Below are 72,089 nucleotides of genomic sequence, written 5' to 3'. Positions count from 1 at the left end.
ATCACTCCTAGTAAAAATCGGATCGCTGATGACGAAGCAGAGCAAAGATGCCTGATTGTTCTTACTAGGAGTTGGATCTGACGGCAAAAGCCTGAGACCCCTAGTATAAATCGAATCACTGATGGTGAGGTAGAGCAAAGATGCCCGATCGTGTTTACTAGAAGTTGGATCTAACGACAAATGCTCGATTGCTCCTAGTAGAAATCAGATCGCTGACAACGAAGTAGATCCGATCATTCCTACTAGGAGTTGGATCTGACGACAAAAGTTTGATTGCCCCTAGTATAAATCAAATCGCTGACGATAGAGCCACCCCTACAAACGATTGTGAGAAAAAGAAGAAGAAGAATAAAAGAAAAGAAAAAACAAAACTCACCTTTTGAAGATGTGTTGGGAAGCAAATAGAGGCGCGACAACTCTAATTCTTATAAAAAAGAAAAAAAGGACAGAAAGTTTAAAAAAATTAGAAAAGAAGAAAAAAAAAAGAAAAATATAAGACCAACAAGTCTGCTTGATGATTGAGGTCTCTTATTTATCTCAAAATTAAAATTGATGATTTCAAATTCTTATGGATCCTTAAGACAAATTAGGGTATGATAGAAACCTCATTCTTATCTCATATTAAAATTTGGTTCCAAATTTTATTAAAAAAAATCATCAAACTTAAATTTTAATCCTCAAATCAAAGTAAGCTGAGGATAAAACCTTATTAAGAATTGGCCATATTTCAACTCTTATTTCAAATTTAGATAAAGCTCATGTATTAAATTTATAGTTTGATTCATTTGATATGTCAAATTAAGCAAAAAGAAAAAAAATGCTTGTATTTGGATTTCAAATTTATCTTTTTCGAGATTTACTCACCCATGCATAAATCTCGAAAAGGGACATTTGTTGAATAAAACATTTTGGAACCAATTACAAATTGTCACGTCATTTACTAATATAATTACATTTGAGATTAACTAAAAATTGGCATGTGTCTCAAATTAAAATTAAAGACAAATTGGCTAATTCTAATAATGTTACATGTCTTTATTATGACAATTGGACTAAATTAATTATTTTGATTTAATTAAATATTATTTTCTTGGGTTAAAATTCAATTAAGCCCAAAAATAGGCTTAATTTAGCCCAAAGGTTAAATATGACCCAAACTCATGTGGTTTAGTCCATGGGTTTGGTCCATAGACCAACTAGGCCCAAATCCATTAAGGCTCACCAAGAACTCTATAAATAAAAGAGTTCTCTTCTTTTATAAGTGTTGGAAATATTTGACTCTAGGAGACCTAGAGATAATTCTCCCAAGAATCAGAAGTCCCCCTTAACTTCTGAAGTCGACCACCCTCAAAGATTGAAACTTCTTTAAAGATACAAGTTTTTTTCAAATACTCCAACTTTAAGAACATTATGTGCTTCGCTTCCTCAAATCAAGCGCAAGCCTCCAACCGAGAGAGAATCAGATGATCAAATTTTAGAGATCGACCCACACATCGTATCAAATCAAAGTAAATACAAAATCAACATAAGTTCAACTCCACGAATCAAATTTCTACAGAAATCTCGTATGAATAATGATACACGATCGTCCAGGAAATAATACACGAATTGATGGAAATCATATGAACGGAGCGAAAATCAAGATCAGAATTTTACCCTAATTGCAACTAAACTTATTTTAGTGATTAACATGCATACTACTAAAAAGCCCTAGTTACACTAATTAGGGTTAAGATAAAAAACTTACCTTTGTAGCTTCCCGAAGCTCCAAATCTTCTTTCGAACTCAAATCGGACCATCACTAGAATTGACCCGTTATTCTCCGAACTTAAAATCGGCTTGTGGGACCCGTTTAAGTGGAAAAATTAGAGAAATAAATGAAAATTGGAGGAGGAAAAAAATAGGGTTTGAGATTTGGGAGAAAGATTTATTTGTAATCAAAAATACAAATTGGCAAAAATCTTCTTCCATTTGGAAATTGCCCTTTAAATAGACAAATTACATACAAAATTTCCATGTAATTAGACCACCAAAGCCCAACACCTCACAATCCACTAACCATTAGTTGATTGATTCACTATTCCATTTTCTCTTAGTGGGCTTAGTGTCATCACCGTAAGCTTCCGCATAGCCCACTAAGAGTTGGTGGAATTATCCAACAAAATGTTGGATTTTCCCACTAACTTTGGTCAATGGGCAAAAAGGTCATTTGATCATTCTAGTCAAAGTCAAACTTTGACTTTTTTAGGTCAAAAGTCAACATTTTGACTTTTTACCATTTTGTCCATCTTGACTAATTTCAACCTCTAGAGCATGAATCTGCATTCATTTTCTTGAAATTCAAATCGCATTTGAATATAAAGCCGGTCAAAGTTTGACTTTTCAAACTCAAAAGTCAACATTTTGACTTTTCACAACTTTGACCATTTCCATCAATTTCGACCTTCCGAATATGAATCCATATTCATATTTTTAACATTTAAATCACATTTAAACATAAAGCCCTATAACCGATGACTATATCACATATATTCGTCGATTTCTCTTTCTTTACCTAATTCGAACCATTCGAATTATTCTAACATATTGTTCTAAGTTAATTCTGTATGAGCTAGCAGGGGAACCTAATGAACCTATAGATCGTAGGCTCCAACGATCCGAGATTAATTGGCTAAACCCTTTTAGACCGAGCTAATCAACATCCGTGAACTAACAGGTCATTCCACTAAAGTTCCATAGTTGCACTCCCCTCACTATAGATATATTTATGTCCATTTGATATAACCATGATCGGTAAGTTAATCCTTCACAGGTTGTTCGTAACCTCGACTAGGTCAAAATACCATTTTACCTCGAGACTACATCTTGTTTCTTAAGTTCTACTGATCCACTATTGAACATTTAGTTTAAGGTCCAACCTATAAATCGAATCCCTCTCGGGCCAACGAGAGAGCGAGATCCCTTGTTCAAGAATTGGATTCAGTCCTTGAGGGATCAACCTATCTACTAATCCTAAAGTGGGTAGGAGTGAATTCCATCTTGCACCCTATGTCCCTAGCTATCCATTCAGTCTTACCCCTGAAATGGGAGGCTTATTGGGCCAACGTCGTTGAGCTGCCCTCACCTATGCAGATCTAAGGATAATATCGTTTGAACAGAAGTTCATAGTTAGCTTAGGATTAAGATTAAGTTACCTAGGTCATCTTAAACAAAATAGTCAGTTTATATAGTCAACGGTGTTATAACTTAAAAATGACTATTTCATGGTTCCAGTCTGATGAAAACTCTTTAAATAAGATGCCCCTACTTCCATGTCTCTGCATGAACGATTTAGGATCATTTCGTTTGTACTAACTACAAAGCGAGCCGCATCCATAGCGATTCAGAATAAGGTACCCAACCTTCTTCATTCACTATAGACCGTTTGGGCTATGTACTTAAACATGATCCAAGTTTATGTCTCTACATAAAGTTCAAGTCTACATTAGATAACCTCTGAACCTTAGTTTATTGGCTTTAAGATTATAATATTCTATTTTCACTAATAAGTTCTCAATAACCACTTTATTGAGTAGAATATAGTTTTAAACTACAAACTATGAGTTTTAAGACATAAATTCCAACACGAATATGTAGGTAATATCAACCCTGGCTACACGCGTGTGTAATTTTTCTTCTAAACGATCATAACGCAATCGTGTAGGAAATGATACATGATCGTATAGTTCTTTTTAGCGATGGAAAAAATGCTTCAAATCTAAATGATCGTTTAGATCATATCAGAGTGATATTTAAACGATCTTGATATTTTGGAACAGGAGTTATAAGAAAGGAAGAGAAGATGAAAAAAGAAAGAAATAGAAGATGAATAGAAATAGAAGAAAGAAAATCTTGGAAGAAATCTATATTTTATTTACCCAAAAGAAGATGAATGGAGAAACTAAAGAAATATAGAATAAAAATAGAAATAGAAGAAGAAAGAGTTGAAGAAATCTAGGAAAAAGATGAACAAACCGAAAAGAAGAAGAAGAAAGAGTAATGACAATTTGTCTGCAATATAAGGGCAAATCTCGAATTTATGAAAATTTTCTATCGACTTCATAGGCTTTTTGATTTTGTTACACAGGTCATAAATATTTTAATATTTTTTTAATATTTGTGAAAATTAAGCTTTTCAAAATTTTTGGATAAAAAGAGTTTAGTTAACATTTAATATTAACAATTTTCAAATATTCTCAAATCTTAACTAATTGTTTTATACGTAAAATTATCCTAGAATTTTTCTCAAAATTGATAGAAATTAAACAAGCAGGGTAGAAGAAAGGTCGAAATTCTACCTTAATTTCAATTAATTAACAAAAAATATAAACCGAAAAACGATTAAATATAGGGTTTTAAAAAAAAAACTTACATTCAAAGTTCCGATTGATGCTTGAACCACCATTGGGGTTGACCTACTATCCTCCAGACTCAGAACCGGGTTGTGCGACCCGTTGGATGAAGGAAACCGAGAGAGAGAAAAAAGATGGAAAATATATGGATAAGAGTTTGGATTTAAGATTTGATTTTGGAAAACAAAAATAGAAAATATGACAGCCCAATGTTGTTTTAGAAAAAAAAATATCAAACTATTTTCTTGAAGCCCTGAGAGCCCAATTTATAAATAATTTACATGCAAGGTTGCATGTGCATGCAAACACATGGGCCAACAACACATAACCCACTAACCATTAGTGGACTTAATATTTTCATAGTTTTCTAACATCTAGCCCACTATAGTTAATGGGTTTATCCAACAAAATATTGGATTTTTCCACTAACTTTGGTCAAAGGGTAAAATTGTTATTTGGTCAAAGTCAAACTTTGACTTTTCAAACAAAAAAATCAACATTTTGACTTTTTATAATTTTGTCCGTCTTGACTAATTTTGACCTTCCGAGCATGAATCCGTATTTATTTTCTCAATATTCAAATCACATTTGAAAATATTGCCGGTGCAAGTTTGATTTTTCAAAAGTCAAAAGTCAACATTTTGACTTTTTACAACTTTGACTATTTCCATCTTTTTCGAGCTTCTGAGTATGAAACCACATTCATATCTTTAATATTTAAATCTCATTTAAGCATAAAGCTCTATTAGTAATCTAAAACAGACGACTATATCACATATACTTGTTGGTTTCTCTCTACTCTCCTATTTCAAACAATTCGACTCATTCTATCATACTATTCTAAGTTTATTCCATATGAACTAGCAGGAGAACCTAATGAACCTATAGATCATGGACTCTAATAATTCGAGATGGCTAAACTCTTTTATACCGAGCTAATCAATATTCATTAACTAACGGGTCATTCCACCAAAGTCCCGTAGTTGCACTCCTCTCACTATAGATATATTTGTGTCCATTTGATATAACCATGATCAGTAAGTTAATCATTCAGAGGTTGTTCGTAAGCTTGACTGGATCGAAAAGTGTTGTTTTACCCCTAAGACTACATCTTTTTCCTTAAGTCCCACTGATCCACTATTGAACAATTGGTTTTAAGGTACAACCTATAAACCAAATCCCTCTCGGGCCAATGAGAGGATGGGGACCCTTTGTTCAAGACTTGGATTCAGTCCTCAAGGGAATAACCTATCTACTAATTCTAAAGCGAGTAGGAGTGAATTTCTTTGAAATCTCGTTTGTATTAACTACAAAGCGGGCAGCATCCATAGTATCTCTAAATAAGGTGCCCAACCTTTATTTATATACTATAGACTATTTAGGCTATTTACTCAAACTTAATCCATATTTATGTTTTTTCATAAAGTTCAAGCTTACTCAAAATAGCTTTGAGATCTTAGTTTATTGGATTTAATATTATAGTACTCAATTTCTCAATAACGCTTTTATTGAATAGAATATGATTACAAACTACGAGTTTTAGGACATAAATTCCAAAAAACTCCAACTTAGACTAAAACTCCTAGTGGGATGAAAATTCTGAAGGTGGCCCTCAAACACTTTACCCGTGAGGGCTTTTGTAAAAGGATTAGCAATGTTTTGCTCGAATGAAATCTTGGTCACTACAACATCAGCACGATGTACAATTTCCCTGATAAGATGATCTTGCGTTCGATATGCTTTTCCCGTTTATGGCTTCTAGGTTCTCGTAAATTTGCAACTGCACCACTGTTGTCACAGTATAAAGTGATTGGCAGATGCATATTTGGAACAATTTCCAGATCTGTCAAGAATTTCCTTAGCCATACTGCTTTCTTTGCTACTTCGCAAGCTGCTACATATTCAGCTTCCATTGTGAAGTCGGCTATACAAGTTTGTTTTATGCTTCTTCATACTACTGCTCCTCTGTTTAGAGTGGATACTGATCTTGATGCAGACTTTCTAGCATCTTTATCCGTTTAGAAATCAGAATCAGTGTAACCAATAAGGATCAGATCCTTAGTACTATATACGAGCATGTAGTCTTTTGTTCTTCTAAGATATTTTAAAATATTCTTAACGGCTGTCCAGTGATCACGTCAAGGATTGGACTGATACCTACTAAAAAGCAAATGTCAGGTCTATTACATAACATTGCGTACATCAAACTTCCAACAATGGAAGCATAGAAAATTTTTCTCATATCCTCAACTTCTTGAGGTGTCTTAAGATATTGTTCCTTTGACAAATGAATTCCATATCTATATGGCATCAGACCCTTTTTGGAATTTTGCATTTTATATCTAGACAATATTTTGTCAATATAAGATGCTTGAGACATGGCTAGTGTTCTATTTTTACGGTTCCGAACAATTTGGATTCCAAGAACGTATTGTGCATCTCCCAAATCTTTCATTTGAAATTGCGTAGCTAGCCATTTTTTGATATCAGTAAGATAACCTACATCATTCCTAATGAGTAGAATATCATCTACATATAATACTAAGAATGCTACAATGGAATTGACGACCTTTTTGTAAACACAAGGTTCGTCAAAATTTTGTTCAAAGATATAAGACTTGATTGTAGTATGAAATCTTATATTCCAGGATCTAGATGCTTGCTTCAAACCATAAATGGATTTTTGAAGCTTACAAATCTTTTGTTCTTGACCCTTTTTTATAAATCCCTCTGGTTGAGCCGTATAGATACTCTCCTCAAGATTTCCATTCAAAAAAGTTGTCTTGACATCTATCTACCAAATTTCATAATCATAAAAAGTGGTGATGAATAAGAGTATTCTAATCGACTTAAGCATGACAACAGGAGAGAATGTTTCTTCATAGTCCACTCCTTCTCTTTGGGTATAACCCTTTGCAATAAGTCGAGCCTTAGAAGTCTGTACTTTATCGGCTTGGTCTCATTTTCTCTTGTAGATCCATTTACAACCAATAGGTTTTAAGTTATTTAGTTGATCTACTAGAGTCCAAACATAATTAAAAAACTAGACTCCATTTCGAGGTCCATGGCTTTGATCCATTGGTCATGATCTACATCATTAATTTCCTGTTTATAGGTTAATGGATCCTCTACGCCATCATCAGATATGACAACTTGAGTTTCAATTAAACCTAAGTAGCGATCAGGCTGATGAACAACCCTCCCACTACGTCGAGGCTCTCTCAACTCTTGAAAATGATGTGTTTGACCAGATATCTTAGTTTTATCAACTACTTTAGTGGATGAACTAGGTTTATTTGTAGCACTCTTCGAAGTCTCATTTAATACTAATTTACTGCGAGGTTGATGATCCCTGATGTGGTCTTCCTCTAAGAATGTAGAATTTGTTGATACAAATACTTTATTTTCTTGAGGATCGTAAAATAGACCACCTCTAAATTCCTTTGGATATCCTACGAATAGACATGATTTTGAACGATGTTTCAATTTTTAGGATTTTGCATCAACACGTGTGTCGGACATCTCCAAATTCTAAAGTGACGTAAACTTCTTTTACGCCCTTTCCATAGCTCATAAGGTGTTTATGAAACACTTTTAGAGGAAACGTTGTTCAAAATATAGGTAGCTATTTCTAAAGCATATCCCCAAAAGGAATCTGGCAACTGAGCAAAACTCATCATAGAACAAACCATGTCTAACAAGGTTCGGTTTCTTCTTTCTGATACACCATTCTACTAAGACGTATTAGGTGCTGAGAGTTATGACTGAATTTCATGTTCTATCAAATAGTCTTGGAATCGTAAGTCCAAATATTCTCCACCTCGATCTGATCAAAGTATTTTTATTGTTTTTCCTAATTCATTCTCAACTTCAGCCTTATATTTTTTGAATTTTTCAAAAGAATGACTTGTGATGAATTAGGTAAACATGACAATACCTCGAATAATTATCAATAAAACTAATCATATTCATACCCTCCGCGAGCTTTGACGTTCATTGGTCCACGAGGTCCGAATGTACAAGCTCTAAAGGTATTTTGGCTCTGAGACCTTTTTCAGTAAAAGATCTCTTGGTCATTTTTCCTTCAAGACACGATTCACAAGGAGGTAAAGAGTTATTTTCTAACTCACTTAGAAGTTCATTTTTGACTAATCTACCAATCCTATTGAGATTTATGTGACCAAGTCTCAAGTGCCATAAATAGGCATTAGAAGAAACTTTTTGTCTTTTATTCTGAGTTTTGGCTGTTCTAAACATTTCAGTATTTAAGACAAAATTTGCTCGAGTTGGTCTTAACTTATATAAGTTGTTTTCATGTATAACAGTACAGATTTGGATACCTTTATAGAAAATGAACGTTTCATTAATTTCAAATGATATTTTATACATGTGTTCCAAAATACAAAAAATAGATATTAAATTTCTTTTCATTTGTGGTACATACAAGACATTCTTAAGTATGATATATCTATTTCCAAAATACAACTTTAAATCTCTCACTGCTTCAGCTAAGGCCATTTCTCCTATTCCAACCTTGAGAGTGATCTCGCCTGCTGAAAGCCTTTTCCAAGAATTATTTTCTTGAAATGAGAAGCAAATATGGTTAGTGGCTCCTGAATCTAATTTCCAGGTTGAATTTTCATATTCCACTAAACATGTTTCAACAACTAATAAATCATATTTACTTTGTATTTCCTTCTCTGCCTTTTTCTTTACAAGGTACTTTGGGCAGTTTCTCAACCAGTGCCCGTTCTGGCCACAGTGGTAACACTTACCTTTTTCTGCAGCTTTCTTTCTCTTTTCTGTTTGGAAGTCTTCCCTTCTTTTTTATTTGAGGATTAGGTTTTGAGGGTCCAGCTTTGGTTTTAGAGGATGATCCTCTTGAAAATTTTCTTTTTGTGGTAGCAACATTTACTTCCACTTGCTTTCCCTTACCATAGGCAAGGGTTTAGAATCGCTTGAGCTCGTTTATAAGGGTTGTCAGATTAAACTCTATCTTGTTCAAAGACGCATTTGCTTAAAATGGTATGGAACTCTTCGAAAGAGACTCTAAGATAAAACTAACATGATTAGCCTCGTCGATGGTACCACCATTTACTTCGGTGATGTTGAAGTGCATCATCATGTCAAAGACATGTTCTCTAACAGAGACCCCCTCCTTCCTATGCTTAGTGTAATGTATTTGATTGCCTCGTGTCTTAGGGACTATTCTGGTTGCCCAAACATTGCCCTTAATGAATCTATAATTTCTTTAGTTGTGGCTAAGGATTCATGTTTCTTTGCCAGAACATCAAACATGCTCGCAAAACTGTAGACACGAGATTTTCATTAGCCTTTACCCATCGATCATATGCTTTCCGACTAGTTTAGATAGCATTAGAGGCAGGGGTTTGAGGACATTCCTTAGTTAAGACAAATCTTAAATCTCAACTACTAGTATCGTGTTAAGGTTTGATTTACATGGCACATAATTATCGCCATTAAGTTTTTTGGAAGCTAACAGTTGAACTATTGAGCTATTTTTGCTGAAAAACAAACTATTGAGCTATTTTTGCTGAAAAACAAACATATTCTCTTCAGAAATAAAACTATATTCCTTTATAAACCAATCTAATTTAGCAAATACTAATAATGTACCCTTCATTATTATGTTTTGCAACGATATTTCAAAGATTTAGAATAACCTCTACCGAAGGGTAGTCGATTATTCCTCCTTTGAACCAAGACAATCTTGTTTAGATGCTAACTCTAGAATAACTTTTATTCTTTATGGCATTTAGTTATTGCTTCTTTGGTCGAGAATGTACTTACAACTTAGTAATTCTTGTAAGTGTAGCCCACCATTTTCGGATCTCAGAGATCATAATCAATATGCTTCCGAAAGTGGAAAGTTAATATAAAAAACTGATCTACGAAAAACTCTCCATCTTTGGAGTTCGCAGTGTTCCGAATCCTATAATACAACCCTCTGAAGGGAATGTTGCTCCAGGACAAACATGCAGGCGCATTATAGAAATCTCCTGGTGCAACCTAATGGAAGAGACCGTGAGATGTGCTGTCACATATCCCTCACCCACTATGAACTACTTCCTCTATTCACCTTGATATTGATCCATGCAAACACTCTCCGAAAGGAGTCTGCTCCTATGCACGACCCAAAGCCCTGCATGGACCTTACGGTGTGAACTCTTAGGGACACTAGAGCTAAAAGTACATTACTTCTCTAGCTGAAGTGTTCTATATTGATGTTTAAGGATATTTAAAACTTTAAGATTATATTTAGCTAACTTAAACAAATCCTAAGTCTAGGTAAAACATCCGAGCATAACTAATTTACATTGAATTTTAACCTACGATGTCTAGGTGATAAACCAATTTTATTACCTCACACCGGTGGTAAACCAATTTTATTACCTCACACCTTTCACGCATGCTCATAAAACTAGGTTAACTAGGCTTAAGAGTTGATTACAATCTCCAGGTAAGAGGTGTTCTGTAAACTGTCAACATAAGAACCTCCAACCTTAATCATCTTATCTGACTTGTTGACAAGATCGAATCAGGTGAGCCTCTTGTAACCAGTTTTACAAGATATCGACCTAATTCTATGAAATTTGGAAGATATGCTTTTAACCTAGGTGAACATGCATCTTATCTTTGTTATAGATTTTAAACGTCGAATTCAGTTTATAATACTTAAAAAAAACTTAGACAAACCTATAACATACATCTAACGATGTATAACCATTATATAAAGAAATTAATTAATATGGATTTAATTTATTTAACTTTCAATTAAATCATATTTAATTAAATTAAATAAATTACTTTCAATAATTTATTTAACTTTCAATTAAATCATATTTAATCATATTTAATCAAAGTTAATTTAATTAACTAAACAATTAACTTAATCATATTAATTAATTAAACAATTAACTTAATCATATTAATTATTATCCATATTAATTAATTAACATGCATACTATATATTATAACCATTATAACATACTTCCAATACATGAGCTTGTTAACCTATGGTAGGATTTTAAATCTATACGGCATACATTATGCACATACAATTAAACATTGCTTAAAACATACATCATATGTATAATTAATTAAACATCTTAAAATGGACTGGTTCTGGTGGAGTACATAAACCGCTCTCGAACAACTCGAACCGACTGAAAAACCATCAAAACTACTTGAACCAACCCAACAACCCCTTGAACCGACCCAAAACCCAACCATTGGGCTTGAACCAGCCCATAAAAATTGGCCAGACCATCAAGCATGCGGGTTGGGTGGACCTGGTCATAATCGAAATAGGGCGCTGGTTGATCCGGATGGGCGCACAGGTGCTGGGCTAAAACAAATGGGCCGCGCGGAAAATTGGGTCGGACGGGACGATCCAGATGGGTGCGCGGGAGTTGGGCCGGACAAATGGGTTGCATGCGACGATTGGGCCAACAGGTACACGACCGCTAAGGGGCAAGTCAGATGGGTTTCGGGTCTCGATCCGGGTTTTTGGTTGGCCGGTCGGGTTTGAGGCTATAAACGGGTCTGTCCTCCAAAATTCTTAAAAAAACAATTTTTCTCTCTCCTGGTTGAAGCAATTACAACCTATTTTCAACTCCAATGACTCTAATAAAATTATAGACCATTTGCAATAATAAACAAAGCCACAAATCGGGCTAATTACAATAATTATTACAAATTTAAAACTAATTTAGGGCCAAAACTATAATATATCCATTTTAGTTCAAACCATAACAATTTATCAAATAAATTGAAAAACCCACCATGTGCAACTCAGTAAAATTTAGCATGCTCTGATACCACATGATAGAGATTAAACGAGCAAGGCGAAAGAAAGACAGAAATTCTACCCTAACTGCAATTAATTAACAAAAAAACCTAAATCAAAAAACGATTAAATATAGGGTTTTAAAAAAAACTTACTTTCGAAGCTCCGATTAATGCTTGAACCACCACTAGGGTTGACCAACTATTCTGCGAACTCATAATCAAGTTGTGGGACCCGTCGGATGAAGGAAACTGAGAGAGAGAAAACTGATGGAAAATATATGGATAAGGGTTTGGATTTTAATATTTGATTTTGGAAAACCAAAATAGAAAATATGACAGCCCAATGTTGTTTTATAAATAAAATGCCAAGCCCTTATCTTGAAGCCCTAAAAGCCCAATTTATGGAGAATTTACATGTAAGGTTGCATGTGCATGCAAACACATGGGCCAACAACACATAATCCACTAACCATTAGTGGGCTTAATGTTTTCATAGTTTGCTAACACCTAGCCCACTATAGTTAGTGGGTTTATCCAACAAAATGTTGGATTTTTCCACTAACTTTGGTCAAAGGCTAAAATTGTTATTGGGTCAAAGTTAAACTTTGACTTTTCAAACAAAAAAATTAACATTTTGACTTTTTATAATTTTGTCCGTCTTGACTAATTTTGACCTTCCGAGCATGAATCCACATTTATTTTCTCAATATTCAAATCACATTTGAAAATATTGCCGGTCTAAGTTTGATTTTTCAAAAGTCAAAAGTCAACATTTTGACTTTTTACAACTTGACTATTTCCATCTTTTTCGAGTTTCTGAGTATGAAACCACATTTATATCTTTAATATTTAAATTCTATTTAAGCATAAAGCTCTATTAGTAATCTAAAACCGACAGTATATCACATATACTTGTTGGTTTCTCTCTCCTCTCTTATTTCAAACAATTCGACTCATTCTATCATACTGTTCTAAGTTTATTCCATATGAGCTAGCAGGGGAACCTAATGGACCTATAGATCATGGGCTCCAATGATCCGAGATTAACAAGCTAAGCTCTTTTATACCGAGCTAATCAATATTCGTTAACTAACGGGTCATTCCACTAAAGTCCCGTAGTTGCACTCCCCTCACTATAGATATGTTTGTGTCCATTTGATATAACAATGATCAGTAAGTTAATCATTCACAGGTCTTTCATAAGCTTGGCTGGGTCGAAAAGTGTCGTTTTACCCCCAAGACTACATCTTTCTCCTTAAGTTCCACTGATCCACTATTGAACAATTGGTTTTAAGGTACAACCTATAAACTGAATCCCTCTCGGGCCAATGAGAGGGTGGGGCCCCTTTGTTTAAGACTTGGATTCAGTTCTTAAGGGGATAACCTATCTACTAACCCTAAAGTGGGTAGAAGTGAATACTGTCTTGCACCCTATATTCCCAACTATCCACCCGATCTTACCCCTGGAATGGAAAGCTTATTAGGCCAACGCTAATGTGTTGCCCTCACCTATGCAGATCTAAAGATAATCTCGTGTGAACAAGAGTTCACTGTTAGCTCAGGATTAAGATTAAGTTACCTAGGTCATCAATAATTGAGATAGTCAGTTTTAAACAGTAAACGGTGTTATAATGTAAAAATGACTATTTCATGGTTCTGTCTTGTGTAACCTTTTACATAGGATGCCCCAATTTCATGTCTCTACATGAACGATTTAGGATTTCATCGTTTGTATTAACTACAAAGCGGGTTGCATCCATAGTATCTCTGAATAAGGCGTCCAACCTTTATTTATATACTATAGACTATTTAGGCTATTTACTCGAACTTAATCCATATTTATGTCTCCACATAAAGTTCAAGTTTGCTCAAAATAGCCTTGAGATCTTAATTTATTGGATTTAAGATTATAGTATTCAATTTCTCGATAACGACTTTATTGAATAGAATATGATTATAAACTACGAGTTTAAAAAAGATGCATTACTTTCAAAAACGAAAATCAAAAGTACGGTGCTTTAGCAAATTTTCTTTTTAATTTCAAACCTAGTCAAAACAGAAATTGAACTTGAATAAATAATAAAATCAATCCTCTCCACCAGTTAATCTACTGTTAGAAAGGAAAAAAAACAAAAAGATTTACACGTTACCTAAAATATATTACTTGAATCAGATGATATTTTGTGTATTCTTCACGTAGTGGTTAACGTCGGACAATTATTAAACTAAAACATTTAATTGATAATTGATAAATAATTGATAATTGATAAATAATTGATAAAAGTCAAATCGAACTGCTAATATATATATATATATATATATATATATATATAATTGTCAAAAATAAAAAATATTTACGTTTTGTAAAAAATCAAAGGATAGATAAAATATTTTTTTTAGTTTTTTTTAAGAATGTAAATAGTGTTAATTTTTTCTATTTATGAAGAAACCTCTCTATAAATAAGCAAATATTTGCGGCTCTATTCAATAAATATATATATATATATCGTAAATAATTTAGTTTTCATTGATGAGTATCAAACCACCTAAATATTTTAGTTTTCATTGAGTACCAAACCACCTAACTTTAAATAAAATATTTGATGACATATATGTAAAACTATGCATAGTTTGATAGTATAAGATTCAAGTTATAGTTTCCCATATACTTGTATGTATATATATATATATATATATATATATATATGTATGTATATATTTAAAGCTTTTACTATGAAGCAATGCTTGGAATCTCCTTAGAACCTATATCATATATACTTTTTTTCCTGGAGAAAAAACAAATAAAAAAAGGAAAAAGAAACTAATTATGCTAAATAATATAATGTGTTAAAGTGATAATTGATGGAGGTTTAGAAACTAAAGAAAATAGAAGCTTAAAAATCTTGGAACCAATAATGGCATTTCATAGAATTGAAAGGCAATTTTGAGAAAGCGGTCTCATCAACAAGTCTTAATCAAAGGCTTAGACCCCACAAATTTTATGGTAAAAGTTAAAAGTGAAATGTGTGACCCATGTGTTCTTTTGCCTTTAACCTCATGCAATTATTAAATTATTAGATTATGGAATACTTTAAAATCACTTATGTAGTTATTTTCTTCATTCAAATCAAAAGAATCTTAATAAAGTGAACTAAACCTCACCCAACTAAATAAAAAAGCGGCAAATGCAATGGTATCACTAACAGTTAGAGAGGCTTTTAAAAAATTTAACAAACTGATAAAATATTTATATGGTATAGAACGATTTTAAAAACGGAAAAAGCTCACAAGTTCATAAGAAAAATATACCAAAAATATCTCAGTCAATACGCGATATATTGACCACACGCGTACGATTAATCTTCTTCTAAACGATCATGTACTACAGTCTAAACGAATAATCTACTATCGTTTGATTATTGTTTAGGCTATGATACATTGTGTAGTTTTTTTTTAATGATAAAGAAAAATGCTTAAAATTTAAACGATCATATTGACCATGACAAACGATCGTATTTATTATGGTAAATGATCGTGTAGTCCAATGTAAATGATCATTAAAAACTTCAAATCTAACGATCGTGTTTGTAACGTCCAACAAATTCGATTTTTTTTGTTCATTGTCATTAATATTTAAGTGTGGTTATGGGAAATTCAAATTTATTGGAAGAACCTTATCATTTTGAAATTTCGATTAATTAAGGTTTGGAATCTTTTTTTTTTTGTTTAAGATAATAAGTATTTTTTTTATTTGGAAATAATTGGGGAAGTTTTATTAAACTAAAGATTGGTTGATTTTGGTGAGATTTGGAGAGAGAGAGGAGGTGGTTGATTTGGGTTATTTAAAAGGAAAAGAAAAGAGTTATTGTCTTATAAAAAAGCCTTGGGGCTCGTGCGTAAAGAAGAACAGAAAAAAAATCAAAGAAAGAAAGAGGGGAAAAGAAAAGAGAAGAAGAAAAAAAAAACAAATTATTATTTATCAAACCCTAGCCGCCGCACGCCGCCGCATGCCGCCGCCGCCGCCGCCGCCGCGAACCTGAGCCGCCAAGCCTCCCCCTCTTTGTTCAGCAGCGCTTCCAGCCGCGTCGGAAGAATCGTCCAAGCCGATCCGCGCACGCCGAGCGTCTGTCGGAGCAGCCGCCTCTCGCAACCGTCGCCCGAAGCCGAGCCACGTCACCCTTCGCGATCCGCAGCCGATCCGTCAGCCAGCCGCGTCGCGCCGCGTCGATCCGACGCAGCGCAGCCGAGCGTCCGTCTGCAGCCATCGCCGAGCGAAGCCGTGGTGTAGCCGGACCACCCGCAGCCGTCGCGCCACCCGGATCCGAAAACCAGCGCCTCGTCGCGTGAGGACCCGACCCGGCCGAAGTCCGCTCCGTAACCCGAGGCCCGGCCCGCGCCGCGTGCCTCCGACCCAGAACCCGAGCCGCGTGCACCCGCGAGCCGAGCAGCGCCCGCGTGCGAGCCGCACGTGCGTAGCCGCTGTACCAAGCCGAGCCGCGCCTGTCTGCACCACGAGCCGCGCCTGTTTGCGCCGCGAGCCGAGCCGATCTTCAACCTCCAAGCCGAGCCGGTCCCTGTCCTTTTCCAGCCGAGCCGCCAAGACTAATTTGGCTCCATCCACCTAAATTTTGGTAATTAAATTAATTATTGTGGCATTACCCGGTAAGACTCAATGTTTCAGACGCTAAGTAATTTAATTCGAGACTAAATTAAATTATTTCCTTAAGGGACGTCGTGGACCAAGTAATTGCTGCAGCGCGAGATTTCTTCAGTAGGGGCTCGAGCACTGCAACCTCTTTCTAGGGTAAGTCATTTCAAATGAGTCTTGAACCGTTAGTCGTTGGTGACCTAATTACGAATTTTGGCATATTAAACAGTTAGGACCTCGTCGCTTGGAAAGCATACTGCCTCGCGGTTAGGACTCGTCAAGTAAATCTCCAGGTAAGAGATTTCTACTACTAGCTCCATGTTTAGAATTATGAGGTCACGTATACCTTCAATTGTGCATGTTGAGGACTAGACTGTACGATGCATGAAATTAATGATAGTATGGTGCGATTGGTGATACGGTTATATTATAGCATGATGTTGTGATGAAAAGAACTGTTATGGCTGTACGACGGTGTCGAGATGGAGAGTGTAATGATGATTTATCTGTTATGTTATATGATGATGCCATGTGTATGCATACTGCGATTAGGGTACCTGTTAGCTTAACCTGTTAGAGTCGTACCTGCATGGGTGTCCTTCGGGATCACCACCTATTTAGGACTGTGCGGTCCGACGGGACACCAGTCTAGCATGGATATAGATATGACTCGAGTGACTCGACGGGGTCTTCGCATCCCGATTTTCCTAGGCGTCCCCCGGGGCACCGAAGACCAGAGTTACGTTCCTACGGGAGCGCATGTTGCACGTGTTCGGGAACGTGCCAGAGATTGGGTACCAGTTACAGAACTCTGACAGGAACCTAACAGGCACCTAGTGGGACTAGTAGTGGGTCCCTTACTGAGTATTTTATACTCACTCTTTTCATGTCATGTTTTCAGGTAGAGGACGAGGCAAGGGCAAAGGCAAGCTGGCGAGCGACCAGAAGTGACCGTGGCGAGCCATAGGGATTTCCGCTTCCGCTTATCCTTGTTTTTGACTTTAGTACCCAAGTTTGAGTATTCTTCACTATTTACCATTTTTTTTGTAGATAGGGCCCGAGTAGGACTTTAGAACGAATTTCATTTTTGCATAACTACCTTGTTTGAATTTTCATAAATAAAAATTTCTCAAACCTTATGTGTTTTTAATAAATTTTATGACTTAAACCACTTGTTCTATATTTAGTAATGACTTCGATTCAGTATAAGGAGTTGGGTCGTTATAGTTGGTATCAGAGCACAGTGTTTTAGGTTCTGTAGACTGACCTACGATGTAAGTCATTGTTTTGTTTTGGTTTTACTTCACCCTATGGCTATACGGTCCTTCGGCACTCGCCAGGTATGTCTAAAGCCTTGCTAATGTTAAGATTACAATTTTGCCTGAATAGTCTAGACCTAGAGATAGGGTGTTAAGTTCTTGTGGTGAAAAGTTTTGTTGGTGAATTTTAGGGAGAATGCCGCCACGTAGAGGTGCACGCCGAGGAGGTGGTAGGGGAGGCAGAGGAGCCGGTCGTGGCCAGCCGGAGGCGCAACCTGCTGCACCGGCGGTCGACCCTAATGCACCGGTCACCCAGGCGGATCTCGCCGCGATGGAGCAGCGTTATCAGGACATGCTGCAAGCTGCCTTGGCGCCTTTCCTCGCCGCCCAGCAGAACCAGGCCGCCCCTGTTCAGGCCCAGGTCGTCGCTCCTCCAGCCCTTGAGGAAGCGCAACCCGTACCAGTTCAACTGTCGGTCGAGGCTAAACACTTACGGGACTTTAGGAAGTATAATCCTAAGACCTTTGACGGATCCATGGACAACCCCACAAAGGCCCAAATGTGGTTGACGTCCATAGAGACTATCTTCCGGTACATGAAGTGCCCAGAAGACCAGAAGGTGCAGTGTGCAGTCTTCTTCTTGGAGGATAGGGGCACCGCTTGGTGGGAGACTGCTGAGAGAATGCTAGGGGGCGACGTTAGCAAGATAACTTGGGAGCAGTTCAAGGAGAACTTCTATGCTAAGTTTTTCTCTGCCAACGTGAAGCACGCCAAGCTGCAAGAGTTCCTAAACTTGGAGCAAGGCGATATGACGGTGGAGCAGTACGACGCCGAGTTCGACATGCTGTCCCGTTTTGCTCCCGATATGGTAAGGGATGAGGCTGCCAGGACGGAGAAATTCTTTAGAGGACTCAGGCTAGACCTTCAGGGCATTGTCCGAGCTCTCCGGCCAGCCACGCATGCTGATGCACTACGTATAGCACTGGATTTGAGCTTGCCTGAGAGAGCCGATTCGTCTAAGGCTGCCGGCAGAGGGTCAGCCTTGGGACAGAAGAGAAAGGTGGAGACGCAGCCTGACGTAGTACCGCAGCGAACTCTGAGGTCAGGAGGTGTCTTTCAGAGACACCGACGGGAGCTTGCAGCAGCCGGGAGGACTCTGAGAGAGCTACCCGCTTGTACTACCTGTGGGAGAGTCCACGGAGGTTGTTGCTTGGCTGGAAGTGGAGTCTGCTTCAGGTGCAGACAGCCGGGGCATACTGCTGATGTGTGTCCTCGGAAACCCTTTGAGACGACACCGCCCCAGCCTTCTGCTCCCCAACAGGGGAGAGTTTTCGTCACTACTTGGCAGGAGGCCGAGCGAGCTGGTACAGTGGTGACAGGTACGCTCCCAATTTTGGGGCATTATGCTTTTGTGCTATTTGACTCTGGGTCATCCCACTCGTTTATATCCTCTGTTTTCGTTCAGCATGTGGGTTTGGAGGTAGAACCTTTGGGTTTTGTCGGTTTCTACTCCATCTGGGGAGGTCCTGTTGTCCAAAGAACAAATAAAGGCATGTCGGGTAGAGATAGCGAATCGTATGTTAGACGTGACCTTGCTAGTGTTAGACATGCAGGATTTTGACGTGATACTAGGCATGGATTGGCTGTCAGCCAACCATGCAAATATAGACTGTTTTGGCAAGGAAGTTGTCTTTAACCCTCCCTCCGGGGCTAGTTTCAAATTCAGGGGGGCAGGCATGGTATGTATACCCAAGGTCATCTCAGCCATGAAGGCTAGTAAACTACTCAGCCAGGGTACTTGGGGCATCTTGGCAAGCGTAGTGGATATTAGAGAGCCAGAAGTTTCCCTATCTTCCGAACCAGTGGTAAGGGAGTACCCTGACGTTTTCCCAGACGAACTCCCAGGACTTCCGCCTCCCAGAGAGGTAAACTTCGCCATCGAGTTAGAGCCGGGCACTGCCCCTATCTCGAAGGCCCCTTACAGAATGGCTCCAGCCGAGCTAAAAGAGTTGAAGGTCCAGTTACAGGAGTTGCTGGACAAAGGCTTCATCCGACCCAGTGTGTCACCTTAGGGAGCCCCAGTGTTGTTCGTGAAGAAGAAGGATGGGTCGATGCGCCTTTGTATTGACTACCGAGAGCTGAATAAGGTGACTGTTAAAAACCGCTACCCCTTGCCCAGGATTGATGATTTGTTCGATCAGTTGCAGGGAGCCACTGTCTTTTCCAAGATCGACCTGCGATCAGGCTATCACCAGTTGAGGATTAGGGACGGTGATATTCCCAAGACGGCCTTTCGTTCGAGGTACGGACATTACGAGTTCGTTGTGATGTCTTTCGGCTTGACTAACGCTCCTGCAGTGTTCATGGATTTGATGAACAGGGTGTTTAAGGATTTTCTAGACTCGTTCGTCATAGTCTTCATTGATGACATCTTGATTTACTCTAAAACTGAGGCTGAGCACGAGGAGCACTTGCACCAGGTTTTGGAGACTCTTCGAGCCAACAAGTTGTATGCCAAGTTCTCTAAGTGTGAATTCTGGTTAAGGAAGGTGACGTTTCTTGGCCACGTGGTTTCCAGTGAGGGAGTTTCAGTGGATCCAGCAAAGACTGAAGCGGTGACCAACTGGCCTCGACCATCCACGGTTAGTGAAATTCGAAGTTTTCTGGGCTTGGCAGGTTACTACAGGAGGTTCGTGGAGGACTTCTCACGTATAGCCAGCCCGTTGACCCAGTTGACCAGGAAGGGAACCCCGTTTGTCTGGAGCCCAGCATGCGAAAGTAGCTTTCAGAAGCTCAAACAGAAGCTAGTGACTGCACCAGTCCTGACAGTGCCCGATGGGTCGGGAAACTTTGTGATCTATAGTGATGCCTCCAAGAAGGGACTGGGCTGTGTCCTGATGCAGCAAGGTAAGGTAGTTGCTTATGCCTCCCGCCAGTTGAAGATTCATGAGCAGAACTACCCTACCCACGACTTGGAGTTGGCAGCTGTAGTCTTTGCACTGAAGATATGGAGGCACTACCTGTACGGTGAGAAGATACAGATTTACACCGACCATAAGAGCCTGAAGTACTTCTTCACTCAGAAGGAGTTGAACATGAGGCAGAGGAGGTGGCTCGAGTTGGTGAAAGACTATGACTACGAGATCCTGTACCACCCAGGTAAAGCAAATGTAGTGGCTGACGCGCTGAGTAGGAAGGTTGCACATTCAGCAGCGCTAATCACCAAGCAGACCCCCTTACTCAGGGATTTTGAGAGGGCCGAGATTGCAGTCTCAGTAGGTGAGGTTACCGCACAGTTGGCTCAGTTTTCAGTTCAGCCAACCTTGAGGCAAAAGATCATCGCTACTCAGCTGAATGATCCTTACTTGGCCGAGAAGCGTCGTATGGTAGAGACAGGGCAAGGTGAAGACTTCTCCATATCCTCTGACGATGGCCTTATGTTTGAGGGACGCCTGTGTGTGCCGGAAGACAGCGCAGTTAAGACGGAGCTTTTGACTGAGGCTCACAGTTCCCCGTTTACCATGCACCCTGGGAGTACGAAGATGTACCAGGACTTAAGGAGTGTCTATTGGTGGAGGGGCATGAAGAGGGAAGTGGCAGACTTTGTCAGCAGGTGCTTGGTGTGCCAGCAGGTGAAGGCACCTAGACAGTGTCCAGTCGGGTTGTTGCAACCCTTGAGTGTGCCAGGGTGGAAGTGGGAGAGTGTGTCGATGGATTTTATTACGGGACTGCCCAAGACCCTAAAGGGCTATACGGTGATCTGGGTTGTTGTCGACAGACTCACGAAGTCGGCCCATTTCGTGCCAGGAAAATCCACTTACACTGCCAGTAAGTGGGGGCAGTTATATATGACAGAGATTGTGAGACTACATGGAGTACCCGTATCCATCGTTTCAGACAGAGACGCTCGTTTCACATCGAAGTTCTGGAAAGGACTCCAACTCGCTTTAGGTACGAGGTTGGACTTCAGCACGGCATTCCACCCTCAGACTGATGGTCAGACAGAGAGATTGAACCAGATTTTGGAAGATATGCTGCGGGTCTGCGTGCTAGAGTTTTCAGAAAGTTGGGACTCTCATCTGCATCTGATGGAGTTTGCCTATAATAACAGCTACCAGGCTACTATCGGTATGGCACCGTTCGAGGCTCTGTATGGCAAGTGCTGTAGATCCCTTGTCTGCTGGGACGAGGTTGGAGAGAAGAGGATGCTAGGCCCCGAGTTAGTGCAGACTACCAACGCAGCCATACAGAAGATCCGAGCTCGTATGTTGACAACACAGAGCAGACAGAAGAGTTATGCTGATGTACGACGTAAGGACCTCGAGTTTGAAGTGGGAGACATGGTCTTTCTGAAGGTAGCACCTATGAAGGGTGTTCTGAGGTTCGTGAAGAAGGGGAAGCTGAGTCCACGATTCGTAGGGCCGTTTGAGATACTGGAGCGGATTGGCCCCGTGGCTTATCGCTTGGCGCTACCCCCATCTTTTGCTGCAGTGCACGACGTATTCCATATCTCCATGCTGAGGAAATATGTCGCAGACCCAACACATGTGGTGGACTTCGAACCACTACAGATTAGCGAGAACTTGAGCTACGAAGAGCAGCCTGTCGAGGTCCTGGCAAGGGAGGTCAAGAAGCTTCGCAGTCGAGAAATTCCACTGGTCAAGATCCTTTGGCAGAACCATGGAGTGGAAGAGGCCACGTGGGAGAAAGAAGAGGACATGAGAGCCCAGTACCCCGAGCTGTTCGAGGATTAGAACTTTCGAGGACGAAAGTTTTCTAAGGAGGGAAGATTGTAACGTCCAACAAATTCGATTTTTTTTGTTCATTGTCATTAATATTTAAGTGTGGTTATGGGAAATTCAAATTTATTGGAAGAACCTTATCATTTCGAAATTTCGATTAATTAAGGTTTGGAATCTCTTTTTTTTTTTTTTTGTTTAAGATAATAAGTATTTTTTTTATTTGGAAATAATTGGGGAAGTTTTATTAAACTAAAGATTGGTTGATTTTGGTGAGATTTGGAGAGAGAGAGGAGGTGGTTGATTTGGGTTATTTAAAAGGAAAAGAAAAGAGTTATTGTCTTATAAAAAAGCCTTGGGGCTCATGCGTAAAGAAGAACAGAAAAAAAATCAAAGAAAGAAAGAGGGGAAAAGAAAAGAGAAGAAGAAAAAAAAACAAATTATTATTTATCAAACCCTAGCCGCCGCACGCAGCCGCCGCCGCCGCCGCGAACCTGAGCCGCCAAGCCTCCCCTCTTTGTTCAGCAACGCAGCCAAGTCTGCAGTAAAAAAAAACCGAGCCGTCGCCGAGCTTCCAGCCGCGTCGGAAGAATCGTCCAAGCCGATCCGCGCACGCCGAGCGTCTGTCGGAGCAGCCGCCTCTCGCAACCGTCGCCCGAAGCCGAGCCGCGTCACCCTTCGCGATCCACAGCCGATCCGTCAGCCAGCCGCGTCGCGCCGCGTCGATCCGACGCAGCGTAGCCGAGCGTCCGTCTGCAGCCATCGCCGAGCGAAGCCGTGGTGTAGCCAGACCACCCGCAGCCGTCGCGCCACCCGGATCCGAAAACCAGCGCCTCGTCGCGTGAGGACCCGACCCGGCCGAAGTCCGCTCCGTAACCCGAGGCCCGGCCCGCGCCGCGTGCCTCCGACCCAGAACCCGAGCTGCGTGCACCCGCGAGCCGAGCAGCACCCGCGTGCGAGCCGCACGTGCGTAGCCGCTGTACCAAGCCGAGCCGCGCTTGTCTGCACCACGAGCCGCGCCTGTTTGCGCCGCGAGCCGAGCCGATCTTCAACCTCCAAGCCGAGCCGGTCCCTGTCCTTTTCCAGCCGAGCCGCCAAGACTAATTTGGCTCCATCCACCTGAATTTTGGTAATTAAATTAATTATTGTGGCATTACCCGGTAAGACTCAATGTTTCGGACGCTAAGTAATTTAATTCGGGACTAAATTAAATTATTTCCTTAAGGGACGTCGTGGACCAAGTAATTGCTGCAGCGCGGGATTTCTTCAGTAGGGGCTCGAGCACTGCAACCTCTTTCTAGGGTAAGTCATTTCAAATGAGTCTTGAACCGTTAGTCGTTGGTGACCTAATTACGAATTTTGGCATATTAAACAGTTAGGACCTCGTCGCTTGGAAAGCATACTGCCTCGCGGTTAGGACTCGTCAAGTAAATCTCCAGGTAAGAGATTTCTACTACTAGCTCCATGTTTAGAATTATGAGGTCACGTATACCTTCAATTATGCATGTTGAGGACTAGACTGTACGATGCATGAAATTAATGATAGTATGGTGCGATTGGTGATACGGTTATATTATAGCATGATGTTGTGATGAAAAGAACTGTTATGGCTGTACGACGGTGTCGAGATGGAGAGTGTAATGATGATTTATCTGTTATGTTATATGATGATGCCATGTGTATGCATACTGCGATTAGGGTACCTGTTAGCTTAACCTGTTAGAGTCGTACCTGCATGGGTGTCCTTCGGGATCACCACCTATTTAGGACTGTGCGGTCCGACGGGACACCAGTCTAGCATGGATATAGATATGACTCGAGTGACTCGACGGGGTCTTCGCATCCCGATTTTCCTAGGCGTCCCCCGGGGCACCGAAGACCAGAGTTACGTTCCTACGGGAGCGCATGTTGCACGTGTTCGGGAACGTGCCAGAGATTGGGTACCAGTTACAGGACTCTGACAGGAACCTAACAGGCACCTAGTGGGACTAGTAGTGGGTCCCTTACTGAGTATTTTATACTCACTCTTTTCATGTCATGTTTTCAGGTAGAGGACGAGGCAAGGGCAAAGGCAAGCTGGCGAGCGACCAGAAGTGACCGTGGCGAGCCATAGGGATTTCCGCTTCCGCTTATCCTTGTTTTTGACTTTAGTACCCAAGTTTGAGTATTCTTCACTATTTACCATTTTTTTTGTAGATAGGGCCCGAGTAGGACTTTAGAACGAATTCATTTTTGCATAACTACCTTGTTTGAATTTTCATAAATAAAAATTTCTCAAACCTTATGTGTTTTTAATAAATTTTATGACTTAAACCACTTGTTCTATATTTAGTAATGACTTCGATTCAGTATAAGGAGTTGGGTCGTTACAGTGTTGACCCGCTAAACGATTGTTTAAATCATTTTAAACGATAAAAAGAAGGCTTTAAATTTAAATTATTGTGTTGACTGGTAAAGGATCATTTAGATCATGTCAAAATGATATTTAGACAATCTTGATATTCTCAAATATGAGGTAGATGGAATAGCTTCGAATTAAAATCTTACCAAAAATAATGAAAGATGAAATAGTAAATTTAAACAGCAGAATGAATTGTTTAAAATTATAAAAAAGAAAATCTAGAAGAAAAGATAAAGAAATATGGAAGAGAAAATGAATAAATAAAAAAAATGAAGAAAAAAGAAAGGTGACGAATCGTTCGCAATATTCAAGGAAAAATCTAAAATTTATGAAAATATAGTTCCGGCTTCATGTGTTTTTACTTTTTGTTACACAAGCCGTAAATATTTTTGTGTTTTGTTACATTTATGGAAATTAACTATAATTGAAAGTAACAACATTTATTAAAAAATGTTACAAATATAGAAAAATTGATCAATGTTACACATCTATTAACAATGTCTCGTCGACGGGCTTCTATAATTAAATCTAAAATTTTATATATCTACAATATTTAATAATACCCCAAGTCTGATCACTACATTTGTAGTTGCCTCTCAAAGTTTAGTTCATTCAAATAAATTTCAAGTCACAACTTATAGATCGAAAACCCAATGTTTAGTTTATAAACGAAAATCAAGGGAGGGAGAGAGGGACCTTTTCATTTTCTTATATCAAAGTTGGCCGGTGGGAATGCCAAAAAATGTCAATTCCAAGGCCGCCAACAATCTAGCTATCAAGTAGTGCTCATTTTCCACCATCATAGTCCTGGCAACTAAATGATGAAATTCTTCCACATAATCAGCCACCTTTCTTGCTCATTATTAGCAATTTTGATATGGGTTAATGTAAGTGGGAGGGAGAAATCTCTTTTTCAGCAATTTCTTCATCTTGTTCCAAGAACAATGGATCTTTTTCCTTGCTTTTCACAATTTACTTCCATTTGATCATGTTGAGGCTCCTCCTTTCAATTTGAGAGCTATTAACTCCACCTTCTTATACTACAACGTATCCATGTCATCAAAGATATTCCCCATGTTCTTGATTCAATAAAGAAATGCTTTAATATCTCTTTTTCCATTGAAAACGGCAAGTTAATCTTCGTCATATAATCGTGTGGATCATTCCGAGCTTCATATCTTTCTTCTCTTCTTCTTTTTGGTGCATAAACTTCCCTATCTTTTGTTGAGTTTTATGTCCAAAAACTCGTAGATAATAAATATAATCAATTGACCGTTATAAATAAAATGTTTTATTATTATAATTTCAATAAGTGTTCTTGATTATATTATTAATTTTGTCTTAATAACCTAAATCCAATAAACTAACATCCAAAGTTGTTTGATGAGTCTTGAGCAGTATGTAGAGACATGTGGGGATCAATGTTCAAGATCAGCTTAAAGGGTCTATAGTATAGGGTTAAGGTTAAGGTTGGGTACCTTATTTGTTAACACTATGGATACGGCTCACTTTGTATTTGATACAAACATATTGATCCAATGCGTTCATGTATGCTACATGCGAGTGAGGGTATCCTATGCAATGAGTTTGCATAAGACTGGACCACGAAATAGTAATTACTAGATGTAACTCCTTTAGCTAGTTGAATTTCTATTTCATTAGTATGACCTAGGTGACTTAGTCTTAATCCTGAGTGTATTATAAACTCCTGTTTGCGAGAGATTGTCCTTTAATTTGTACAGGTGAGAGTGGTCAGATTGCCGACTCAATATCCTTATCATTTTGGGGACAAGACCGAGCGGGGAGCTAGGAACATAATCACACAAGATGGAATTCACTCATTCTCACCTTTAGGGTAAGTAGATAAGTATTCCCTTAAATGGTGTCTCCAGGACTTGAACAAAGGGTTCTACCCTCTCTATGGCACGAGAGGAATTTCTGTTTAGTGATTGTACCATAAACAGGTTGTTCATTAGAAGAGCACTATTATTTAAGGACTAGAAGTAACACAGGGGTAAAACGATAATTTGACCCAACTGGTGTTACTGAAGGACTAACTTATTGGTATTGGTTTATATCCGTGGACACAGAAATATATCTATAGTGAGAAGAGTTCAGCTGTGAGTCTTTAGTGGAGTGTACACACAGTTAACGAATATTGATTAATTTGGTTAATGAGTTTAGCTGATTAATCTCATATCATTGTAGCTTCTGATCTGTAGGTCCATTAGGTCCCCTTCCTAGCTCATAAAGAGTAATGAGATTTATTTATATTGGTTGTAATTTGAAATGTTCAGATTTACTTTGGGATTAATATAATGTATATTGATACTATAATATAAAGTTTATATTTTAATTAGACTTTACTATATAAATTTAATTTTGGATATGATTCAAAATTAAATTACGAGAGAATAAAATATTTGAATGAGTTCAAATATTAGTTTAATGTGAATTAGATTCATATTAAAACTATAGGTTAAAATTTAATGTGCATGTGATACATATTAAAACTATAGGTTATGAGAGAAATTTATATTTGAATATGTTTCAAATTTTGGATTAAATTAAATATAAAATATTTAATTTAGAAATTAATTAATTGGAAAATTAATTAATAGTTTAGTTTAATTTGATTTATTAAATTAATTAAATTAAAACTATAGGTTATGCAAGAGATATTCATTTAAATATGATTTAAATGAAATATTAATTAAATATGATTTAATTAATTATTAAATTAATTAATTAATTTAATATTTATTTATTTAGTATTTATTTATTAAATTAATAGGGAACGTGGGTGGTTTTCCCACGTTCTCATTTATTCTTTCAACTTCCTACGAATTTTTGCGTAACAAAACAGAAGGTGAGTTCTGCGAACAAGGTTTCTCTCCCGTTCTCTCTGAAAAAATTCTCTGTAACGAGAAATTCCATTAATCCAATTTGGTTCCTACAAATTATCTCAATCAAATAATAGGAAAATTTCCAAGTGGTGGTGCCCCAAGTTGGTATTTGGTAGATTCAAAGTCGTCAACGAGAGTAAGTTCTTCTTCTTTGTATTTTCTTCAAAGCATGTTTAACCATATAAATTATTTTTATAATTTTGCCAATGTATTGGTATTTTTTAAGGTTCCAATTAAAATTGGGTCTCTGTAATTCTTCTGCTTTCACTGTAGAGGGCTTTTTATCCCTTCATCTTCATCATCCTCACTTGTTGAATCCGAGTCTTGAGATTCTTGCATCCTTTCTTGAAGAATCAGTTGTCGTCTTAGATTTTCTTGATTCGGTATTTTCAATCTTGGGGAATCCTTTCTTGGTAATCTTCACGATAAAATCTTATGTACAATTTTGTTCCATGCATTCATCTCTTCAATAACTGCTAATGCCAAACTCAAATCATTAAGGACCTCCTGTACATTCCTTGGAACAAATATATTGGTTATTTTGGTCGTGAAGGCTTTATGATTGTCAGACAATCTACGATAAGAAAGATAGTTTTCAATGGGATATTTGATACATTTATGGGCACCTTTCCTATGGCAATTGGAATATCAAGATAAGAGACATCATATAAGAAATTATGAGAAGAACAGGGAGAATTAGAAGTAGAAGAAGAATATATGTTATGCTATCTTTCTTTCATTAATTTGTGTCAATCTTGTAGGTGTTTGGTACCCAAGAAGTCGATCTTGTTTTGCTATTTAATATGATTATGTGTTGATTTTGTAGGTGTTTGGTGTTCTAGAAGTTGATCAGCCAATTCGATGTGTACCGATGCTAATCGAAGTGAAATTGAACCTTATATAGGCTAAGGGAGAAAATTGTACCTTTAGGAGTGCAACCTTACACCTACTCTACGTTCATTCGATGCTTTTTATCAAAAGAGCTAGTTTGGATGCACACGCCCAAATGTCGCAATGCTTTCCTGTGGCACTGCAACGATTTGAATATTGATGGAATGGGAGCACATGCATAGGCATTGCAGCACTCCGATTGCACAACCCTACACTTCGATAAGAAATGCCAAGCGTCGCAACACTTCCTCAATTTCTATAAATATAATGCTTTGTTATTCAAATGAAAGAGATTCGAAGTTACCCAATTTAGACCAAAAACTCTCATATTTGCATTTCTGTATTTGAATTTCCTTTCCATCTTGGTTGAATATTTGAAGATTTATGCATTGGATCGTGACTTTGCTTGGCTATGAGACATTACTTAGCTTGGGTTCAGAAAACTGTTTTCTTCTCTGTATTTCTTTGAGATTTTTTGGTCTCAAATATTTGAAGAAATTTTTGGGCTTAAACATTCTCTAAATTCTTCAAGTCCGAATCCTATCTTGAATTTATTCATCAGGCTTGCTTGCGTAAATGATTTGTCTGCTTGCTTGATTGATCACCTTATAATTTCGCTTCTAATACACAATCATTAGAGTGGATTCGCTTAGGGACAAGGGTTAAGTTGGGCTACAATATTGATTTGAGTTTCAATCTAAAAGTATTTCACCATCTAACATAGATAGCTTTAGTGAATTAGTTAATTAGACAATAAAAATCGATTAGTTTCTTAGATTAGTCTTTCAACTTAATGCTCATTAATGACAAAAATTAGGAGGTTCTCAGTTGATTTGAAATTAATGTGATGTAATGACCTTCCAGTTAGGGTCCTAAGTAAAAGCTTATTGGTTCATAATGCATTATTAGATAAACCGATGATAAAGAAGAATCAATACTCAACACACCCAAGATAAGCTTTTGTGTCAATTGAATTTTATATCTCGTGCAATTTCCCCACCATCTCATAGAATTCATTTCACATCACCATCTTTATTTGCTTACTTTTACTTGTTTTAAGTGCTTCTGTCACAATTCAACTCCTAGTTATCTCCTGCAAATCTTTGAATATTAAAAAAATCTAGCGAGCTCCATGTGGATCCATACTTACCTTAGACTATCTTAATTTAGAGCAAGAAACAGATAAAAAAATATAAATTCATTTGGTGGGGGTCATAAGCTTCAACACCCTGTCCAAATTTTCTTTCGACCAAATATAAGTTATATGATTTGTGTCAAGGAAACACAAGGATTACCAGATGAGAAAATAGTCTTTAGTAGTTTCAAGATTTGATCAATTTGCTCCTTGCTAAATTAGTTGGAATCACCAACATTTGCATGCAAGGTGTATAGGTGGGAATTTCTCTTCCCTTGCCTAGAATTTTTCTAATTCATAAGTTTTCCATTAATCTTCCTACGAGTTTCATGTGTATGTCGGGATTTATTGCAATGGTCACACTAGATTCAAGGCTTTTAATAATCTTGTTGGAGTGACCAAATGCTTTGATGGTTATTTGTTCGATGACCAACATAGTTCTACTAAATCAATACTTTTTTTTTCCAACCATAGCATTCATGGGCTTTCTTCCTTGCAAACGTCACAACAAAAATGTCATTAATAGATCGAAGAGTGGTTTTTCCAAGTATTTGACCTCTAGCCTCATCAAACTCAACATTGAGGTAGACGAACTTGTAAATCGACCATTTTCAGTTTTCATGTAATGCTTTTAATCATATGTAGACTTTCACTCCCATGAAATAAAGAGATTCAGGACTTGCCTAATCTTTTTTAGGGAGTGAAAGTATAGCATCAATGAATTACCTCGTTGTCGTATATCTCCTAATTTGATATTCAACTCAAATACTTGTGATTGATAGCCCGAATCAGAGTACATCCATGTCGCACTATCTTACAATTCATTGGTCATAGAGTAGCTCATGTAATTACCATCGATGTCATCAACCATGGAATTTACAAGCCAAGTTCATAACAATGGATTTTTCAACATCCCATGCAGCAAACAAAGGGTCATCTAGTTTTGAGGCAGTTTTCTCCCTAGTAAGTATAGCCAATTATCCATTGGCAAAAAACATACAATCTAACACTTTGTGACCAACGAAGAAAGTTGTCTCCATTAAGTTGGAGAGTGGTTATTTGGATAGTAGATCTATTGAAATGGATACAAATGTCAACTTTAGCCATAAATGGCTTGGTATTCGACATGGTTGAAGCAACAAAGGTAAAAAACAGAGAGAACATATCTGAACAAGCAAACCAAAATTGTTAAATACTAAGTCACGACCAGCAAGGACAACTCATGAATGACGGCAAATGCAAAAAGATAAAAAAATAAAAAAATCCCAACTTATAGCAAAAATTGTAAGAAAAACGCACTTCCATCGAGTTATGGTCGACACCAACGATTAGTCAAAGTACAACAACCAATAGCCATGGACCTCGAGGCGACGAAGGCATGTGGTGGGCCGCTATAAGAGATTTAAGGATTTTTAAGTTTTCGAAAAAATTAGAGTTTTTTTTAGGTTTTCAAAAACCTTCTCTAATACCATGCTAAATAATGCTAAATATATTTCACAAAAAAAAAAGTTTTTTTAAATAGAAGAACAACCTATTACAAAGAAGGAAAATATAAATTTGGCAAATATACAACCAATACAATAATCAACATCTTCTAACCTTTATTCGCATCTCTTCTTCTACCTTATCATTCGAATGTTTGCTTCAAATCTATTTACATCTCATGTTCTGCTCAAATCTTGTGGGTAAACCATTCGATCTTTTATGCTCGTATCTTGTCCTCGTAAACCATTCAATCTTTGATGCTCGTATCTTGTCCTTGTAAACCATTCGATCTTTTATCATTTCTTCTCCTAGTCGACTACTACCAATTTGACTATATAACATTGTTCCTTGAATCATCTCTTTCGACATTCAACCATGTCATACTTGTTTTCGCTTGAGCAACTATTAGTTAATGAAAGACAGTGCATCAACTGAAAAGAAAAAATGAATAGGTAGGAGAGGAAAGGTCAATGGGTGAATTATCTAATGAGGCCGCCATAATGTAGTTGCCTCTAAAAGACCAACTGATGTAGATTTTATAATGAGTCTGCCTTCTAATAACCATTGGATCTAAATTAGAGGTACTCTCGTAATTCAACAATGATAATTTGTAAGCCACATCTTGGCAAACTCGCCAACTAGTGGTGTAAATGGGTTGGATTGGGTTGAGAGACATTTCTAATCCAACTCATATTTTCAAATTGGTTAGATTGGCAACCCGAATTATATTCCCAACCCTTAAAATATGGGTTGGGTTGGATTGTCATGTTGTATTATTTTTTTTATTCCTAATGTTTGTACGATTTAAAATTGTTGTACGTCGATAAATACTCACATCCAAAAATTCAAACATCCATAAATTCATTTCAAACATTTATAAAAGTTCAACATTCCAAACATTATCCATAAATATTAAATAAATAATAAAATATTTATAATATAAATAAATATATATAGGGGTCTTTTCAAAAATATAAAAAAGCGACAAAATATTTACATTGTATAGAACAATTCCGAAAATGGAAAAAGCTCAGAGGCCCACCGTATCAAATACCAAAAATGTCCCGTCAACAATGCACATAATATATTTGATAACGCGATTTGGTACATGATCGTTTAATTAATTGGCTACACGATCGTTTAGATTTAGGGTTCCAAATCTAAAAAAAATTCAAAAATTAGTATACGATCGTGATTACACGATCGTTTAGATTTGGCTACACGATCGTTTAGATTTGGCTACACGATCATTTAAATTTGGCTACACGATCATTTAAATTTGGCTACACGATCATTTAGATTTAGGGTTCCAAATCTAAATTTTTTTTTCAAAATTTGGTATATAATCGTTTAGATTTGCCTATACGATTGTTTAGATTATGCTACTCCAAATCTAAACAATTTTTTTTTTCAAAATTTAATATAGACGATTTTTTTCAATATTCTATATACACGATCTTTTAATTTTGGTTACTCTAATTTAAACATCTAACCAATTTTTTCAAGATTTTTTATACGTCATATGTATAAAAAAAAAAAAAAGAAAGACAATTTTTTTCAATATTTTTTATACACAATCTTTTAGTTTTGGTTACTCTAATTTAGATGCCTAACCAATTTTTTCAAGATTCTTTATACACCAGTTTAAAAAAGAAAAGCAGAAAGACGATACAACGATACAATGGTGAATGAAAAAAAAAACAGGAAGACATGCCTAAAAATAAGAATGACAATAAAAAGAAATAGATTTGGTTACTTAAATCTAAAAAAAAGAAAGATGGAAGAAATCGTACGAAGAGTACAAGGAAGAAGACGATAAAAAATCGCAGAAGAGAAAAGGATAGAAGGACAAATCTGAAATATTTAAAAAATGACTAAATTTATGGGTTTTATTACACGGATTGTAAATATTTAGGAAAATTTCTTATATATATATATATATATATATATATATATATATATATATATATATATATATATATATAATTCGGGTTGGGTTGGGTTGACCCGAAATTTTCAAAACCCACCCCAACCCGAAAAAAATCAAAAATTTTTACTCAACCCACATTTTAAACTAACCCAATCCAACCATATAATATGGTTGGATCATCCGGCTTGTCGGGTTATTCGAGTTATTCTTACACCCCATCGCCAACTAATTTCTCAAGAAGTAGTTAGATGTATATGAATTTGAACCATAGACCTCGTGGTCAATAACATTCTCGTATGCCAGTTGAACTATAGTCGCTTTGGTAGAAAAATAGATTAACGATAGAGAAGTAATTTGAAGATTAATTAGAGACTTACGAAATAGCAAGGTGGAATTTTGGAGGGGAAGGAGTGAGGGAGAAAACAATAGAATCTTTGACCTTTCATCTACTGTAAATAAATATCACTACATGGACCAATGTACGCCTATTATGCTAATAAATCTACCATTAGCATTATATCTCTACACTTCTAGTAATAAAGGAAGGATCTAGAAGAGAGTTTAACTAAAATAAGAAAAGAAAAAAGCGAAACCTTTAATTGATATTGAAGAAGAATCCATCCTGGCTTTCGTTTAGCACTGCTGAGCAAAATCAGATTGTATCTGTTAAGATCAACTCAAACTCTACCGTCTTCGAAGAGGTCGCTGGAGAAAAGGAAATAGACAGAATATCAGGAAATATCAAGGTGAGCAAATACTTAGACATTGGTAACAAGGAGTGTGTTACCAGTAGCTAGGAACAAAGTAGTTAACCAGTTCATTTTATCATTATTCTCATATCGCTTCACTTGCAAACTTAAAAAGGGATGGTTGAAGCACAGAGTTACAAAAGAGGCACATACTCTTTGTCCATGCTCGTGTCCTTGTGTCTGCATATTGGTTATCCTATCTTGATCTGGGACCAATTCTGGATTTCCATGCTTGTAAATTGCTTGAAGTGCTCTAACAACGAACGGTCGAACTATATTCACTTCCATGGCAGATAGATCTTTAATCTAGGATTAAACAACCAGAAGACCCAATCACATCAGCACATAATCAAAAAGACTACCAGCGGGGAGGAACTAATAAAAGTTAAAATAATATACAATAAAGCATCGTGGCGTCAACAATTTGGTTGTTATATAAGGAAACAAAAAGAATATCTACCTTCACTGCAGATGTGCGTGTATCAATTGACTCCAAGCTGGTTTCAACTTTGTGAAACCTAACATCCCTGATATCTTCAATAAGAGACCTCACCTGTGATAAACTCAATCATATTACTCACAAAACTAATGTAACTATATGCCAGAACTCAACATAAAAGCTCCTAACTCACCAAATACATGTCAGGAACGTCATCTCGTGCACTATCATCCACAACATTAAGCTATCATCAACTCTTTTAAGAACCAAACAGAATTTATAATGTTGAAGATTTCAATACTTACTGGTCAAAAAGAAGCTTTGATATTTCCACGTAATGGAAGGGTAATATCTGGAAAGATCCTTGAGAATCTCGTTCTGCCTCCAAAATTTGCGTCAACTTTTCTAGTCCAGAAAGCGAAAAACAGTGAGATTGCAAACTAGATCTACCTAGACTGTAATGGCTCATAATACTTCTCTTCTTTTTCGATCTTTTTATTACCCCGTGCTTTTTGTAGTCTCCTTATCATCACTCAAAAAAGAATAAAGTGGAAAAATGCACTCATCGGAAGCAATCCAAAAAGCAATAAATTGTGAAAAAATATCTTGTAATTCTAATGTACCAGTGAACAATCAATCCTACTCAAATAAGAAATCAAGTTGCAAGAAAGTAGTTGTGTGCTAAATTTTCCATACAAGTCAGCATAACCATTCAGCTCTTTCTAGGTCAAACCAAACTACAACACTTTCTCCCTTATAAGACACCATAATATTATTATGACTTTTTTAAAGTCTTAAATTAATGGTTGACCCAAAAACTTAGTCTATGTTATATCATTTAACACTCTTCACTTGTGGGCTTGAAATATGTAGAAGACCCAACAACTGGAGTTAATATTAATTGGAAGAGAAATAACATTAGAGAAGGTTAAACACAGGACTTCCTAAACCACCTACTTTGGTACCAATGTTTTAAAAATCTATTGAGGCTTACACTTTGAGGCTTGCCACAAAGCAATGCTCTAAGTTTTAGCTTCGAGACTTAAAAGAGGTGTAGCTTTGAGACTTAAAAGGGTTACACCTCTTATAAATGAGGCTTGCGCCTTTGTGAAAATGCAACAAGGCTTTAAAATCTCTATGCACCAAGTGATTTGTCTAATTCTTCCAAAATAATAAGGTTTGAGTTATGACAACCGGAACCAGCACTTTTTACTATTGTGAACTTAAGAATGTTGAAAGCAAGCATATAAAATCAATCCTGTTGCTGATAGTAGTGGTAGTAATGAGGATGAAGATGTCGTTTTAGAATTTTTTATTAAGTGAAAATTACGGAGGTGAAGTTTTTTTTACACGTTTATATGACTATCATGTTTAGCTATAGTTGATCATACCAATTTAGGTTTTGTAAAATTGTTTTTAATTCATCATTCGAGGCTTACGCCTAGCCTCTTGAAGAGAAAAAGCCTCAAGGTCGCCTTTAGCCTTTTAAAACATTGTCTGATTGGTGCAGTAATGCAGAGTTTTAGGAATTTTTATGATAATATTTTTGATGATTTTATTAATAAGAGGAGAAGCCTTTTTATAGGCTGAAAAATTACAAGAGTTTGTTGAAGTTAGTTATTTTAGAACTAATTTTAGGATTGAGTTAGTTTTTTTAGAACTAACTAAGAATAACTAATCTCAAGATACAAAAATGGTAATTCAAGATACTCAAGAATTAGCTCAGAAATATAAAAGATCTTTAAAGAAACATCAAGAAGGAGAATGTTCTACATCAATGATACTACCTTAAATCATTGATTGACTCAAAGGTTTAAGATATTACATTAAGACAAATTCAGTATTATATCATCTAATAAAAAGTATTAAAACTTGGCATTATTATTCAAATGGAATTGGAGGTTCCTAAAAGAGCAAAACTCCTTATGGTGCAAAATAGTGAAGAGCATCCATGTATTGTATCCTCACCTTTGGCATACCTCTTGAAAGGCTCTGTCTAAGCCTAAAAAGCCCATGGTGTATATCAAAGACTTGGATGAAATTCGGGCCACTTGCTACTTTCAAACTAGGAAATAGGAATATCATCTTCTTTTGGCTTCCAATCACTCTTTCAAGGAAAATCTTCCCCTTCATTTTGTATTGCTACACTATCTAAGGGTATTATCAGTGAGCATTGGGCCATTGATATTCGTTTATGGAACCTTTTGTTTCGAAGGCTCCTAAAGAATGAACTTGCAGAATTCCAGCATTTATGGGCTGTCTTGTGGGCAAAAACCTCCCCAAGCACCAAATTTAAGGCTTTGGTCATTGGATTCTTCTGGTAGATTTTTAGTTAAGTCCTTAGCAAAGCACTTGAATTCCTCTTTTTCCATTTGACAAAGAGATTCTTCAGGCCCTTTGGAAGACAAAAGAGCCCGAGGAGAATAAACATCCTGATTTGGATATTAATATCTGAGTCACTTAATTGTTCTGAGATATTGCAACATAAACTTCAATCTCATTATCTATCTCCCTTCATTTGTCACTTGTTTTTAGCAAGCGGTGAAAGACCTACAGCATGTGTTCTTTGATTGCTCTTACTCAAGCACATGTTGGAGGAAGCTATTTACATATTTCAACTTGCACTAGGTTTCTGGCCAAAACATACACAACAACATCTCCCACATACTGACAGGGTCAACTTTGATTCCTAAGGCACAAATACTTTGGTCAAATGCAGTTAAAGCCTTGATTTCAAAAATTTGGTTTGAGCAAAACCAAAGAGTCTTCTACAACAAGGCTAACCGGTTTGGATGTTCACTAGCATCTACCTAGTGCTCTCAATCAAAGTTTTCGCTGATTATTCTATTTAAGATATTTGTCTTAATTGGAGTGCATTTAATTCTTCCTTGCCATTAGTCAAGTCCCACTTAGACTGGTTCGTGGATCAAATTTCGGAACTTCTACAAAAGCAGATCACTTCTTTCTTCATTCGGACAGCCAAGGATGCACCGGGGTTGTTAAGATAATCCAAATTTTGATGAATCTTTGAAGTTAAAAGAGGGTTAAGGATGATCAGGATGAGAAAGCTAAAACTCAACTGGCCCCTGTTTTAGTACCAGCAAAACAGAGCATATCTCAAATTCAAAGAATCTCCTCCTTTTGGGTTCACAAAAACAGTGAGGTGTTTAGGGAGGATTTCAGCAGCCTGTGGGTCATTACTCGACTGTTTGTGTTTCATGAATGGAAGGATATTGTAAAATCTTTGGAAGATTATTTTCATTGAAAATAATCATCAACCCATTGTCTGCAGATAAAGCTCTTATCAGATCATCACTAAGCAACATTGAAGGGTTGGCAAAGAACCCAGGTAAGTGGCAGAGGTTTGGCCCATTTCATCTTCTACTGGAAAAGTGGAATAGATTTTAAGCATAGTATCAGGTGATGTGGTAGGAATAGGGTATTATGGTCAAATCCTTAATCTATTAGGATTAGGATTAGTTTCTTTGATTTATCAGGATGAGGATTAGTTTCTTTTACTAATTAGGATTGGGATATGTTGTTTTTCAATTATAAACAGAGTACTTGTCTTCTTGTATTGACAACTTTTAAACATTAATAAAATTCTCTCATTTGATATACATCAAATTGGTATCCGAGCAGCTATCTAGGCCAACATTGATTGCCACCAGTGGAAGACCTTTCCCTCTTCATGATGCCGACCACAAGAGGGAGTTTTGTGAGTTGTGCTCATTTCCGAACAACACATATCTAAAGGGGGAAACCCTTAAAATTCCAACAAAAAACAAAAAAAAATCATTAAAATTTTGGAAGAGTGGAATATTACCAATCAAGGAAGACGATGAAGAAAAATATAGCAGTTTGTATAGACAAGAAAGTCAAACTTCCTCCCAAAAAGCAGTACTGGAACTCTAATTCAAGTGATTCAGAAGAAAAATTCCAACATAATAATTTTGTTTGCGTTTGATTTTCTCAAAGAACCTATTATTATCCACATTTGAAATTTGATTATAGTGATTCTAACGATTCCAATGAAGATTCTAGTGCAGTTTGGAACGAAATAACAAGACGACATTTATCAACAAAGAGCCCGACGATTGAATCAAACCGGTTTCTCAAGAAATCAATGTAAGAATTGGGAGTTGAATGATTCAGAAAATGATTAAAAATGTAAAAGAAATTATTATCACACCAAAATCAAAGAATGCCCATGAATCATTCCAGCACAAATTTAGAGGTCGAAACATTTTCAAGAAAACAGAAATATTCAAATAAAAAACATCTATTAAGAGAACTTCTGAAAGAAAGTGAATGAAATTTGGATTCTTTTGGGAAAAAAAAAAAGAAAAGCATAATTATAATCTTCAAGATTTTTCAAGAAACTGTCAAAAATCACATTTAGTCACTCAAGAAGATCAAGAACTCATCCAAAGAGACAGTGAAATTGCAGAAAAATTGAACGAAGCAGGAAAAAAATCAATTGAAGACGAATTGAATAAGAAAGGTAGAAAGATCGAACAAGAGCTTGCGATAGTAGAAGAAAATACCCGCACAAAATTATTTGAAGAAAAGTGAACCTAGGAAGCACAGACACCAACACGCAATACGACACGGCCATACGCCCAATTTCTAGAAAAGTAGGACACGACATGTTAGAGTCACGTTATAATTTTTTTATTATTTTTTTAATAATATATATGATAATACTTGTAGATAAACTACTCATATGTGTTAGAACATAACAATACTTCTTTAAAACATATATAAAGAGTAGATTAATTGTTGTTCACTTTTTTTTTTAAATAGAGTCAAGACTCTTAAACTATTATTAATAAAAGAGCCTTAAGCTCAAAGTACAAGATTATTATACTAAAAAAGCAAGAGAAAAGAGAAAAACTCAGTCTATCGCGCTACAACAAAAGCTAAAAAATAAATTCCAAACAGAAGAGATCAAACTAAACAAAACCATAACCAAAGAGATCTAAATACAAAGCATAATGCAAAATTCTCTTATAAAGAACTAATTTGAAACTAAAAACTCGCAAGAAGATGCATCCAACTACCTCAAAACTATCTTGCCAAATTAATCTAGAATCCAAAAGAAGCTCGAAAAAGTCTTCCACTATTTCAACATCGGCGTGAATGATTTACTTGTCACCCATGTGAAGGGAAAGCCAAGAAAGACTGAAGTTGGTCTAACATTGAGGAGGAATACATTAATCTGCTAAAGAATCAGATTAGGATAATTCCACAATCAGCAACTGTAGACTTTAAATGATCTGGTATTTTGCAAGACTAGGGACAAGAATGAGTAGCTGAAGGCAAATTTGTGGATCTTGGCTCTTCCTCGCATTGAAACAAGGCATTGAGATTTGTTTCTAGAGGCTCAAAATGTTTCTGACTTTCAAGCTTGGTACAAGGGGTATGTCTCTTTGGAACCATAAATCAAGAGTTCTCCGATTTTATTATTTTTTATACATTAAAATATATTTCCTAGCTAGTGGAAAGATCTTTAGGGTAAGTTTGAAGCTAAAGTATTGTTTTGGAGATGTATACTGATTGGAAAAGGGTGAGTGGCAGTCACCAATGTTGTCTGATTGGAGGGGAGGGGCCGAACGTTGAAGATTGGGGAGGACTAGAGAAGAGGGAAGACGAGTGCTTAGGGTTCATTTTTTATGAAAGGAGCTGAAGTTAAACAACAAAAGGGGTGTTTTTATTTTTTAAAACTATTTTTTTAAAATAATATTAAAAAATTCTAGCATGTCCCTTTCAACGTGCCGGAATTAAAATTTTAAAAAAAGAAGAAGACACAATTTTGCATGTCTGACACATGTTGACACGTGCCAGTGTCAGACACGTGTCCGACATCGACCCTCTCCCAAAAAGAGTGAATGAGCTTCATAGGTGAAAACCTAATTCCAGTTGACTACCAAGAAACAAGGAAGATGCCATATCTTGAATCAAGCACTTTTGGATACTTCATCGGCAAAGCAGAAGGAACCAAACAGAAAATTCCGACCAAAAAGGAAGATGAAGAAGATTGCTTGGCTAACGAAGGAAATAACTAGAAGACAGTTGACATCTCATTCAAAATCATTCACGAGACAGAAGAGGATGAAGCAGTAGTGCAAGATGAACGACTTTGTGAAAATTGTTCCAAAATTTCCCTTTCTGGCCTGATCCAAAAGGTACATTCCCAGATCTGGTTCCATAATTATTTTCACAATTCATCCATCCATTTTCCTTCTCTTCACCCAACCCAAATGCTCCAATATTCCAAACAAAACTTCGGTCTTCTCAGCCCATGACCCACACATTTTGACCCAAAATCATCTCCGGAGCCAACTCGATTTTGATGTCCATCCAATGTTAATACAACCTGTTATCTGGCCCTAGTGTTTTAAAAGGCGCATCAAGGCGCGCGCCTAGGCTGAAGGCGCATGGCTGGAGCTTATTCATGAAGAGGCGAGGCGCGCGCTTTCCTTCCGGCGCAATAGGCGCAAAGGCGTGGGATTTTGGTCTTACTTGTGGGTTGGGCGTTAATTAAAAGAAAATTATTATATTTGTTTTTTAAACTAAACCTATTAGGTGAAAGTGAAGAAACAACTCTTCATCTTACAAAATTACGATTAAAATACTGTACGGCTTCTAAAGTTCAACGAAACGTCTTCGGTCTTCGTCTACCTCTTCTGTTCCCTTTCTGCTTCTGCCTTCAAGGAATCTCTGTACATTAGAGTTAATTCTCATTTCCACCTTGGTTATTTACTTATATTTTATACATTGTTGCTCCTTTCAATTTTGTAGTTATATATGTATATATACATTTATATATATATATATATATATATATATTCTTTATATATAGTGCGCCTCATGAAAAAAAAGCAAGCGTCTTTCTGTGCGCCTAGCACCTAGGCTCTAGAGGACCATTGCGCCTTAGTGCATCTTGAGCCTTTAAAAACACTGTCTGTCCCATATCTAAACCTTTTGAAGAAATAAAAATCCACCCACAATTCGACTTTCATCACATTTACAAAATGGGCTTTTATTCATTTCATGAGAAATCTGCATACAACGGAATTCTTTTTTATCACATTAGTCTAGGATCGATTGCCGAGAATCACAGAATCGAGATATTATTGATGCTGGATGTTCTAAGATGCCTCCATTCGACTTGCTTACTTTTTTATTTTTACCTTCATTTTCGTTTTAAAACTCGAGGAAGAGTTTTTTTGGAGGGAGGGATAGAATGATGTAGTAGGAATAGGGTATTATTGTCAAATCCTTAATTTATTGGGATTAGAATTAATTTCTTTTATTAATTAGGATTAAGAGTAATTTCTTTGGTTTACTAGGATTAGGATTAGTTTCTTTTATTAATTAGGTTAGTATTAGTTTCTTTTATTAATTAGGATTAGGATTAGTTTGTTTTTTAGTTATAAATAGAGTACTTGTCTTCTTGTATTGACAACTTTTGAACATTAATAAAATTCTCATTTGGTATGCATCAACAAGTAGTAAAAGGCTATGGAGGTTGGATCTCTAAAAAAAACTTACCTCTGGATTACTGGAGCATCAGTGTTGCTATTGAAGCATATTTTGGAGGGCTCGGGAGCATCTCTTTAGACACTTTGAATATGATTAATTGCTCGAAAGCTAAAATCAAGGTTAGCCAAAACCTCTTTGGGTTTTGCCACCAACGGTTGAATTAAGAGACGAAAAATTGTGGCAATATATTTCTCAATTTCGGGGACATTGAGCTTCTGGAAGATCCTAAGGCTATTGAAGAAGCATTGTTTCTTAAAAATTTCTCCAACCCAATTGACTTAGCAAGATTGAATCAAGTTCTTATCAGCGAAGGGAAGAGTTGAACTTTTTGAAAACTAAATGGGCAGATTGCATGTTAGTGTTTGGTTGATCCTTCCCAGCAGATTATGAGTTTCTCAAAGTTTTCATGATCTTTTTGCACGTGGTAATTCGAAGATTGTTTCTTGCAAAGCTGAAGGACTCAAGAGTCTGATGTTGGTTCCTCAATTGTGTATTACACTTGGAGTAGCTTGGTTGCCTCCCTTTTCTTGGTGTCTCCTCTTCTTCTATTTTCAAGCTTTCAGTGTGCAAGTTCTCATCTGAATTTGGGCTTGTTTTGAATGATTAATTAAGTTTGCTCTGTATTGTGTTTTCTCTTGTTTGCTCAGGGTCTAGAAGTTTTTGAACAACACATTTGTTCTTTCATATTGATCCTTTTTATAGTCCTTTTGGTCCTTGTCACTCTTAGTATATTTCTCTTGTACTTTGAACATTAGTCATTATTATCATTAATAAAGAGGGGGAAAAAAACCTTAATCGTAACCAAGCTAGTTTGTCTTTTGTCTATTGTGGTAATAGCTTCATCTTTTAAACAGAAATTATGAAGATGCTATGAAGTGTCAACCTAGTTAAGATGACTAGGTGCACTTACTGACTCCTAGAGCTCTAGATTTAAATGTTTGTTTTGTATCGTTGCATTCTGAACTTCGTATCAATCTCTTAAGCAAAAAAAAAAAAAATCTACATCTATACATCTTACAACCTTCAAGTGGGTATGCAAACTTGAGACTGGTAATGGCATTAGATTAAGATTTTGTTCATTTGTTTATTGATGAAAAACTCAAAGATTATGACACACAGAAAAGAAACTTCAACCTATTTAACAAATAAAACTTACCCACTGACATCCACTCTGGAGTCCTAATTGCACATTTCCCTCTTTTTTTCAGAGCAATCGCTAGCCACAACGGAACTTCAGTTGCTATTTGGGGATAGAATGGACCATAATCCCCCTATTGGAAATAACAAGGAAATCAATAACGCTAAGCACTTTAGCAAGAAGCAAAGACCGAAAACACACAGCAAAATATAATTGCAATAAAACCAACATGAACAGAAGACATACACAGATCAAATGCAGAGAATCCATTCTCATATTAGGAACAATCTCCAACATTTCATCTTCAGCAACAAACTCGACCTGGACAAAAAAATTCCAAAACAATTCTGATAAATGCCATTTAGGGATGACTTAATCATTTAGACAAAGCAAGAAGGGGATACCTCTTCTGCAGAAAATAGGTTCAGCTGAGGATCTGATTGACCAGCCATTTCTGTTAGAAGGAAATAAGGTTATTCATATTTAAAATACCAGTTTCAGTCTTAATACGGATAACTATAGACAGAAAGATTAAAATTTGTTCTCACAAATTTTGAATTGTTATTCTAGACCAATTTTTGGAAAAGGAATTGGAAGTAATAACTTTTCAATTTGATTCTACAAGAGTGCTTAAGGTGAGGGCTTGGATTTGGTTGTGTTTGACGGAAGATGCTAGAGACATCTGGGTTTTTCAAGCCTAGGGTCTGCGGATTTTTCAGAAAAATTCATGGCCTTAACAATATCCTAAACTCAACCATCATAGGTTGGTCTAGTAGTCAAAAAGGGTCACTCATCATAGATATAATAAATGACTTAGAGTGAATGAGTTTAATCCATGAGAGTCGCCTATCTAAGAATTAATATCCTGCAAGTTTCTTTGGCATCGAAGATATTGTAAGATCAGGCAGGTAGTCTCGTAAGATTAATCAAGGTGCACACAAGTTGGCTTGAACATCAACAGATATTAAAAAAATAAAAAAGCAGTACCCTAGACCCATCTCTTCACATCATATTTCATTTTCTAAATCCAAGCTTCCAAATTCTGCACCCAAACACATGTTCTAGAACCCATGTTTTCAAACTCTCCAGTTAAACATCTACGCTTAACATTTTCACACTTAAATATCGAACCAGCACTCTAGTGCTCCTACAGAATTAAATTCCCAAATCTTCACTCCTTCAGAAATTACAAACCATGCTATGAAAAATCATCCAGTTCAACACAAACCCTATCTAGCCATTAAAAAATGAATTAATATTAAAAATAAATAAATAAATAAACCTACAATCTAGGAATTAAATTGTCTACTTGAAGAAGCTACAGCGAACGAAATAAGCAGAAAATGTCTGATAGAGCAATAGATGGATACAAGAGCAAATAGCAATTATACAAAAGGAAAAATGTTGAGGGGAAGTAGAGTGATGCGATAAGCATATAAATTCATCATTGTTACTAAAGGAAAAAGGTAAACAATACAAAACTGAAAATTACCAACAAAAGCTTCAACCGTGGTAGTAGGAGTCGACGGCGACGGCAGCTGAGTGGGACACCAAATGCGAGAGACAGAGAGAAAAGAGAAAACGATGCTGAGAGTCAAAGTTCATTCGAGAATTAACCAAAATAGGAACCTACGTTGGGAGGGAAGATTTTTGGTTGGTTTTAAATTGGGAAATTGCAAAAAATAAAAAAAAAAAAAAAGTTAAAAAAAGGAGGGTTAAATAATCGGTGGGATAGTTTTTGAAAAGGAAGAGTTTTAAGATAGTTTAGGGGTGAATAGATAAGAACGCCCCTAATTATTTTTCCTTCCCTCCAACGTAAATTAAAAAAAAAAAAAAAGAAGATCCATTTTTGCATAGTGAAGAAAGAAAACTTTTCTTGCTTCATTTCTTTTATTGCAGAAGAACCAACACAAAATCCATTCACGTTGAGATTCTACTCCGGTGAAATCGTGCTACTTCGGTATCGTTCATCACTCCATCAAGTTCCCGTCCTGTCCGGTGAATTTTTAGATTTTTTGTTATTTTTTCCCACTGAACTATGTTATGTTATAACTTCTTTTTTCGTCTTCTATTGGTGTAACATTGGAATGTTAAATGTATAACCATAATATAATTTTTAATTGTTTCAAATTGATTTGGGGTTGTTTTAGAGATGTTTCAAAGCATGTCAACAAGTTATTTTTGTTATTTCTTTGCATCTCGCAAACATCTCGCAGGCATCTCGTAGGTTCTTAAGTTCAAATGCTTAATCTCAGATGAATTATATACTTGTGCCTATGTGATTTATGGTGTTTTTAGCTACTATTTTTTAATCTCGCAAATAAGTCATACACTTTTTTATATGATATGTCAACTTCTAAGTTCAAATCGATTTTTGCAGGAACTAAAAAACTTAAGGTGGTTTAAGGATGTCAAATGTTCGGATTTTAGTGCGTTACGGTGGTGCATGGGATGAGGGACGAAGAAAATATGAAGGAGGCGTGTTAAAAGGCATTGTTGTCAGTAAAGAAATAACACACAAAGATTTACAGGATGAATTATATAACCTTACAAAAGTTGACCCTACAAAGTTCGACATAAAGATAAGATGCATATATGAGATAAAAGTGGAAAACGAAGCTCCTCCATTTGAGTTAAGCAATGACCGTGATTTGAAGTTTTATATTCTTAGTGAAAATCCATTGGAGGTCCCTCTATACGTATCATTTGAGTCTAGAAGCAATCAAAGCAAGAAAGTGTTAAACAAAAATTACAATTTAGTATCTGGAAGCAACCAAGTTCATAATTTAAACTCTCATCTTCCAATTGCAATGGATACATTAGATGAGAATGAAGTTGATATTGGTGAAATTCAGGTTAGCTTGTGTGATAACATGATAGGGACCACTTCGGCTATATGGGAATCGTATGATTCATATGATTCAAAAGATGATACTTTTATACGGGAGTCAGTTGAGATGAACAATGAATCGTTTGACATCCCACAACAAAGAGATGCTCCTACAAAAGATTGCAAAGGAAAAGCTAAAGTTCACTACAACTTCTCTAGCCGAAAGATGAAGACAAAAAGAAGTGATTGGTCCGAAGAAAGCTCTACAAGTGAAGAGCTTGATGTAGGACAAATATTTTTTTGCAAGAGAGATTTGTTAATGAGATTAAGTGTGTTGGCAATGAAAAAACAAATTTCAGTTTGTAGTAAAAAAGTCTACAAAAGAGGTTCTTTTTGTTAGATGCATCGACAACAGGTGCGGTTGGAGATTGCGAGCAGTGAGATTGAAGGATTCAAATATATTCAAGACTAAAAAGTATGTCAAAGTTCATTCGCGTTCTCTTGAGTTTTTGAATCGTGACCATAAGCAAGCAAAATCTTGGGTCGTTGGAGAATTAATAAAGTCCAAATTCAAGGGAGCCGATCACCTATACAAATCACGTGATATCATAGAAGACATGAGGCAAGACTATGGCATAAATATGAGTTATGAAAAAGCATGGTGTGCCAGAGAAAATGCATATCAACGAGTGCGAGGGTCTTCTGAAGAGTCATATAATCTATTGCGTAGATATGGTGAAGCACTCAAACTTACAAATCCAAGTACAATATTTCACATGGAACTTGAAGATGATCGTTTCTTCAAATATCTTTTTATGGTTGTTGGTCCATGTGTCAGAGGATTCTTAAATTGCATTAGACCTGTCATAGTCATGGATGAAACATTTCTTAAGAACAAATATGGGGGTCAGTTGATAGTTTCCGTTTGCTTAGATGGTAACAATAAGATTTATCCTCTAGCCTTTTGAGTAGTTGATAAAGAAACAGATGACTCAATACAATGGTTCTTAGAAAAATTGAAAGGTGTAATAGGAGAGGTGCCTAATCAAGGCTTCGTGGCAGATCGAAAAACATGCTTCTCCAAGGGTACTTCATCAGTTTTCCCCTCTACATTCCATGGCCTTTGTGTCCAACATTTGACTCAAAATTTGCATGATAAATATAAGAATGACAAGGTTGCTGCTTTGTTTTACAATGCATCGAGAACATGTTGTGAATCAACATTTCTAGAAGCGTGGAGAAATATTCTTACATTTCCTAATGGTTCGGGAAAATATTTAAATGACGTTAGAATAGCACGGTGGTCTCGTGTTCACTGCCCAAGAAGACGATATAACATGATGACAACAAATATAGCAGAGTCCATGAATTCTATACTGAAAGAACCTAGAGATTTGCCTATTGCTTCATTCCTTGAACATGTTTGAGCTTTGCTACAACGTTGGTTTTGGGAGCGTCGAGAAGAAGGCATTAAAGTGACGTCTACATTGACTAAATAGCAGAGTTAGTTCTACAAAAGAAACAAGAACGAGCTTTGACAATGAAGGTCAACCCAATTGACTATTACCAATTTCATATCAAAGATTTAGATAAGGAAAAGGTTGTAAATCTTCACACTCAAGAGTGCACTTGCAAGGAGTTTCAAGCTGAGCAACTACCATGCTCACATGCCATTGTTGCAGCATGGGATCACAATATAAATGTTTATAGTTTATGTGCTAATTATTACACTAATGAATGTTGGCAGCATATGCGGAGGTCATCTACCTAGTTGGGAATCAGTTAGATTAGAAGACAAGCAAAGACTACGTACATATGACTGTTTTACCTCCGAAAGTAGTCAAAAGAGTTGGTTGACCGAAGAAAAAGAGGATTCCAAGTGTCGGTGAAGCTCCGAAATTGCATAGATATGGCCGATGTAAAGAATAGGTGACAACAGATTAACGTGTACCAATCCAATTTCATACACCGAGAAGTCAAGCATACAAGATTAGAAATTTCTCTGCCAATGTTGTTTTCTTTTCGTACTGAAACATGCTTTAGTTTGTTATTTCACATACTTATTAACTTTAAACTTTAGAGTAACGTTCAAACTGTTTCTTAGTTTGTTATTTTCTATGAATTGGTTTGAATTTCTTTACAGCTTTTGGACTTTCTATTCTTAGCTTTCGTATGACTTCAACACGGTAATGTAATTGATGAACAGTAGTTAGTGTGTACTCTGCTTTCATTCATTAAGATCTTTCTCTTTCATTTAATGAGATTGGAATCAAATGATCTACTATACAACAAATGAGTTGTGGTTCCCCATTGAGGTAGATGTCTATATTTTTGTGCTGCTAAGTTTCATATGTTTCTAATGTTTCTCTTGCTTGTTTGTAGTTGCATTGTAACTAATGTGGTTTTTGGTGAGGTTGGGCTAAGAAATTGATTAAGAGGCTAGCTAAGCGGAGAGGAATGGCTGTGATGTTAGAATTTAATCTGATTGGTCCACTTGGGTAGGTTAAGCTATGAACTTCACCATTTTAGACAATTTGATTTTGAAAATGAAGATTTTTTATGGAAGCTCTTTGTTATTTTTGTTATTGTTATTAATTTTTCATTTACTTAGGGGGTTTATATAATATATTGGTGATGGAATTTTGAGTCTCCATATTGCTATTGACATTGAGTATGAGTTTGTTTGCTATTTATGATGGGGTCCTGAATGTTATTGACCTTCGCATGATATGTGGGTTCTTAGGAGCCGAGACCACTGTCACAGTCAGATTTGGAAAAAGTTCTTGCTACATCCACAAAGACAGAGGTTGTTGCAAGCAAATACACTAGATTGTTGCTGGTTTAACTTTTTTGTATGCATTTGTCAAAGTTGGCCATGTCGAAATCCTCTTTAGTTCAAGAAGTTGTTGCTGCAATGATTTGGTAATATAGTAGGAATTGAAGCTGAGTAGTTACACGATTGGGATGTGATTTTATCATCATTAGCAGTTGGCTGGCAATAAATTGTGGTAAGTGGTTATAGGATTTTCATTGGTGTTCCATTCTTTATACCTATTATCGAGCATATGACATCACCCAGTGTTTTAAAACGATGTAATGTTGGTTCTGCTTGTAGGTGAAAATGTTGCGCTTACATGAATCGTATCAGCTGGATCAGCTTAACAGTCAGGAGGTGAAAATGTCTAAAATTTTCTGCTCCTCATCTATTGCAAAAGAACTTCAAATATAATGTGTAAACAGCCTTGGAACTGAATATTGTTCTCTCATCCTCCTCATTTTGTAGAATCTGTATTGGTTTTGACCAAGTAATTTTGCACTGCCTGGTAGCACCATTAAATCACCATATATGTATAAAGAAAATAACATGAGCAATATAGTGGAGAAATTAGACAATATTCTATAACTTTTAGTTTCCTTGTGTCTAATCTTTACTTGGTTGTCAAAAGACCAAATCAAAATGCCTTTACTAGAAACCAAATTACCCTTTTATATATAGATAAATCAAAACAGGCTTCTCGTTCTCCACTAGTTTATACATATTTTCAACCCCAACTTAAAAGACGTCCAAGAAAATTTTGGAATGACACAAAAGAAATCAATCTTCTTGAAGCGTTTGAATTAAATGTATGATTAGAAAAGTTTTATTACAAATTTATAGGTCAAGCATGGTAAATGCAGATGAGCCATTGGCCATTAATTCTCTCAAAATATGTTTCTACATCAAGTGTGATGCTTTCACCACTAGAATTCTCAGCTTTCAATTGACAGGGTCGAAATGAGAGCTTCCTAGATGCTTGTTTGCAAGGCCCTGTACTAGATATTAAATAAAATACTATTTAACTGAAGAAATTGGAAGAAATTTTATGGATCAGTGTGGATAATGATAGAAATTAAACATCAATATTAGCAAGAACATGGAACCAAACCTTCTTTTTAAGTTCAATGTGTTTCACCCCATTACTTATGTCATCCTCCTTTGGCATCCTCAATCAATGAGGGGTACTGCCTGTGTCAACATCTTCAGTCTTAGCATTATCCACTTCTTCACTTTCTAGTGTATGATCTATTAAGCCTTCAAACCCATTGTGGTCTCCTTCATCACCCTATGGAAGCTCAAAATGAATTAGGTGTGGATAACAATAGAAAGTAAATATCAAGATTAGCGAGAACATGCAACTTAACATATGAGTAATTACCAAATATCAAACAACTAAACTCAATACAATTAACAGTTTGATTCCTAACCTTTCTTTGAAGTCCAATATGCTTCAATATGGTTGACATCATGCCCTTCAATTCGTCAATATCTGATTTTAGACTAGTAAGTTGCTCTTTAACAACCGCTACTCGATCTTGGAGATTCCGAATAGCCTTTTTCATCTTAGACTTCGACTTCTGTTTCTTACTCTTTTTGAAGTCACCTTCATCATTACCAACTTCTCTTCCTCTTTTTGAACCACCATTCTTCGACTGAACAATGGTAGATGAGCGGAGGTTTTCAAAAAGTTCACCTGAAGCAATTTTCAACTGCTCCTCTTCAGGTGTCATCTCAATGATCGCCTTAATTATCAACTACAAAGAGAAAAGGAAAATGTATTTAGGACAAAGAAATAAGCACAAAATCATGCGATCCATAAGTTAGTTACTATTGCTTGCTACTTACCATTGGCGAGTCAAACACCTGACTTATAGTTTGGGACTTTAGTGATTGTTGGCACACCCAGCTCAGCATTTGTGGTATGGCATCATCGTTTACTTTATCTACACCACATCCATTGATGGTTGGTATAGACTCATATGCCCAAACCTATTCCACATTTGACAAACAAGTTTAGGAAGTGCTCCAAGATATATATAGATATATAAATGTATGCATAAGTTTTGAAGTAAGAAGTAGCATACCTGTAATGCATGCGAAAATCCATTGATAGTATATTTTGTCTTAGTTGATTTCTTCTTTCCCTTGGCATATTGCATGTCCAAGGCTCTTTTCAAGGTACTTAGCGTGCGTCCAAAAACAATCCCGCTCCAATCATAATTATTAAATGTATTCCAATCATCAGCAATCTTGAAAAAATTTCGATCGACTTTGGTTCGCCTATCTTTTCCTAACAAAGATAGCTCTATAAAGTACAATAAAGTTAATTTCACAATATCATCGTCGTCACTCTCGTATTCCAAAAATATATCCTCTAAGTCGCTTACATAAATACACTCTTTGTCTTTGAAAAACTTCTCCAATAATCTACTATTCCCAACCAATTGAATAGACTCCTCTTTAGGACCTTATAGACCCGTTATAATGTTAAACTCTCTCCTACCAAAAGTACAAGCAACGCTCCCTAGTAAGAAACTTATATAATCCTTTCCTTCATCTTCCACCTCCCTTAACAATAAGTAGTGATGAGTGGCCCATTAAAGACAATATTTAGGTCCAAAAAGTGCCCAAACTTTGTTTTCCTAAATAAGGCCAATTGATCGGGTTTGAGTTTGGCCTTAATATTATGTTTTTTTCTTTTCTAAATGAGACAAACAACTTACTAGGGCATAAAAATGATGGGAAGGATTAATCTTATACACGGGTCCGTCAGTCGATGTCGATGTCATAATTGAAGCCTGAACAAAAAGGAACAAATGAAATAATAATTGCATAAAAGACTGACTAAACATGTCATAACAGCAATACTAAACATGTCATAACAACATGGTGAAAGTTGAAATAAATAATGAAAGTTTGTAAGGTGCGAGATAAACCATGAGGGTCTAAGAGACTTAGTAAACATGCAAAGCATCATTCTAAATTGATTAGGAGGTGTACCAATTTGATTTTGAAATAAATAGTGAAAGTTTGGAAGGTGCGAGATAAACCATGAGGGCCTAAGAGACTTACTAAACATGCATAAAATCACTCCAAATGAATTAGCAGGGGTACCAATTTCATTTCGAAATAAATAGTGAAAGTTTGGAATGTGCGAGATGCGTGCGAGATACGTGTGAGATGTGTGTGAGATACGTGCGGGATAAACCATAAGGGCCTAAGAGACTTACTAAACATGCAAAGAACCACTCTAAATGGATTAGGAGGTGTACCAATTTGATTTTGAAATAAATAGTGAAAGTTTGGAAGGTGCGAGATATGTGTGAGATATGTGCAAGATAAACCATGAGGGCCTAAGAGACTGACTAAACATACATAGAATTACTCCAAATGAATTAGCAGGGGTACCAATTTCATTTCAAAATAAATAGTGAAAGTTTGGAATGTGCGAGATGTGTGTGAGATATGTGCGAGATATGTCTGAGATGTGTTTGAGATACGTGCGAGATAAACCATAAGGGACTAAGAGACTTACTAAATGGATTATGAGGTGTACCAATTTGATTTTGAAATAAATAGTGAAAGTTTGGAAGGTGCGAGATACGTGGAAGATAAACCATGAGGGCCTAAGAGACTTACTTAAACATGCATAGAATCACTCTAAATGGATTATGAGGTGTACTAATTTGATTTTGAAATAAATAGTGAAAGTTTGGAACGTGCGAGAAATGTGCGAGATACATGCAAGATAAACCATAAGGGCCTAATAAACTTACTGAACATGCATAGAATCACTCCAAACGGATTAAAAGACTTACTAAACATGCATAAAAACAATCCAAACTAATGCACAAAAAAAAAAGTTAAAAACAAACGGTACTTTGGACAAAAACAGTTAATGCTTCATTTAAAAAATGTAATTAAACTTTTAAAACAATCAAAACTAATGCATATCCCTTCCGATATGTATATCACCACCTCTCTCATTTACTTCAATTTATGACCTAACACTTCTTCATATTCATTATTTGTATTCCCTTACCTCTTCAAACCCAAATTCTCAACGTGTCCATCCTTATTTGCATGTAATCTAAAATTATCAACTCACATTCAACTATTTAAATCTTATTAATAGACTTAAGTCTTAATATAAATCTTTCTTCTTACAAACAAATTACTACCTCAAATTAAATAGAGTAGTTTTTTAAACCTTTTATTATGCTCATTAGCTATATGGACCAATACATCATTCATAGTATTTCAAAATTCAAAGTTATAGAGAAACCCAACAAAAGTGCAGGTGATAGAAAGTGATCAAAGAGAAAGCCAGAGTGGTTTGAGAAGCATTCATAGCGGCATGAAAAATTGCTCATAATATAAGACAATACACAATTGATAGAAAGCAATGTAGATAAAAAAAAATTCACCGCTGAATAAAGGAGCTTCAATTGCACTTCTAAGAGGCAGCCAATTCAGAGTTAAAGAAGGGATCCAAAGAAAAAGGAGCAAAATGCCAACTATATTTAACTTCAATTCATTTCACTACCCATTTAACTTTCTAAGAACCTAAACCAAACTTTGACTAAACAAATTTCCAGCAAATAAGAAATGGGTTAGAGAAACTCACAACAAATAACTAAACCAAACCAAACATTTACAGCAAATAAATTGAAAATGTGTTAGAGATAAAACTCATCGAAATAAAAGAAAACGCTAAAAGTTGATTGAATGGTTCGAAAAGGAAAAGAGACGAAATGCACTAGAGGACCGACAAACGACAAGCGACGAACGGTCGGCGTATCTTTGAAGAGCAAAGTGTAGGAGTAGAGCGGGAAATTTCAAAAGCCAACAAAAGGCGATTTTTTTTAATTCAAGTGTTCTACGCTAAAGAGAAGGGAAAGGGAAAGAAAAAGAGAAATTCAATGAAGGGCATTTTTGTCTATTCACCTCTAAATTGTCCTAAAACTTTTCCTTTTCAAAAACTATCCCAAAAGTCATTTAACCCTCCTTTTTTAACCTATTTTTGGCAATTTCCTTTTAAAATTCTATGTTGGTAAAGAATATATGGCAGTCTCAAAATTTCATCAAATTTTCAAACTAAGATTCGAGATTACCTAAGTAATATATATTTTCAAAATTATATAATAATATATACCATAATTAACTTATATCACATTGTCTATTTAATAAATTAAATATATAATAATATATATCTTATTTTTATTATATTATATGCAAATTAATTATGGTATATACTTGAGTCAAATTTTGTAATAATATATTAAATATTTTTTACAAAAATAACGTTTTTTGTCTTAATTGCACATTGAACAAAGATTTTCTATCTACGGTTTACTACTTCCAGCTTCTTTCACCATTTTTTTGTCCACTTTACGTTGCCTTCCACCCGATTTCGTCCGATTTAATTCAAATTTTGATCAATATTTATTTTTCCGATCATCTCCTATGCAGCATCTTTCACCCTTTTTCCGCCTACTTATCTGGTGAGTGCATATATCATATTATTTTATCTGTTTAAGTTTCCAATAAAAAAATTACTGTGAACTTTCTGGTTATCTCCTTCGATTTTTAGTTTCATGTTATCAATTTTCTTTCTTGAATTGTGAAATATAATACACAGTATATAATGAACTTTTTTTCCCTTTCTTATTTAAATACTAGTGTGCGATTAATGAACTTCTTTTTTTAAATATGGTATACAGTATATAATGAACTTCTAATCCCTTTCTTAGTATATACGATTGCATTAATAAAATGATTCTATGTTGTGCTCATTATGTACACTTTCATTTTTATAAGAATACATAAGCAGTGACACATATTTATTATATACCAGTGCATATTTCAAACATTGTTATTATATGATCATTATATACTCATGCATACATTCAATAACACATAAGCAGTGACTCATATATTTGTATTATTTCTTGTCGAGTATGCACACATACATTGTTATCCAATATTATGTTAAATATACAGGGGTATATAATGATCTATTTAAATCAAAAACAGTTTCAATTATGGTAAGATTTTACAAATTAACTTCTAATATTATGAAAATTAATGCAACTTTAATGAAATATAATAAATATATATAGGAAATTATTAAATTACGTGGTATATATGAAAAAAAATGCAAAACGAAAGAAAATGGCATTGTATATATACTTTACTAAAAGTTAATAGGGGTATATACTATAAATTACGTGGTATATATACTCCATTCTTTGTAAATTTTCTTTATCGGAAAAATTTACCAAAAAATTTCATAGGCATACTATATTTCACAATTTCATACACATAATTAATAATATGAAACAAATATGCACTCACCAAAAAAAATTGAAGGAGATGAATGTAATAAGAAACAATGGACGGAGAGAGATCGGACAAAGGGAATAATTTTTTAACAAATTTGCCAAAAGAAAAATAATTAAGGATATTTTGATTATAATATTACCATAATAGAATTAATCACATAACATATTTACATAAGATATCTAATAAATGAAAATCTTAATCACATGCAATCGTCTACTTTTCTTATTTCATTTTTCTATTTTTTTAATATATTATTAATAATAAGGATTTGTAGTTTGGTCTTTTGGGCTCTACATTTGTGTAAAATTGAAGCACATTAGTATATTTATGAAAAATTTGGCAACATTAGGTCCAACTTTTAATATGATACCCCTATTTAAGCTATAGTAGTTAAAAGAAAAAAAAAACCTCGTAGGGGCTGTTTGGGCCCTAGATTAAGTAGGAGTAGAGTGTATTATAATAGCTCACTCCTTGTTTAGTGCCCAACTAACATAAACCGAGGATTAGGGTTTCCTAATCCCTTGTACACCTTCTCAATCCGTCTCTTAGTTCCCTATAACACATCTCTCTCTCTTTGGTTTGTTGTAATCCCTCCTGAAAACCTCTTTAATCCTTTCCCAAGTTTGTCAGATCCTCATTGTTTTCTTCCACTTTTCCCGTTTTGAAGGTTGGTTTTCTTCTCCAAATCTCATATTCTCTTTTTTCCTTTGTTTTCCTCTCGGAATCTACATTATCTCCGGCATTTTCCCCATTTTCGTCTTCCTCTCCGAACCTTAGACATGTGTCCTCCAACCCCTTTTCGTTTTGCATCTTCAAAATGCTTTTCTCCATCGGTGACAAACCCCTTCGTTTTTCTCTGAATCACAGATCTCCATCCTTTACGTTTTGTTGATGGTTGCGTTTCTACGCATTGCCTCTAAAATGCTTCTCCTTCTACTTGTTGGCTTTGTTGACTAACTTTGTTTCCACGCTGAGGCCTCCAAAATCGATCTCCTTCCCCTCTCTAGTTCGTTGCATGGTTGGACTTCTAATCTTGTCGCTCAGACTTCCCCTTTGCTTCTGTTATATGTGTACAGTGAACATATACCTACATCCGAAGAATGATAGGGTTTTGGAATTGTCTGAGCACGGTAGGGTTGGAAGTTTGATTCAAAATCTTAATTGTCGATGATGAGGTCTTGATAAGATCAATATCTGATTTTGATTTTATTGTTTTTGTTTTGCATATTTGTGTGTTACTATTCTATTTTCAAACACATTTGTGCGTTACTATTCTATTTTCCATTCTCCGTTGTCCATTATCCTCTCTGATCTGTATTTGTAGATTCATTATCTTGTTTTGTTTACCATAATATTAGCTGAGATGTGTTCATGTTCTTTGCTTAAATTTTTGGTACTTCTATTCTAATTTTTCTTTTCATTGCCCCATTATTCTGATTGGTACTTCTGTTCTGATTAATGCAGTTCGACGACAGAGCTTCTTCTTTTTTAAAATTTTATTTTGCTAATGTCTTGTCCCTTGTTGATGGTTTTGTTCATACCTCTTTGTCCTATTTTCAAAATTTGTCTTTTCATACCTTTGCATACCTATTGTTTATTTACTTTAGTAGGTCTCATCTACTAATTTTTACTATCAAATATGCGTATGATATATGTCATTTTCCTTCTAATTTGTGTTGTCAACTGAGTTAGTCATTTCCAGGGATTCTTGAGATTTTTTTTGTTTAAAGTCTTCAATGCATCATTTAATAATCTCATCCTCATCTATATATATATTGTCCCCTTTTGTCATTCTGTTTCATACTTGCTCGTTGTTCATCCTAGAACTTCCATAACTTCTTTGGTATGTATACTAATGTGTCCATTCCATTTCTATTTGCTATTGCTTTCCTATTATGTTATTATGAAGTATGGAAATGGAGCTCTTGAAGTATGTAGATGCATTCATTCCATTTCTGTTAATACGAAGTATGTCAATGCATCCATTCCATTTCTATCCATGTTCTTTCTTGTTATCCTCTGCTGTGTTTGTTACATATTTCATTGAAATGCATCTTTGAAAATCACTTGTTCTTCCTTTCTATGCCTATAATGTCATTGTTTTCTTTGCATTGCATCTTTGAAGACACTTTTTCCATTACACAAAATTCAAGTTCAAATTCTTGAACAAATTTCATTCCTCTGAGGCAACGAAATATTTTCCCAGAGACATATCTCCATAACAAGAGGGATAAATTTCATCTTCATTAATCATTGTCAACTACATAATTCATAACGTATTTGAGTATAAGCTTTATAATTATCCGGTAAAAGATATATAACATTTGATTGCATCAAAATATATTAATTTTTTATCTTTGACACTATGATAATCTCAAGTCTAAGAATCAAAACAATCAATTATTTGAGATTATTTATGACACATGTTCATGTAATAAGCCCAAAAGGGGTCAGTCCAATTCTTATTCTCTAATAAGAAAATATGATTATAATTTATGTCTCTACATATATAATCATCCTATGATTATCAATTATAACCCATACTAATCTTAATTTATTATTGTTCCCACAATATATAATAATCGATTAGGGACTTTAGGAATATAATAACATATTCATGAATATTATTATACAAACATACAATTGAATAATAATGAGAATAATAACTTTTATTAAATAATTAAACAATAAACCAATTATACACACTACAAAAAATCAAAGGTATGTCGATGTCAAAAAACGCATCGAAAAAAGTGACGTCATAAAAATTTTTTTTTGCAAAGCCGTGAAGGAAGAGTCGACAGTATGGATCTCTGGCGACGTCGCACAAATAATGTCGACAGAGTGTGAGACTTCCACAACGTCGAGCGAGGAGACATTGCAGAAACTTTTAATTTAAATAATAATATAGACTTTCACAACGCCATGCATGAACACATTGCTATTGACCCAATTACTGCCGACGTTGCATGCAAGGCGTTGTGAGTGGTTAACCTTTTGCCAACGTTTTTTTAACCTCGTCGACAAAGGTTGTAAAATTTTGACAAGAATATCATGATGCCGGATTGCATAACGTCGTGAGAGGTGGAACCTCTGTCGATGTAGGGTAGGTAATGTCACAAGATGTGTGATGTTTTGACTACTTTTGATAGGATTCTCACAGCATCGATTGCATGGCATCGAGAGAGGTCAAACCTCTGTCGACGTTAGGTAGGTAATATCATGAGATGTGTGACGTTTTGACTGCTTTTGACAAAGTTCTCACGACATCGGATTGCATGGCGTCGTGAGTGGTCAAATCTTTACAGATGTGGGGTCGGTAACATTACGAGATGTGTAACGTTTTGACTATTTTTAACAGAATTCTCACGACGCCATAAGTGACTGCATCATGAGTTAGGGATCCGATGTTGACGTCATAAGCGAAACGTCGGGATTTCCTCTATAAAAAATCCATCTTCACGTTCTGTAATTCACAAAATTGAGAAGGGTTTAGGAAATGCTGATAGTATGATCATAGAGATATGAGTAGAATGTGTAAAGAGGAAAGTAGAACATTCTTATGAGTTGTGTTGAGAAAAATACAAGTTTGCTTCAAATAAAAAGAACTCTTACTCTGGTGGTTCAGAAAATTGATTCGGAAGACATGAGCAAAAAATGACAAGATCGAGAATCGAATAGGTAAGCCATAAAAAGTTCCTCACTTGCATATTAGGTATATATGATTGATTGTTAAAAAAGTTATCAATCACATTTACTTAATATATAAGTGGAAAACTTCCTATGGCTTACTGTTCTATTATCGATCTTGTCATGTACTACTCCTCTCTTCCCAATCAATTTTCTAGAACCACAAGAGTAAGGGTTGTTTCTGTTTAAAGTAACCTCATATTTCTCTTGATGCACCTCGTAATAATGTTCCACTTTCCTCGCACATTTTGCCCAAGTCCTTATGATCATACTAGCTACAGTTGAGGTAATGTGCATAAGTTAAGAAACTAGCGCGGGTGCTTAGAACTATGTTTTAAGTTTAAATTTTTACTTTTTATTATTCATGTAATTTCTAAACCTACGAACGTGTACTTTTTAAATATTAGAATTAATAATAAATTCGATTTGGTATTTTAATAATTTCTTTTTAATTTTACGTTAATCGTAGTTAAATTTGGAATTTTAATATTTTTTTATTAATTTTAAGTTAATTAATAAAAATATTAAATTAGATAACATTGTCGATACCGCGTACTAAATGATGTCGACGTACTAGATGATGCTGATGTACTTGGCGACGTTGGTAGTAAGGTATTTGCAACGTTGTTAACAAACATTGGTAGTTCCCCACTGTCGACGTGTTGACCATGTCGGTGAAGAGTTTGTCGGTAGTAACCCTTTGCTGACATTGTCCTGTTCGTGCGTCGGAAGAGCCTTTCATGACACTTTTCTCATGACAATCTTGTCGACGTTTTTTTCTGCGTCGACATAGCCTTTCTCGACGCATTCCTGGCTTTTGTCGATGCAACTCTGTGTCGACATACCCCTTTCTTCTTGTAGTGCTATAAAATTATTTTAGAGCATAATAAAAAACCAACAAACTCCTTGTGTGGTTATTAAATTGTGGTGGTTGCACGAGATGTGTTATCCGTTGCGATAAACTTCATGTGTTATGACTTACTATTCATTTTATTGTGGATTCCTTGTGATTTTTTTCCAAAAGGTTTTCTTAAAAACCTGTCGCTCATTAAGTTCGTTTGACTTACATTTTAAGTGTTTTCTTTCCCCAGGTTATTAGGTGTTGAGGCCATGCGAAGGGTAGTTCTGAGGCTGCATAACCAAACTAAGAAGGGAAGGTAAAATGTTTTTGTAGTCTTACATGGCCCGTCAGCCATGGAAATTCCTATTACGCCTAAGGAGCCTGTTTATAAACGAATTACTCCTTAGTTCGAATGACCCAACTTAGAAGGCAAGCGAGTGCAATACCTAGGTTGGTGAAGGCATGTGAACCAGAGAGCCAAGGAGTTGAGTCAGGGGAAGAGTAGCCCTAACGCGGCTTGCTAAGAAGGTAGTTGGGCAACCTAGGTGGAGGAGGAAGTGCCACCTTTACACCTCTAAGTACCCTCTACAAGAAGTAGCTTCAGTGGCGAAAAGCAAGAAAGAAGACTTCAGAGGATGCCCTTGGGGTGAACTGCTAAGGACTAGAGGAAAAAGGACTGAGATCGGAAGTCTTATACTCATGAACACCTTGGTCGAAAGGTTGCAGCTTGGTGGAAGAAGAATGACGTGATAAGACAAGAGGGTTTAGGTTGTGCAAAGCAAAATGTAATTTCTATCTATAATTTGTAAGCTTTAAGTTAATAAAAAAAAGGAGTTCAAGTTTTCTGCTGTGTTACATGTGTGTGTTGTTTTCTTAAGTTGTTTCCGCTGTAAAAGAAGTAAAAGTCTCATGGCTCAAGTGGAAGAGCTTTATTAAGAAACAAGAGAAAACAAAAAGAAAAGGAGTTGTTTTGCTTACTAGGAGTTCAACACGTTACTTCGCAAGAAGAGTGCGACGAATGTCTAGGCAGCATGCGTTCCATTTAGTCACGGGATGCGGTATTTGGGGTGGGGCGTAACACTTTTTGGATGATCGATCTTTGGGCTTGATGAACGACCTTTGGGTTGTTGATCTACTTGGATGTATCTTACAACTTCAAGAGAGTTATATTCTCTAGATCTTCAGAGCTTCAATGATATGAACTTTAGATTTTAAGAGCTTTAGAGCCTAAGTCTTCATACTCTGAGAGTTTAAAAGTTTTAAGAGAGTTATAATTTTAGAAGCTTCAATAACCTTTGGAATTTCAAAACTTCAGAGCTTAAAGTTATATATTTTGCAGATATGCAGTATTTTAATCTTCTACACTTTAAATGATCTTCATAACTTTAATCTTCAGTTCTTCTCTTTCCTCTTCTCCCTCCCCCTAAATGAAAAAACAAGACCTCTAATTATAGAGAACTTTCATTGGTTTAGGTGGACATGGGCTTGAACATAGTCATCTGATGGCTTGAGTTTGGGCCCAATGTCTTCCTTGGCCCAAATCCAAGCCTGGGTGACTAGGCCCAATGTTTTCCTTAGCCCAAATTCTACCGTGGACGTGAACTTAAATTGGGTTGGATTTTAGTTATTTTAGTTACTTGACCAAGTTTATTTATAATAATCATGATGAGTTTGGTTTTCGTTGTAATGATGCTGGAGAATTTAATTGACCGAAACTTCTCATCCAACATGGAGTTCACATATTGTGGCACAAACTTTTTTATCGTTCTTTTAAGGTAAAAAACAATATGGGAAGGTCACAAATTAGGATATGAGCTTCTTAATTCCTATAAGCTAGGATCAAATCTTAGACTTATCTTATTTATTAATTTGGACTATACTTATTTAGTCTAACTAATATTTTTTTGTAGCTTTATTATGTCAGGACTAAATTCACCCACATCATAATTCATGTTTGTTTCAAGACACATTTCTTAGGTTAAGGATCATGGCGAATGCAAGAAGGTTAAAGTCCATTTAACGGAGATTATGTGCAAATGCATCTTCAACTCAAATTAAGAAATCCCAATGCATAGGATGTTAAAAGAGGAACTTGTTTTATGGGTCAATCACAAAATAAATATATTTATCTCAAATAACTGTTTAAAAGGAAAAAAGAAAAATATCTTAAATATGTAATTAGTCAAATAAAGTCCAAGTAGTTCTAAGAATTATCACTTAAAATTTAAAAGCAGATTCTCAAACTTTATTGGTTTGTTGGTTTACCTAACGCGAGTATTCAGTTATTCACATCCTTTGATAACTTATTAACCCTCCTTGGTAGTATTTTGGTTTTAGATCTTTTCCTATCAACATTCATTTTACTTCTAATTTTTTTACCTTTTTATCAACTTTTTCACCATCAAGTAAAAATTTGAAACTAAAAAAGAAATACAATTTTATTTTTTATTTGAATTCATCTCTTCTATTAAACATAGTTTTTTCACCAAAAAAAACTACAAATAAATAGTTCTGATTTCTTACCCAACTTCCTATTATTGTTAGATTTTTTTTTTAAAAAAAGTATTATGGTTTCTTTTATTCTTTCCTAATTAATCAAACCCTTCAATTCTTAATTAGATTCTAAAAATTACTCTTAAGAAAGTAGAAATAATAATAATAAAAAAAAACAAAAAGAAAACAATAAAATAATGTAACTTTTAGGTTAATTTTCGTAAATATGACAAACTACTAAAATATTTACGGCATATGTAACAAAACCTATAAAGTTAGCCATTTTTTAAATATTTCAGGTTTGTCCTCCTGTCTTTCTTTTCCTCCATATCTTTTCTATCATCTTTCTTGTTTTTTTTTTCGCTGTAATTTTTCTCCATTATCTTTCTTTTTTTCCTCTTCTTTTTTTACGTCGTTTAGATTTGGGTAACCAAATATGATTTCTTTCTATTGTTTTTCTTCTTTTTCTTCTTTTTCTCTTCTTTTTTCTTTTCACTGCGATTTCTTTCCATCATCTTTCTTTTTTTCTTTTCTCTTTTATTACGTCGTTTAGACTAGGATAACAAAATCTAAAATATCGTGTATAAAGAATCTTGAAAAAAATCCTTAGATTGAAGTAACAAAATCTAAATGATCATGTAAAAAAAATAAACAATTGTATACCAAAAGAATTTTAAAAAAAATTGTTTAGCCAAATCTAAATGATCGTGTACCAAAAGAATCTTGAAAATTTTCCTTTAACCAAATTTAAACTATCATGTATCAAATTTTGAAAAAAAAAATGTTTAGATTAGGGGTAGCCAAATCTAAACGATCGTCTAGTCAAATCTAAACGACCAAATCTAAATGATTCTGTAACCAAAATCTAAACGATCGTGTAACCAAATTAAACGACCATGTAAGCAATTTAGAGGATAGAATTAAAAAAATTAAATAGTTTAGATTTGGCTAACTAAATCTAAATAACTAAATCTAAACGATCATGTACCAAATCTAAACGATCGTGTACCAAATATATTACGCCCGTTGTTGACAGCGTGGTTGACAGAGGATTTTTTGTATTTTCCATTGTGGGCCTGTGAGTTTTTTTTCATCTTCGAAATTGTTCTATACGGTGTAAATACTTTGCTGCTTTGTTACAATTTGAAAAGACCCCTAACTTTTAATTGAGAAAGTTACAAATATAGCAATCAAAATCAAAATAGTATATATTACAACATTTTACAAAAAATAATGCTAATATAGCAAATTCCATGAATGATGGACTTCAATCTCTAATAACTTCTCATGGTCTATCAATATTAGATTATATTGTTGGTGGCTATCACTAATAGATATAAGTCTAAGAACGATAAAAATTTATCATTGGTAGATTTTGCTATATTTACAATTTTTTTAAATGTTGGTATATACTTGGTTATTATAATCTTTAAAATTTCTACCCACTAGCCTTACTATTTTTATTAAGCTAATTGATTTTTATAGCCTTTTGTTATTTTTATTTTTCTTAATGGTTTGTGGTTTATGAAAATTAATTAAACACTTAATTATCAAGCAATGGTATGTAGCTAAACTACAAAGGAACAAACAAAATGGTTATTATAGAGCCTAAACTATTATATTTTTCATGCGATCCCATCCGCGAACAATTTTCTTGATCCAAACATAATCCTTGTTTTGGTGATCTAATTTCCAAGTTCATGACATTTTGTCATACAGTTGTTGAACTAATTCTTCAAGAAATTAAACTACTTAATTAAACTAAGGTTTATTTTGTTCTGAAGATCATATTGATGGCGGCCGGCCAAAGCATACCAACCTTCATCAACCAAATTATCCTAAAGCAACTCCCCAAGCTATATATAATAAGATCATAATTATGCCTTTCAATATATCACCATATCTTTAATTAACAAAAGCTTCAAAATCATCCCCTCAAAGAAAAAGGAAAAAAAATGGCTTCTTCCAAGTTCTTGATCATTGCTTTTATGGCTACTTTGGCTCTCTCGAGCATCGATGTCGGCCAAGCTGCCCGCCATCTCTTGCAAACCGCTCCACCCTTGGTGCCAAACCTTCCGGTGATTCCAACCGGGATACCACCATTGCCTGCCTTGTCAAACCCTACTCTTCCAAATTTACCACAACCCACATTACCTAAGGTTAATCTCCCTCCGCTTCCGAGCTCTCCGGTGAACATCCCCAGCGGGCTAGCATTGCCACCGCTCCCGAACATGGCTCTTCCGAACTTTCCATCAATCCCTACCATTCCAACTTCATTTCCTTCCATCCCATTTTTATCTCCTCCTCCTGCAACTTCTTCCTCCCCCTAAGCTTTGTTTGGTTACTTAATTTATAAATACCGTAGTTGTTACGTTGTTGTGTCAAGTTTACAGGTGGAGTTGTAAGAGGCTTTATATTATAATTCATAATTGTGTGTTTTAGTTTCAATATTCATATCCTTAGTAGGATTAAAGTTTATTCCGCGATGGGTTATCATGTTATTCCATGTAATGAACTCTAGTTTTTACTATATATAAATGTTCTAAATATTATTTAGTTTTAAATTTTGATTCAGCATCTCTTTCTAGCTCTCTTCCATCTGGATAAACTTTTACGGGTCATTTATTTCGTGAAAATTTAAGATTCTCATAGCTTGAACATCTGATTGCCACATTTAATTTGTTTTGTAATGATGTAAAATGATTGGGTATTTAAAGATTACCAGACACCCTGGGATGTCTTTGCGGTCAGCAGTTTGAGAGTTTTGGATGCAGCAATTTGAGTTGGTGTTTTTCCTTTGCAGAAAATAAATTACGGAAAAAATTAAATAGAAATTGAATTTGAATGATCAAACAATCTACCTTAGGTTGTTGAGTTAAATCCCCAAATTTTGCAACTTGATCATAGATCTATTTGACCTTAGCCAACTCACTTGGAAAAGCCACGTGAGAGACCAAATTGACTAATCAACAAAATTCGATTAAAGATGATCACAAGCATCATAATAAATAGGGGTTAACTGCATTAAGATATCAAAAAATTTCTAAGATGAATTACTAATGGAAAAAGTCTAATTGGTTATCCAATCTAAATCTTCTTTTAAGTTAATAATTAGCCAATGCTCATTGGTATTCATAACCTGCAAGCTAATTCAATCTAGTGCTATACTTTTGATCTAACATGCAATTATATGTCACTTATTGCAAATTAAATCTTAGCAGTTGATAATACGCCCTCAAGTAGAAATAGAATGAAATGTAATTCATAAACTGAGAATGATCCGAAAGAGATGATAAAAGAGTTAAAGATAAGATGATCTAAACTTCACAAGGTATGCAAAACCAGGAAAACAACTCTACGCCTAAGCTATAACAAGTGCCTAGCTAGCTCCTCATCGACATGCCGATCAAGGAAGATGAGTTCTTGTACATCCAAATATAAAAAACAGAGGAGTGGTGAGAAAACTGTCCAAAATTGGTTAGGATCGGATAGGATAAACCCTGGGCAGAAAAAAGAAATATATGTAATATGGCGGTGTTGTGTGACATGCCAGCGCGATGTGAACCTCGGAGCGTCGGTACGCTATGCGAATTGCATCAATTCGATGCTTTCTACCTTGTAGCACCCAGCCTAATGCTTGGGACGAAAATGTCGATTGCATATAAATTTGGTGTTTTAGTGGTAAAGATGTCATTTTGGCTTTCTTTTTCTTAGTTGATGCAATTAATTAAGCTTCGTTTTGGTGCATTTTACTTCTTAGCTACTCAGAAACTTACGAAATAATCAAATAACATATAAAGTCTAAGAAAAATTTCGAATTAAATAGTACTGAGATAACACATTTTTCAGTGATATCATATATCGGCCAAATGACGTTGAAAAGTAAGCATCGGTTGATACAACAAGCAAGGAAGGGAGTTTCTTGAACCTTATTCTATAATGGTATCAAGGAAAAGTAGTTATTCTTGTTCTTTTCATTTGTTTTTTTTTTCTTTTTTTCTTTTTTTAACTTCGTGAGGTTTTCCATAAATCATTACTAATTTTCTAGTGAATTATTTTTTCTGGCCATGGCTCCAGTGGTTTTCTTCTTTCTGATTGACTGATTCCGTGCAAAATCCCTCATGGAATTCCCTTGTTGTCTTGTATGTTACTGTTTCAACTTATTGGTTTGATTAATTTATATTACTACCACAACTGTGAGGTAATTAATCTCACAAATCAATTAATTTATGGGCTTTCAAAGTTAATTTTACATTTTTAATAATGCATTGATCAATTTTAAATGTAAAAGAACTTGGTTCTAACAGATGTATTTTATTCTAAAAATTTAGTAAATTTTTGCCATATTTCTTAACATTTATCTACGTAACAACCATAATGTATGTGTTAAGCAAGTGCTAGACCGTGCAGTCACGCACTATTTTATGGTGCATGTTTTAAATGTACTTAATAACACTGAAATTACATTAGATGACAACAAGATTTAGAAAAAAATAGTTTATAATACTTTTTTTTTTTTGCATATTGTGAATATGACAAGTAATAATGATATCATAACACTGAAATTACATTAGATGACAACAAGACGAAGCTTATCCACTCTTAAATTTGTTATTTTTGTAATTTTAAAAATGCAGTAAACATGAATCCTACTATCATAAATGTTTTTACTACTTTTACAAATACGTTCCTAATAATTAACAAGTATCACCTAACGTGTGCTACAATAGAGACCCTATATCGAAGCTAAAGTATCACAAGTCTAAAAAGATTGCGAGGATCCATAACCTAACATTCATCTATTTAATGATGATTATGTGGCAATGCTTCTTCAACTCAAATCTGAAAAGCCTATATATCGCCTATGATAATAAAAATATGGGACTTATTAATATGGCTCAATCACAGAATAAAGATGTCTAATATCTTAAATGACTTTTAAAAAGGAAAAACAAATGTTATAAATGGAGCTTTAATTAGTCAGATAAAGTCCAATACCTAAATAACAAAATTCAAAAATATTTACAGTCCGTATAACAAAATAAGAAAAGCTCATGATACGCGATCATTTTTTTTATAAATTTCATATATACCCTTGTAATTTATATCTTTTTTGTGATTTATTAATTCTGAACCATCTCGGTGCAATTAAGGCTCGAAATAGAATAACTAAAGGTAAAAGTCTTTCATCCCTATGCATCTCGGGTCAATATATGCTCGAGATCGAATAAAATAAAGGTAGAATTCTTTCATCCTGGACTAATCTCAATGCCACTAAGACCCGAGATTGAATGAATTAAAGGTAGAATTCTTTCATCTCGGGACATATTGATGCAACTAAAGGCCAAGATCGTGTATCATATTAAAGTACAGGATCGTGTAGATATACACTTCTGTCTTTCATCTTGGGCCATCCGATGCATTGTATGTCCGGGATTGAATAACTAAAGGTAGAATTCTTTCATTTTGAGGCATATACAAGCGATGTATGCTCGAGATTGAATAAAATAAAGGCAAAATTCTTTCATATCGGTGCTACTAAGACCTGAGGTCTAATAATTAAAGGAAGAATTCTTTCTTTATGGGGCATCTCGAGGCATTGTATACTCGAGATCGAATGAAATAAAGGCAAAACTCTTTCATCCTGGGACATCTCGGGACATGGTATGCCTGATATCGTGTATCAAAGTCTACATGATCGTTCTACATGATTGCATATCACACGTGTGTGGCAGATTTATCGAGTGTTGGCTGGGATAATTTGGTATTTTACATTGTGGACCTGTGAGCTTTTTTCATTTTCAGAATTGTAAATATTTTTCTAGTTTGTTATATTTTTAAGCAAACCCCAAACAACAACCACAAAAAAATAAAAATAATAACAATAATAGGGATCTTTTAAAAAATATAACAAAACGGCAAAATATTTGCACTATATAGAACAATTCTAAAAATGGAAAAAGCCCATAAGCCCACGATAAAAAATACAAAAAATGTTCCGTCAACAATGCGCGTAATATATTTGGTAACACCCGTAGTATATTTGATACACGATCATTTAGATTTGGCTATTGTTTGTTACACGATCGTTTAGATTTGTTCTTTTAGATTTGGATAGCCAAATCTAAATGATTTATTTTTTCAATTTCATCGTTTAATTTGGCTACACAATCGTTTAATTAATTGGATTACACGATCATTTAGATTTGTTCGTTTAAATTTGGATACACAATCGTTTAAATTTGGCTACCCCAAATCTAAACGATTTTTTTTCAAAATTTGGTACACGATCCTCTAGATTTGGCTAAACGGTTTTTTTCAAGATTTTTTATACACAATCTTTTAGATTTGGTTACCCTAATCTAAACAACATACAAAAAGAGGAGGAAAAGAAGAAAGACATGCATGCAGCGAAAAAAAAAAGAGAAAAATAAGAAACACGATAGAAAGAAATCAGATTTGGTTACCCAAATTTAAATGACGTAATAAAAGAGAGGAAAAACAAAAAAAAAAAAAAAAAAGAAGAAAGACGATAGAAAGAAATCGAATTTGGTTACCCAAATTTAAACGACGTAAAGAAAAAAAAGAGGAAAAGAAGAAAGATGGAAAGAAATCGGAGCAAAAAAAAAAAAAAAAGAGTAAAGGAAGAAAGACAATAAAAAAATCATAAAGAGAAAAAGAAAAATGGAAGGACAAACCTGAAATATTTAGAAAATGACTAAATTTATGAATTTTGTTACATGGACCGTAAATATTTCAGTAGTTTGTTATATGGGCTGAGTGGGTATATAGCATTTGACCCAAAATATATTAAGGATATAGCAAAAATTAAAAAAATTGCAAATATGGCAATTTTAACAAAAAAGACGAAATTACCCCTACATATACACTAAGCCTCTGGAAGTCCAGACGATTTCAAGCAAATTCTTCGCGTTTCCTCCTCTTTCTATTTTCTTCCACTTTCTTCCTACTCCCATTTGGTTTTCCGGTGCCGGTACCGCGCTGCCGTACTACTTTCTTCTATTTTGTTTTCCTTCTGCCACGCTGCCGGTACTACTTTCTTCTATTTTGTTTCATTCCGCCGCGCTACGTTCTATATTGTTGAAGAAGATTTTCTTCTTTTTCTATTTGTTTGAAATCGATTCCTTCATTCCTTCCACCGCGCTACGTTCTACGCTATGTTTTTCAGTTTGTGTCTATCAATGATGTGTTTGTATCACTGATTTAGAGTTTAACTTGTTTATGTTGAAATGTTTAACATGCAGATCTGTTTTAGGTTTGTGTGTTAGTGTATAGGGTTAGGGTCTATTGGTGATATATTTGTATCATTGATAGTCTTGAGAGATATTTAGTTTGTTTGCATTGGGATGTTAGTAGATAATTTAGTTTAATGTATATTTTTATGTGATGTTGTTTATGTTCTATCAGTGATCTGTTTCTATCAACTTGAAGGATGTTTTACTTGTTTGTGTTGAATTGTTATTAGATATTTTAGTTTAATGTGCACTTCTTATATGTTGTTGCCTAGAGTCTATCGTTGATATGTTTCAATCCCTGATAGTCTTAGAAGATGTTTAGCCTGTTTGACTTGGGAAATTAGTAAAAGCTCTAGTCTAATTTAGATTTTGTGTGTTATGTTGCTTAGGGTCCATTAGTGATATGTTTCTATCACTGATTAACGAATTTGGAGGATGTTTAACTGGTTTATGTTGGAATGTATAATATGCTGATCTGTTTTAGGTTTGTGTGTTAGTGTATAGGGTTAGGGTCTATCAGTGATAATTTAGTTTCATGTATATATTTTTATGTGATGTTGTTTATGTTCTATCAGTGATATGTTTCTATTAGCTTGAAGGATGTTTTACTTTGTTTGTGTTGGATTGTTATTATACGTTTGTATCAACTAATAGATTTGGGGGATGTTTAGTTCATTGGGTTGATGTGTTTGTTGTAATTTTAATAGATGGATAAGAAAAAAGATATTATGGAAAGCGAACCAAATGAAAAATGTGCAAAAAGAGTCTCAACACATGAAGCTTCATCAAGCAAAAAGAAGATAAAAAAAGAGAAGGTATTCCATTATATATATATTGTTTTGTTTCTAAGTTAGTATGTTGCATATTTGTAACAATTATTTTGCTCTAAACAGGGAAAACAATTAATTATTCCCAAAGAAATGTGGAAGTCAACCTTGAGAATCACTGTGTACTGCAATCTACAAACTTCTGACCATATTATCGAAAGTTTATCACCTAGTTGTCTAAACTTGTTTAAAGAAGGACCATTTGGGCACTTGTTAAATTTAAAAATGACAAAAATACCTTTACAACTATTAGCACACTTGATTAGAAGACAATGTGTCTCAACGGACAACAATGTTCTTCTTTTCAACATCGAAGGTAACATTGTGGAGTTTGGACTGCGAGATTTTTGTTTGATTACAGGGTTAAATTGTGGTGAATATCCTATAGAAGATGTTTTAGATGCAACGGAAGAAAATGAGTCTATGGTTAAACAATTGTTTTTTAGAAATAACACTTCCATTAGTAGACAAGAATTGAAGACTGCTTTTAACTATCACTGTAAATCCTGCACCGATGAAGAAGAGCTAGTAAAATTAGCCAACATTTACTTCTTGTACAATGTTTTAATTCCTAGAAAAAATCACAATATGTTGGATTTAAAACATGTAAAAATGTTGGATGATAAAGAGAAGTTTAGGAATTATCCTTGGGGAAGGTTGTGCTTTAGTCTTACAAAGCAATTCATTCAAAATGCGGTGAAATCCAAAAGAAAGTCTAAGAACTTAGAAACAGAATCTAAAGCGTATGCCTTTCTACAAGGCTTCCCTATGGTTCTAGCTTACTGGGCATACGAAATACTTCCTCAACTTGCTAGTGGGTATGTGACAAGAATAGGGAAAGGGTGTCCAAGAATATTAAATTGGGAATCCAGTGAACAACTCGATTGGGAAGATCTTGAAGATAACATCTTTCTGGAAAAAAAAATGTAAGTTTCATTTGTTTTCATTTTTAGTATTTTCTAAATTTGTTGTTACTAAGTGATAGATCCATATCAGTGATAGATCCTTATCAGTGATAGATCCATATCAGTTATAGATCCATATCAGTGATAGTTTCTTTTTTGTTTAACACTGATTATATATTTTGTTTTTTAGCTATCTGTGGTCCCCATTGTTGCATCAAAAGAAGAAATGAAATCTGAGTACTTCAGATATTTTTTGGAATTAGAAAATGATAGATTGGATGAAGAAGCATGTGCTATGAAGGAAAACAATATGGCAGAAAGAATATCTTCTTTACATGAAGATATTAAAGATTTAAAAAAACAACACAAAGAAGATTTAGACTGCTTGAAGAAGGGACAAGAGGAGATTGTTCGTTTGTTACTTTCACTGACAGAAGTGGTAAATCAAAGACTTTCGCACAAATCTGAAAGTGAAAAACAATCTCAAGAGCCCTTGGAAAAGAATCCTCCTCCATCAATAAGTTTAGAAATGATTGATGCTGATGTTGATAAAGAGAAAGAGGTAAAATTATTAAAGCTTCTAGTTCTTTTACTTTTATTTTTTTCCCAAGAC

At 35.3% G+C, this 72,089-nt stretch overlaps 2 protein-coding genes and 2 long non-coding RNA genes across 7 annotated transcripts; 3 read left to right on the top strand and 1 right to left on the bottom strand.

The window, feature by feature from the left end:
• Positions 1-16,760: 16,760 nt before the first annotated feature.
• Positions 16,761-25,034, top strand: LOC127150246 (uncharacterized). The gene is made up of 4 exons (XR_007822425.1): positions 16,761-16,834; positions 24,075-24,151; positions 24,225-24,288; positions 24,897-25,034. It is a non-coding gene; the product is annotated as an uncharacterized LOC127150246 (long non-coding RNA).
• LOC127150247 (uncharacterized) lies at positions 16,965-18,022 on the top strand. The gene is made up of 3 exons (XR_007822426.1): positions 16,965-17,007; positions 17,081-17,144; positions 17,753-18,022. It is a non-coding gene; the product is annotated as an uncharacterized LOC127150247 (long non-coding RNA).
• An 8,974-nt stretch (positions 25,035-34,008) lies between the features above and the next one.
• LOC103501165 (DNA replication complex GINS protein PSF2) lies at positions 34,009-45,113 on the bottom strand. 4 transcript variants are annotated; one of them, XM_008464669.3, is made up of 9 exons: positions 44,964-45,113; positions 43,876-43,925; positions 43,718-43,792; positions 43,490-43,604; positions 35,091-35,190; positions 34,979-35,009; positions 34,807-34,899; positions 34,500-34,652; positions 34,009-34,302 (listed from the first exon to the last, which is right to left on the bottom strand). In XM_008464669.3, the coding sequence occupies exons 2-9, from the start codon at positions 43,921-43,923 to the stop codon at positions 34,282-34,284; spliced, it is 636 nt and encodes a 211-aa protein (XP_008462891.1). In that variant the 5' UTR covers positions 43,924-43,925; positions 44,964-45,113; the 3' UTR covers positions 34,009-34,281. The 4 variants fall into 4 exon arrangements, with proteins under 4 accessions (XP_008462891.1, XP_016902941.1, XP_008462892.1 ...); XM_017047452.2 differs by lacking the exon at positions 44,964-45,113 and adding an exon at positions 44,758-44,914; XM_008464670.3 differs by lacking the exon at positions 43,490-43,604 and having other exon boundaries at positions 35,091-35,185.
• A 19,330-nt stretch (positions 45,114-64,443) lies between these two features.
• On the top strand, positions 64,444-64,818 carry LOC127150393 (protein PELPK1-like). Its single transcript, XM_051088100.1, has one exon. It carries the CDS (start codon positions 64,444-64,446, stop codon positions 64,816-64,818), a length of 375 nt encoding a protein of 124 aa, XP_050944057.1.
• The last annotated feature ends 7,271 nt before the right edge of the window (positions 64,819-72,089 follow it).

This window comes from Cucumis melo, chromosome 7 (assembly GCF_025177605.1).
Source record: "Cucumis melo cultivar AY chromosome 7, USDA_Cmelo_AY_1.0, whole genome shotgun sequence".
Classification (NCBI taxonomy): domain Eukaryota; kingdom Viridiplantae; phylum Streptophyta; class Magnoliopsida; order Cucurbitales; family Cucurbitaceae; genus Cucumis; species Cucumis melo.
Note: the sequence above shows the minus strand (reverse complement) of the source record. Positions and strands in the feature narration are given on the sequence as shown.

Excerpts from the sequence above, each read along its gene's own strand:
- LOC103501165 (XM_008464669.3), bottom strand. The coding sequence starts at position 43,923 with ATGGCTGGTCAATCAGATCCTCAGCTGAACCTATTTTCTGCAGAAGAG. Across the intron at positions 43,793-43,875 it reads ACCTATTTTCTGCAGAAGAG|GTCGAGTTTGTTGCTGAAGA; the intron begins GTATCCCCTTCT and ends TTTTTTGTCCAG. Across the intron at positions 34,653-34,806 it reads CACGCACATCTGCAGTGAAG|ATTAAAGATCTATCTGCCAT; the intron begins GTAGATATTCTT and ends GTTTAATCCTAG.
- LOC127150393 (XM_051088100.1), top strand. The coding sequence starts at position 64,444 with ATGGCTTCTTCCAAGTTCTTGATCATTGCTTTTATGGCTACTTTGGCT.